Source organism: Erythrolamprus reginae, chromosome 1, assembly GCF_031021105.1.
Source record: "Erythrolamprus reginae isolate rEryReg1 chromosome 1, rEryReg1.hap1, whole genome shotgun sequence".
Lineage (NCBI taxonomy): Eukaryota > Metazoa > Chordata > Lepidosauria > Squamata > Dipsadidae > Erythrolamprus > Erythrolamprus reginae.
This window is the reverse complement of record NC_091950.1, coordinates 201746154-201807101: the sequence shown is the minus strand read 5'-3', so window position 1 is coordinate 201807101 and position 60948 is coordinate 201746154. Positions and strand designations below refer to the sequence as shown.

Genomic DNA, 60948 nt, shown 5'->3' with positions numbered 1-60948 from the left:
TGGTTTAAGGACATCAATGAATGGGAAATATCCATACCAGGATATACATAGTATAGAAAGGATAGAGTAGAGAGAAGGGGAGGTGGAGTAGCCATTTATGTTGAGGAAAGTCTAAAAGCAACACTAATTCAAAATACATGTAAAGAGTTGGAGACTCTCTGGGTTTACATGCAAACTAAAGAGGGATCTGTCATTAGATTTGGGGTGATCTAGGGCAATCTGAGGATTATGACAACAAGATGGTGGATGAAATTACCCAAATGGCAGTAAAGGGAGATATTGTGATTATGGGTGAAGGTGGTGCCGTGGATATTGCCTATCTGGACTTCAGCAAAGCCTTTGATACGGTTCCATATAAAGAGCTGATAGATAGGTTAATGAAGATTGGACTTAATCCCTGGATAGTTCAGTGGATTTGCCGCTGGCTGAAGCGTAGATATTAGAGGGTTGTTGTTAATGGCGAGTATTCTGAGCAGAGCCTGGTTACAAGCGGTAGGCCATAAGGGTCTGTTCTGGTCCTATTCTTTTTAATATCTTTGTGAGTGACACAGGGGAAGGTTTGGTAGGGAAGGTTTGCCTATTTGCCGATGACTCTAAAGTGTGCAATAGGATTGATATTCCTGGAGGCATCTATAATATGGCAAATGATTTAGCTTTACTAGGTAAGTGGCCAAAGCAATGGAAACTGCAGTTTAATGTTTCAAAATATAAAATAATGCACTTGGGCAAAAGGAATCCTCAATCCGAGTATTGTATTGGCAGTTCTGTGCTAGCAAAAACTTCAGAAGAGAAGGATTTAAGGGTAGTGATTTCTGACAGTCTCAAAATGGGTAAACAGTGCAGTCAGGCAATAGGGAATGCTTGGCTGCATAGCTAGAGGTATAACAAGCAGGAAGGGGGAGATTGTGATCCCGCTGTATAGAGTGCTGGTGAGACCACATTTGGAATACTGTGTCCAGTTCTGGATACCTCACCTACAAAAAGATATTGATAAAATTGAACGGGTCCAAAGACCGGCTACAAAAATGGTGGAAGGTCTTAAGCATAAAACTATCAGGAAAGACTTAATAAACTCAATCTATGTAGTCTGGAGGACAGAAGGGAAAGGGGGGACATGATCGAAGCATTTAAATATGTTAAAGGGTTAAATAAGGTTCAGGAGGGAAGTGTTTTTAATAGGAAAGTGAACACAAGAACAAGGGGGCACAATCTGAGGTTAGTTGGGTCAAAGATTAGAAGTACTGTAATGTGAGAAAATATTATTTTACTGAAAGAGTAGTAGATGCTTGGAACAAACTTCCAGCAGACATGGTTGGTAAATCCTTATTAACTGAATTTAAAGATGACTGAGATAAACATATATCCATCCTAAGACAAAATACAGGAAATAATATAAGGGCAGACTAGATGGACCATGAGGTCTTTTTCTGCCGTCAATCTTCTATGTTTCTATGTTTCTAAAATATGTGGATTAACAGTTTAAAGTTTACTTTTACATTTTGAACAATTACTTTTACAAGATGATATATTGATTGTGTTTGATTGTGATAGATTGGCAAGAATGTATAATGGCATTTCCAATAAATGCAGGAAATGTCATCAAACTCCAGGTTTATTTTATCACATGTGGTTGTTTTTCTTTATTCTGCGTTGATATTTTATTTTTGGAAAATATTTTTAAAACGTTCTATGCTCAAGGCTTTAGGTACAGTTTAAAGAGTGGTCTGAATCATACCAAGATATTTAAAGCAATATTAATATAAGTTTTTCACCAATTTATTCCATTATTCTTTCCTTTGCATTGATAGTAAAGGGCAACAACCTGCTATTCTGTTAGAAAAGGAGCAAGCTTAACCATATTTCAAGCATCAGAAGAAGTTAAAAAAATCTCGGACCACCCTGTACTCTAATTATTATTATTATTATTATTATTATTATTATTATTATTATTATTATTATTATTATTATTAATTAGATTTGTATGCCGCCCCTCTCCGTAGACTCGGGGCGGCTCATTACTTTTACTTTTCTCTGTGCTTTGTCCTAATAACTAAAAGACTACACAGGCTTATCTCTACAAGTAGCCACAGCTTTACATGGTTTTATTTTATCAAATTCAGAAAAACCATTACATAAACATTACATTATGTCATAATTATAATATTTTCAAGTTTAGACACAATGGTTCTTTTTTTTCTGATACTTTTGTTAGTAGGATAGTTACAGAAATAGCTACATTCAAAATCTGATTTTGTGTGATCAATCTACCCAGTATTGTTTTAAAAATGGACAAAAGGGAGAGTAACGAGAACAGTGTTTCCATAGGGCAGTGTCGATGAACCTTTTCGGCACTTAGTGCTGAAACAGGAGCATGCGCACACACACTTGCCAGAAACTGGAAGAACAGCCACCCGATGCTCGTGCGTGTGCCAAGATGATGATATTTTGGTTTATGGCATGAATATGCGCACTGACTATCTGGTCTTTGTGCGTGGATACGTGCAAAAACCCAGAAACCTAGAAGAGCAACAGGCAATAGCTTGTGTGCCTAGAATGTGCCTAGGCTCTGTGTGACACTTTCGGCACATGTGCCATAGGTTTGCCATAACGGTCATAGGGAATTGAAAAGTATTGAGACGCCAGACCAAGTGCTAAACAGTGGTTCCCTTTATTCAGCTCTTTCTGCAAGTGACAATCAGCTGGGAACTCACTAGCCGGCAATGAGAAACTCGGCTCTATTTATACTCTTAAGGCTCGCGCCAAAAGAGCTGTCCTGCGTCTGAGCCAATCAGACGCAACCTAGTCTTTCCAATCTGCCTGGAGACAGCATTCACCTCAGGCAACTATTTACATGGCATATTTACATACTTAACACCCCTCCCTCCTTAGTCAATTGCATACTGTCCATCAATTGAGCCATGTGATGAAGTCCTCCAATCGAGTGGGTCTGCGCGAGGCTCGCTCAGACCTGCGCAGATCAGTTGAGTCTGGGACTTCGTTGGTGGAGGTTGGCTCTCTGTCGGATCCGGAACCTGGCTGGGCCCGAGTGGGGGCTCCGGCCTGCTGCGCTGTCCGGATGGAAGCTGAATCGACGTCGGAGGAGGACGATGGTGGCTCGTCGGTGTTGTGGGAGCGTTCCAGCCTCGGTAAGCCCAAATCTACATCCAATAATTCTGGTTGTGCATAAGAGTCTGCTTTGGGGGAAGATGTTACAATGGCGGTTTGCTTAATTTCAGAGTTAATCCGCCCTCTTAAGTAATCAATGTGCCGTTTCCAAATACGGCCATCCTCTGTTTGTATTAAATATGTTTTAGGTCCCTTTTGTTGAATGACTTTCCCTTTTACCCATTGAACTCCCCCATCAAAATTCCTGGCAAATACATTTTGGCCTAGATACATGCTTCTTTCAGGTAATACAGACATTTCACCTTGACCCATGGTATTGGAATAGCGAGGGTGCAACCTGTCTAAAGGAGACCTTAGTTTTCGCCCCATTAAGACTTCTGCAGGGCTTCTATGGGTGGCAGCATTAGGAGTAATATGTTGCATTAACAGGAATTGGTCTAATTTATGTTGTATTTCCCCAGGGCCTGCTCTGCGCAGCGCCTCCTTCGCCACACGTACGTAACGTTCAGCCAACCCATTAGCCCATGGGGAGTAAGGGGAGATTAGCGCATGCCTGACCCCTAGATTACTCAAGAACACCTCAAACTGTCGAGCGGTCAATTGTGGCCCATTATCTGAAACAAGGACATCAGGACACCCATGGGTTGCAAATAAATGATACAGAGCCTTAATAGTGGCACATGTGGTTATATTTTGCAGGGCCACTATCTCTACCCACTTAGAAAAAGCATCTACGACAACCAGGAAACACTGGGACCCAATGGGGCCAGCAAAATCTATGTGTATCCTGGACCAAGGTCCAGTGGGCTCTCCCCATTCCACGGGGGCAGTTCGAGGGGGATTTGGCCGTGACTCTTGACAAGGGTCACACCTGGCTACCCAATGCTCAATATCGAGATCTAGGCCCGGCCACCACAGGTATCCCCTAGCCAAACCCTTCATTCTGACAATGCCTGGGTGTCCCACATGTAACATAGTCAGTACCTTTTTCCTAAGTGTTGCTGGAATGACCACTCGATCCCCCCACAGTACACATCCTTTTAGGTAGGACAATTCTAGTCGCTTTGTCTTAAAATCTGCCAGTCCCCCCTCCTCTGGTCCCCCATGCCAACCCCTGTGTATACAATTTATGACTGTTTGAAGAATTGGATCTGACTTAGTATGCTCAGCCACTTCCCTGGCTGAAATTAGAGGGGTTTCTTCTATTTCTAATAGTAGTACATCTTCAGAAGGAACTGGGTCTTCCCCTCTTTGTGCCAAAGGGCACCTACTTAGTCCATCAGCGTGGCTTATGGACTTCCCTCCCTTATGGATTAAGGTATACTGATAACTGGAGAGGAATAGAGCCCATCTAATTAGTCTAGGGGACATGAACGGAGGGGTAGGTTTATCTGAAGGCAACAGTCCCAAAAGGGGTTTGTGGTCAGTTATTAATTCAAACCTCCTTCCAAATAAGTAATTATGAAATTTCTTAATGCAAGCTATTAAAGCCAGGGCCTCCTTATCCAACTGGCTATAGTTCCGTTCAGAAGAGGTCAGCGTTCTAGAGAAAAACGCTATAGGTGCCTCAGTGTTGTCTGGCATTACGTGGGCCAATACTCCGCCCACCCCATAAGCCGAAGCATCGCATGTAAGCCTTATGGGCAAGACTGAACTGTACTGCACCACCACACTATTAGAAGTCAATAAGTTCTTTATTAGAGAAAATGCTTCGCGTTCAGGTCTGCCCCAGGTCCAGGGAATTCCCTTCTGAAGGAGTCGGTGGAGGGGTTCTGCGACCGTTGCCTTCTGTCTCAAAAAAATAGAATAAAAGTTCAGAAGACCTAAGAAAGCTTGTAGTTCAGTCTTATTGGTTGGTTCAGGTGCTTCGGTAATTGCTTTTAATTTCTCAGTTGTGGGGTGGATACCCTGACTGTCTATTCTATATCCTAGAAATTCAATGCTAGTGGTGCCCCACACACACTTGTCTGCTTTTACTTTGAGCCCTTTAGATTGGAGGCGTTGTAGCACAGCCCTGATTCTCTGGTTTAATTGGGGAATGGATTTAGCCGAAATTAGAATATCATCGAAGTAGGGTATGGTTCCTTCAAGACCCGTTAGCACACGTTCCATTAGACTCTGAAATATACCGGGGGCTATGCTTACCCCGAATTGCAATCTGGTGCATCTGAAAGCACCTCTGTGTGTGACAATTGTCTGAGCCAAAGAGGTAGGCTCATCGACCGGAAGCTGCAGGTATGCCTGAGCAAGGTCGATCTTTGCAAAAACCTTTCCTTCTCCTAGGGAGTGTAGGAGGTGCTGAACCACTGGTATGGGATAAGGGTGATGCTGAAGGGCCTTATTAATAGTAGATTTATAGTCTGCACAGACTCTTAACGAACCGTCCGGTTTTAATGGTGTGACAATTGGAGTCTCCCATGGCCCTTGCTCTACAGGGACTAGGATTCCTTGAGCAATAAGTTGGTCTAGCTGGTGGTCTAATTTAGGCAGCAAAGGTAAAGGAACCCTTCGTGGCTTCAGGCGGATGGGTGGAACCTTTGGGTCTATGGAGAAGGAGATAGGGTCCCCTTTATAAGTTCCCAAAGTGGGGCTGAATACTTCAGGAAACTCATGTACAAAATCTGGGGTATCAGAGGGGGACTGAACCAAACAGATGCCAGAGATCTCAATTCCTAAGGGGGGCATCCAGGTTAACCCAAGGAGGGAATGCCTTGCCCCATCTACAATTACCAAAGGTAGGGAACATTTTACAGATTTGAATTGTACAGGAATATCAACTTTACCCAATACAGGGATGACATGTCCCTGGAAATCCCTTATAATTAAAGCAGTTTGAGTTAACTTAGATTTACAAACATTTGGCATATACATTTTGAATTTGTCCCAAGGCATAATAGAGTGTTTAGACCCGGTGTCCAGTTCTAAATCACAAGGCTTGCCATTTAGAAGTAGAGAAATAATGATTTTGGTGCCTTGCGTTGCATTTGCGCAATTTACGTAAGTTTGACAGTTACCTCTGTTGTAGTCGCGGTTAGCGGCTGAGTTGGTTTTCCGGTTGAAAGATCTTGGAGGCCGGTTTTCTCGGGCTTGTGGAGCCTGGTAGGAGAATCGCTGTTGGCGAGGAGCGGAAAAGGTTTCTTCAGGCAGGGGAGCCCGGCAGGCCTCAGCGATGTGACCGCGCCGATTGCAGCGGCGACAGATGGCATCCCGGAACGGGTAGCGAAGTCGCGGATGATTTCCCCGGCAACCCGGGCATGGGGCTGGTGGGCGAGGGTATCTCGGTTGTCTTGAGGGGTCGGTCGGAAGCAGGAGGCATGTGTCGTCGGCGGCGGCTGGAGGGCTGAGGTCGTCTGCTGGGTCAGCTGCGGAGGAGATTTTGGAGACGGTTTCTTTGTTTTCGTGGCTTTGGAGGTCTTTGGCTGCTGCTTCGGCGACCTCGGCAGTCTGGGCGAGTTTAATGACGTTTTGCAAAGTAGGTTCGTCCTCGGTGAGGAGTTTGTTGCGCACTGTGGCGTTTTTCATGCCGAATATAATCGCGTCTGTTAGTCGGGCTTCTGGGCTGTCAAAACGGCATTTTGACAGTACAGTTCGGAGTCTGGTGGCGAATTGGTTAATAGACTCAGCTTCTCGTTGGGCCATCCTGGAGAACTGATGGCGGTATACCACAGCCGGCTTCGTGGATTTGAAGTGACCAGCAAGCTTGGATTGTAAGTCTGGCCACGGCACGTTCTTGGCTGGAAGCGGATCGGTGAGCGTTTGAACCAGATCGAAAATTTCGGGGCCGCAATAGTTAAGGAAGATGGCTCGCTTTCTGTCATCTTCGGCGGTCCCCATACCGGCGGCTTCCAGGAAGATTTCGAAGTGGGTCATGTAGGCTTCCCAGGATGCCTTTTCGGGGTCGAAGTAGTCGGGTGCTCGGCCGATCTGCGAAGGATTCATCTTGCTCGTAGGTTCTATCCCATCCTCGTCGCCAGTGAAAAGTATTGAGACGCCAGACCAAGTGCTAAACAGTGGTTCCCTTTATTCAGCTCTTTCTGCAAGTGACAATCAGCTGGGAACTCACTAGCCGGCAATGAGAAACTCGGCTCTATTTATACTCTTAAGGCTCGCGCCAAAAGAGCTGTCCTGCGTCTGAGCCAATCAGACGCAACCTAGTCTTTCCAATCTGCCTGGAGACAGCATTCACCTCAGGCAACTATTTACATGGCATATTTACATACTTAACAGGAATATTTTAATTTTTCTATTTTTAAAATTTTATTTATTTTTATCCTGCCTTTATTAAATGTTTATAAACATATCCAACACACCTTCCTTCTGTTTTCCTTCACAACAACAGGGGGGTGGAGGGCAGGGCATGCCCACACCTATAATGCTATGTGCCCCACCATGCATGTGTGTGTGGAACACCCCCCCCCTTCCAGCAAACGATGGCATGCCTGTTTTTCACTCTCCCCAAGCTTTAGAGCCTTTCTAGGAGCTTGGTGAACCTTCCCTATCCCCCTGGAGGTCCTCCAGAGGCTGGAAATCACCCATTTGCTGACTTTCGGTTGGACCGGAAGTCACGTTGTTTTGCTTCAGAGCCTTTCTAGGAACCTGTTCTTCACTCTCCCCAAGCCTGTTTTTCACTCTCCCCAAGCTTTAGAGCCTTTCTGGGAGCTTGGTGAACCTTCCCTATCCCCCTGGAGGTCCTCCAGAGGCTGGAAACCACCCATTTGCTGACTTTCGGTTGGACCGTAAGTCATGTTGTTTTGCTTCAGACTAGGGCTTTGGCTTGCCCTAGTCTGGCATAAATTCATCAATAAATAGAAAACAAAAACTTCTTTTAGGAATCCCTCTTCAAATGGCTTCCTTATATTATCATGATATTCCCCTTTCCAGCAATAGGAACTATATAGCAGAGGTCCCTGAATATGCCTTCATAACTTGACCATTATCTCCACTCAAGAAAAGCTGTTTTGTTTAAGATAAAGGTTTCTAGCTATACAGCATAGGTTTTCCATTAAAGGGCTTGTCAGCCTGATACTTTTTAGATCCCTTGGACTATGATTTCCACAATTGTTTAAGATAAAGGTTTCTAGCTATACAACATAGGTTTTCCATGAAAGGGCTTGTTAGATCCCTTGGACTATGATTCCCACAATCCTTTCCTACTTGTTATACTGTACTGTGGCTGCATCCATGGAGGGACCAGATTGCCTATTCAACCTGCTTTTCATAAGGAGATGTGAACATTTTGCTTTACTTAAAATCTGCTTAATAAAGAAATTACATGTTATGTCCCTTTTTCTGAAAAATAATAAGTCATAGCTAGCATGTTGAAGATCAATTTGGAACATAGTGTCAGCAGATTTCTTTATTATCTAAAGTCAACATATTTCTTTATTATCTAAGCATCATCTTTGAATTAAAAGGAAATGGAGAATATTGCCTATTCAGTAACGTTTAAAAATCTGTCTGCACCCTAATCATTGGTGGGCATGACCCAGAACGGTCGGAAACGCCGTTCCAGTGGCGGAAATGGAGCGCGTAATCTTTCTCCATCGCTGCTAGATGTGCACACACCATGGGCGCGCAACCAGAGCAATTTCAGTAAAAAATTACCAGTAAAAAAGAAACCAGCAATTTTTGCTGCTGGAAGGACGTCCACATGCAAGATTTCAGCTGCTGCACATGCACAACAGCTGGAATCTCACTGCAGCGCCTAGAGGGGCAGCTGGCAAAAGCAGCCTGCCCGAGTTTCAGCCACGCACCTGCTCTCTTGCACTGCAGCAGAGATGCCTGCAGCGTAGGAGAGCACAGAGCAGGCCGCGTGGCTGGAGCTCACCAGATGGACAATTTTCCTTGCAACACACTCCTACAGGCTAATCCACCAGCCCGACAAATCTATGGCACAAGCTGTTGCCCTCAACCATTGCCCACTTTCTGAACTTTTGGACAACCCCACATGGGCGCCCCTGTCATTGATGGCTTGGACTGCTCCTTTCTACTCGGCCAATAATGGACAAGTTGAATACAGGGTTAAATCAACCAAAGAGGCACTGGGTGCCTAAACCCAAGTGACTGGCAAGCAAGAGTAGATAAATTCTTTTTGGTACAACCTATAACACCCGGTGCAGCCTAGCCAAGTTACTAATGGGCCGGCAGCTCCATTCTGATTAGATAGGTTGCACCCTAATTACTCCAACTAGGGAAAACAACCCTGTACAAAGCAAACCAGGTCATTTGAGATAAATGACCAAGTATTCCCCAGAAACTTTGCTGAGGGGTCCCTATGGCCACCTGGGGAAATAGTAGAAATCACCGGTCCTAGATCCTATGTGGTAGCTTTAGCCAATGGGAGAAAATGGCGGTGTTACATAGATCAAATGCGCAGCCACAAAGCCAAAATGCAGATTACCAAAGTCCCCTTAACAATAATTTTCCTACAGCTGACTCAAACCCAAGGACGACAGAACACCTACTTGATGATCCTAGGCTCCAGCAATGTCACAACCCTGAACTGGTTCCAGTAAAATTCACAACTTCAACTGAAAGCTTCCAGGAGGTTCCACAGGCAGAGCCAGAGACAACAGACCCAACCTCTCTGGGCAAAGCCAACTCCCCTACTGAACTGCACAGGTCCACTAGGGTTCCTAAACACCCCACCTACCTATGGAACTATATATGCTAATGGTTGAATCAGACCAAAAGGGGAGGGTGTTAAGTATTGAGATTGCATAGTTTACTCCAAGGTCCGCAATTCTAGCGGGAAAATGGAGACTGTTGATTGGTTGAGATATCTGACAGCTCCCTATAAAAGGGGAAGCTCTCAGCCTGGCTCTTTGCTGGATCTTATTCACTACTACAATAAAGAGCTGTAGTTTAAACCTGTCTCAAACTTTTCAGTCCCAGGATATAATAGCACAGGTGTCCCTTTTGTGTATTTTGGATCAGGGCTAGTATCAATAGAGAATGTTCTTCCAAAGGGCAGGGGTTATAACTGAAAAGGCCAATTAAAATGACACCTCTTTAAGAATGGAGCCTGGAACATTCTGATCCTGCCAAATCTTACAAGATAGGCAGAGAAAGGCAATCTCATGGGTATCTAGATCCTGAGTCTGAGTCATACTGGTTGATACTAGCACCATAAATTGTTTCTAGATGACAACTGTTAATCAGTGCAGATTATGAAACTGAGGTGATACTTGAATAAAATGGGATATGCTTATAGCTATTCACTCTCCTGCATCTTCTGTCAGCTTTAGTTGAAGGGCTTCCTGATTCAGATGGCAAAATTGGTACATCAAATGAATCTGTACAAAGCCTATCCTAGCTATAAGTGCAACTTGCTTGCTGATTAAGAGCTAAGACTTTGTTGAGAATCCAGATGGTTCCCCAAATTATACAAGGGTCCCAACTTGGAGTGTAACATCACTGAGAACGAACTTTAGGAGAATCCCCAGAAATGGAAAGTCCTTTAATGTGATTCTCTACATAACAAATGATCTGATGGCTAAAAACTTTCAAAAGATACTAAGGGGGTGGCCGACAGGCAACTTGACTTCTGAGTTCAAACTATTTAGGGACCGCCAGTTCAAGCTGTCAGTGCAGCGAGCTTGTTTGTTTTGGGGGCACTGGGTGGTCATTCGTCCCTTGTTGCACCAATCTGTAATGAAGACCTTACATAGGGGTAATCCAGGCACTGTGTACATGAAAGCAATTGCCTGATGTTATGTGTGCTGGCCAGGGCTAGATGGGGCCATTGAGGAGTCGGTGGCTGGTTGTACCCTTGTCAGGTCAATCGAGCAGCCCCACTGAAAGCCCTGGCCCAAGAATGGGAACCCCCTGAGACCCCATGGTCACACATCCACATTGATTTCATGGGCCCTGTAAGGGGACAAATGTTCTTGGTAGTGGTTGATGTATATTCCAAATGGTTAGAAGTGCAGTTAATATCTTCTACCATCTCTGAGTCTGTCACCAGAAGCCTGACAGGCCTATTTGCCATGGGTTACCTGATTTATTGATTTTGTACAATGGCCCGCAGCTAGCCTCCACAGCATTTGAAGTTTTTATAGCTAGCCTAGGTATTAGGCACAGCCTTGTCTCATCATGGCACCTGGCCAGTAATGGCATGATCGAATGCATGGTGCACACAATAAAGGATACTGTGGCTAAATTGGACCTCAGAAATTGGCAGGCAAAGGTGGATGAGTTTTCTCAGGGAGGGAATTAGAAGAATTAAATCAGATAGAGATAAACAAGGAAGATGTTCTTGCATGCCTTTCTAAACTAAATGTCAACAATTCGCCAGATCCATACGGCATCCACCCTAGAGTTCTCAAGGAACTCAAGTGTGAAATTGCTGAACTTCTAGCTAAAATATATAATCTTTCTCTAAGAGCAGGCACTGTACCTGAGGATTGGAGGGAGGCAAATGTAACCCATATCTTCAAGAAAGGATCCAGAGGTGATCCAGGAAATTATAGATCAGTCAGTTTAACCTCAGTTCCAGGCAAAGTGATGGAAACTATTATTAAAGATAAAATTCCTGGGCACATAGAAAAACAGGCATTGCTGAAAGAAAATCAACATGATTTCTGCAAAGGCAAATCATGTCTTACTAACTTGTTAGAATTCTTTGAGGGTGTAAATAAACACATAGATAAAGGGTGCTACCTCGTGTAAATAAACACATAGATAAAGGGTGCCGCCTCTATGTTGCTTGAGGCAGGCAGTATTCCCTTCAGTACCATTTGTTGGGGGTCAAGGGAAAGGGAGGGGTTTGCCTTCTCTTTATGCTCAGTATCCCCATGTACAATTGGTGGGCCACTGTGTGACACAAAATGCTGGACTCGATGGGCTTTGGCCCGATTCAGCATGGCTCTTCTTATATTCCTATGTTCTTATATTAACCCAACACATAGACCATGTTCTGCAATTAATTAGAGTCCCACTAAACTACTTATTGGCAGATGCCTGTGAATTATTCTGGATAGATTGCATTCCCAGTTCACTCCAGAGAAGCCCCTAGATTCATCCAGTTTTTCTCACTCTTACAATATAGGAAGCAAGGTTTATGTTAGAAACTATATAGACCATCCCCTGTTGCTGCCAAGCTTGGTAGTGGTTATAACCAGACTCTGCTCATACAGGATGATTGCTCATGGTGCCACCACATCGACCAGCCAAGGGCCAGATGGTCAACTGCAAACTATTCTCATGGAGCGAGAGCTTGCCAACAGCCTTGAGTCCTACTTCACAGGAGCCGGGCCTCAGCCAGCAGCCACCACTGAGTAATGGAGAAAATGCCAAACCATCCCAGCAAGGCTCACCTGCGTCTCCTGTGTTGACACCTGGAAGGATCTTCCCTATGAGCAGAGCAGACGTTTCGGAGTTGGGCCCTGCCTTGACCAATCCTCTCCAGCCTCCACTCTCAAGCACTGTCAAGCCTAGACGATCTGGGCAGGCCCGACGCCGTCTGCGTATTTGCAGGACTATGCATGCGCCAATTTGGTAGAAAGGAGTGAGGTGTTCCGATGTTCCTCAAAAGGAACTAGGACCAGGAAGAAGTGGAGAGATGTGATTGGCTGTTACATTTGACAGCTAACTATAAAAGAGCTGTCAACCGCGTTACTGCAGAGAGTTATGTTAGCAATATTCTACTAGCTGGTAATAAACGTTATGTGGTAGCTTCTAATGTTGTCTCGCCTCAGTTATTGTTCCCAGCCTGGCTCATCCTTCAGAGCAACCTCATTTTGAATATATGTTCTTCTTAAATGTAATTAAAAGAGTAAAAATATTCTTAATAATTGCTGTGATGTATGAAGCTTTAAATCCCTTGGAATCAAATGAATGTCATTTTTTTCCAACTAATACTGTACTGTAATATTTGAGGTAAATCTTTGTGATTAAATATTTAAAATGTAAGATTCTTTTTATTCATAAGTTGACTTTTTTAAATATGGGAACAGAGCCATTATAAAATAAACAGCTGATTCAAATTTAAGAATGGTAATATTATCTTTCCATACTGCTCACTGTGGTCTTTGGAAATGTTTTTTTTCAACATGTGAGCAGATACTCTCTATGGAATAATAAGCAAACCAGTTCATCATTGGCAGAAACAAGTTGCAGCCAACCAACTTGCTGCAACATCTACAGCGTTAACATCTGACAGCTAGATTCATTATTGGTTTAACAGCCAATCATTAGTTTTGCCGACACATGTCTAATGAAGGTTGGAATATAAAAAGCCCTCTTGGAACATACAAGATTCACCAGAGTGTTGAGGTGTCTCAGATTGCATTTGCCTTCACAGAGATTCACAGAGTACTGAAAGGTTTTTTTTAAAAAAATAGCCAAAGGAAAGAAAAGGAGGAGAAAAAGGAGAAAGAGAAAAGAAGGAAAAAGAATTGTTTTGAAAGTGTGATTACACACAAATTAAAAATGTATCTGTGTGTTTATCTTTTCATGTTAATCATACCCGTGGAACTTAATGAAAATAATCAGGCAAATGAGAATACAGAAAAAGGTGAACTATGCAACGCATGTACCTGGAGACAGAATACAAAATCTTCGAGGATAGAAGCTATAAAAATTCAGATCCTCAGTAAACTGCGTCTAGAGCAAGCACCTAACATTAGCCGGGATATTATAAGGCAACTTTTACCTAAAGCTCCTCCACTACGAGAACTGATTGATCAGTATGATATCCAGAGAGATGACAACAGTGATGACTCTTTAGAAGATGATGATTATCACGCTACAACAGAAACTATTATTACAATGCCTACAGACTGTAAGTAATTTTTGTTAATACTGTATTTCCTTTATTAAAAAACACTCTTGTCTTTGTCCTGAGAAGCCACAATTCAGACTTTTCAAACAATTGCTTTTTAAAGCATGCACTACAGAGATACTATTTTTGAAAATAGATACTTTGTAATAAAAATATTCTGATTGCTGTAGATAAGAAAAGATACATATGAAAACATATATAGATATGAAAAAACTACATAGAAAAGACATAAACAAATACACAGAAAAGACATATATTGAAATATTCTGAAGAGCCTGGTTTTAAAAACTTTTTTTTGAAAAGTGGGAAACAAAATACATTCACATAATTGACTCTAATTGACAAATATAATTGCTCCAACCTGGCATATATCATCTATTAATACATATAAGTTAGATATATAAGTTAGAAATTTTAAAATATTTATGTAAAATCATTTTTCAATCCCATAGGTTTTTATTTTTATTTTTGGTGCTTTTGGTTTAGTTTTTGACTCCTGCCTGGACTAGTCCCTGGATTAGTTTTTTTGCAAGATTTTTTTGGGGGGAAATTATTTGCCCTTGCCTGATTCTTAGGGCTGGGAGAGAATAACTGTCCCAAAGTTATCGAACTGGCTTTTTACCTAGATGAGGAATTTAAGAATAATAACTCATGGGCTCCCAGTTTTCTATTGTGGTGTTTTAGCCACTACACCAAACTGACTTACACTACAAGGAACAACTTTGTTTTTACACCATTAAAAGTTATGTTTATCTTTACAAATTTGTTCTTTTAGTATATGTTTTTTAAATTATTCTAATTAATTTTTATTTACATAATACCAACCAGTCAGGAATAACATACCAAATACTATGACATCATACATCCAGAGAACCAATTCAATTTCAAAGTGATTATGATTCACTACCAAGATAAAAATCCATACGGTTTTCGCCCTGGATGCTTATTCCAGTTGTAATTATATTCAAAACATTGGAATCCACTTTCAGATAAATTATCCTAATGAAGCCTTTCACTTTGAATCATTGAAATGTTTGGAAAATCAATTAAGTGGTATACAAACAGTTCACAACAACCAGAGCTCAATTATTATATACTTCTTTTTCTAACCCATGGGCTTGTCAACAGACATCAGTGAACACAAAACATATAGTTTTAACATCCACATAATGTAACTCACTCCTTAATTGTTAACAGTGCTATATTTAATGTTTATGAATAAACATTAGTTATGTTAAGAAGAAATGAAGTTATTTATTGAATGAACATTTCTTCGTTATCGCCTTAGTGCTAAGCATCTGCCACAGCTCCTATCAAGTATCTTTGCTGAATTTATATTATAGTATCTTATGTTCTTCATTAGCTAAAGTTGGACATGGCAGCTGTCTTCAGAATAACACTTAAGGCAATGATGAAATATTATAAAATGAAAACTTAGGCCCAGATGACACAGATTTGCTACCAGTAGACAGCAGTGATACACTATACTAAGATTTCACTTGATATAATACTAAGAATAGCATCTATTTTATCTAAATGCAATAATGTAAATATATTTAAAAATTATCGTAAGTATTAAGAAGACATTAAATTGCTTTTGTTACAAAACATCTGCAAATCAATTCAAAAATTATTCATCTTTGTTGACTAGAGAACTTTCTGGGGGGGGAAACTTTTTTCTATTTATTTGAATTTTCATTTATGATGAAAATAAACTTCATTCATTTCATTTCATTTTCATTATGTTAAAGGTGTACATTTGGTGGAGTTTTATCTTCAAGAACATAATTCAGTGGGTCTTACTTCCAGGATTATAAAATTCATTTAAACACTATTGTTACACCACAACAAGTCATCCAGGCACAAATCTCTGTTGTGCAATTTGATGTGCTTTATTATAATCTCCAGATCAGTGCCAAATCTCATCTCAATCAGGAGCCAGAGTTATGCATAAAATGAGAGAAAGAATAAGTGCAACTTCAACACTCTTGTTAATATTGAGAATAGTAACTTGGTCACAAGCACATATACAGGCCTTCCAGGTATGGTTTTGTCAACCCTGATGTGATGTGAGTCTACTAATACAATCCACACCACACCAAGGCACATATATAAAAACTTCTTGCAGGCATGTATATGTACTCTTAGATAAGTTCCCCCCCCCCCAATTCATTATATGCTAACATTAGTTTCTTGATAACTGTAATGTAATTTCAGGATTCATAAACCAAATTAGATATGGCTAAATAATTCAAAATAGAATAAATTACTTTACCTAAAATAATAACTTACAAGTGTTATTACTGCACAAGCAAAATTATCTTATAGCTTGAATAATTGAATTCTCTTATAGCTTCTCTGCAATCTTGTTTATATTAAATACTTAAGATTAATAAATATTCAGTTAAGATCTCAGGTACTCAATCTTTATCAGTCTGAAAATATAATACAGTGCGTTCAATATCTCTGGCTATTTTGACTGAAGATTTTTCAAAGAGTGACTTGTGCAGTTTAAGTAATAAACTCCCAAAGAATCGTAGGGAGTATTTGGAATCTGTTTTCTTCTTAAGTAAATTTTCACAAGATTACTGCACACTGCAAACATGAAATGCCAGGCTGAAAGATAAATTTAAAAAATCTATGCAGATGCTAATATCACAAACATATGAATTTACTCTGCAGTTTTTGGATTAAATATCCCCATTAGTTTTCTTAAGATTTAATGAATTTGTCCCACATGGCTTTTTAAAAAAATCTTAGACAATAAAGTTAGAATAATTTAATTTTAGTATTTCAAAGTTCTGTATTTTTCTACTACAGGTAGTCCTTCAGTTATGATCACAATTGGGGTCAACATTTATGTTGCTAAAAGAAACATTTGTTAAGTGAGTTTTGCTTCATTTTGAGAACTTTCTTACCACAGTTGTTAAGTAAATAATTGCAGTTGTTTATAACACAGTTGTTAAGTGAATATGGCTTCCCCATTGAACCAATTGCCAAGCATCTGAATTTTGATCATGTGACCATGGTGGTGCTGCAATGATCATTAGTGTTAAAAATGCTCAGCAGTTACTTTTTTCAAGTGCCATTGTAAATTTGCACAGTCACTAAATGAATTATTGTTAGTTGAGGACTACCTGTATGTGTTTCCATGGGGCCATTTCTAAAATAATTATTGGAAGTTTATCCCTACAGTGAACTAGTTTAGAAACTTCAGTAATTTAATTTTTATTCTTACTAAATAAAGAGATTATTGCATGCATGCCAAAATCCAATACAATTCCTGTGGCAAGGATGGAGTACACCAGATATTGAGAATCAATAATTCTTTAAAAGTTTAATCCAACATGGTCCATGATGAGACATGTAGAAGTTGGAGATACAAAGAGTTGAATTTGTGCAGTGGTGGGTTCTAACTTATCTTTCTGCCAGTTCGCTTTCTCCTGTGCTGCGTGACTGTGCCTTGTGAGAGCGCGCATGTGCAGTGCCAAATTATTTTTTAAATTCCCCCAAAAAACAAAAACAAGATGGCGATGGATGCGCAGTTACTGGAAACATGGCTTCTGCACATGTGCAGCAGGAAAAAAAAACAGAATTAATTTTTTTAAAAAAATCAGGAAAAAAATGGCGGCGTCTACAGTCCGGCACTGACAGAACTGGTTCTGTGACATCATAGAACCTGCTTGCTACTGCTTGCTACTGATTTGAGCAAACCGGTCCAAACTAGGAGGACCCTTCTCTGAATTTGTGTACTCGAAGGCACAGATTCCCTCTTTCTGTAGTGGTAAACAATTTTCATTTTTTCACTGTTCCTTTTTATTCAGTATGAAAAAAAATCATTTTTTTTGCAACCATGGCAACAGGCTTGTGCCTATCTCGTAAACAATTTGATTCAATGGTTTTACATAGAAATTATACACTGATTGACCATAAAACTTAACTTCATATCAAGAGCATGTGGGAAGGAGATAGCAAAATGATAATGTAGGAAGAAATGGTTTGGGCTAATATGCACCAAGCTATAACATGGGGTATTGGGGAATGGAAATGATCTTTGAAATGGCATACTTTATCGATCATTCCCACAATTCAGAATAAGTCTCCTTGTTACTGTACTGCCAATCTACAATCATAAAAATCATTCTGAAGTTATATATATATGTATTTTCTGTTGGCTCACCCTGGTATATTGAAGGAACATCACAGCTTCCTTTTGCCTCTCGGCCCAACCCGGAGCCATTTTCAAGGCAGTTAATTTGTTCATAGCTGACAAACTGTATTCTGTATGTGTCACATGTTTTTGCTGAATTTAAAATTAAGGGAGACTAGGATAGATCTATTTCGGCCTTATTCTGGCCTCATCAGCTAGCCATACCCTCTCACTGGAATTTGAACTTGCAGCCTTTGCCTTGTAAGGCTGAGAATTAACCTCTAGGCTACAGGATCTGATCCTTTCAGCTTTATACCAGGGAAGTGTTATATGTTTTTTCTGTCGGATCACCCTGGTATATTGAAGGAGCATCACAGCTTCCTTTTTGCCTCTCAGCAAGACACACACACACACACACACACGTATATATGTATGTATGTATGTATGTATGTATGTATGTATGTATGTATGTACTGTATCATGTTTCCCTGAAAATAAGACCCTGTCTTATATTTTTTTGAACCCTGAAGTAAGCACTTGGCCTTATTATTTGGGCCTCTTGCAGTCTTACCTGATTTCCAGCTCTGTCTCCCTAACCTTAATTAGAGAAAATGATATTTTCAGGGGAGGGCTTATTTTTACGGGGTTTATTTTCAGAGGAGGGCTTATTTTTAGGAAAACTATATATAAAATATTGATTATACTTTTTAAAATATTTTTCATTTGCAAGCAAGTTTTTTTCTTATTCATTTACTTATAGCTGATTTTCCTATACCTATGGAAGGAAAACCCAAATGTTGCTTCTTTAAATTTAACTCTAAAATACAGTATAACAGAGTAGTTAAAGCCCAGTTGTGGATTTACTTAAGACAAGTCCAAAGGCCTACAACAATATTTGTGCAGATCCTGAGACTCATCAGACCTATGAAGGATGGTACAACTTCGATTGCAATTCGATCCTTGAAACTTGACATGAACCCAGGCAATGGTATTTGGCAGAGCATTGATGTGAAGACTGTTTTGCAAAATTGGCTTAAACAACCTGAATCCAACTTGGGCATTGAAATCAAAGCTTTGAATGAAAAGGGAAGAGATATTGCAGTGACCTACCCAGGACCAGGAGAAGAAGGCTTGGTAAGTTCTTCTTTAAAGTCCTCAGCATTTTTTGTCACTTAGTGTAATGAGCAAAAAACCTTCAAAGCTTTTTAGAAGTGGTGATTATAAGCATATTTACTTGGCATTAAAGTTTCTGGAATTTACTGTAGTAGGAAAACACTGGCAAATTAATCAAGTAAAATTAAATATGGCCCTTATTAATTTTCTGTCAGTGAAGCTAATAATATTTAATATGTAGAGCAAAATGTATATCCTTACCCATGGTTCCAACAGTGGACAATAAGACACCTAGGAAAACCCTACAAAACAAATAGCCTTCTTCTATTGTTTTTCTCTGAAATCTATCATGCATGTTGCTTCTGATAACAGAGGCAGAGAGCCATTCCAATAATAGTAATTGGTAGCTTTGAGAAAAACATCTCCCCTTCAATTGTTAAAGCAGCTACATCTTTTGCAAGATTTGCAGAGCTGCTTCAAAGTCTGAATGCTGAATGCTATGCACAGCCTTTATTAGCCAAATGTATCTATGTGCTGTTAATTTCATTTCTATGTTGTGGCATATGAATACCTCATTTGTATTCATGTTTATTGTAAAACAATAAAATGTTCACAGACATCCACTATAAACAATAATGTCAAATATCAATAGTAAATAATGGAAGAAGGGGCTTAGAAGCAGTGCCTTTGTCATGGTCAGACCATTTTCTACTACGGCTTAACTTCCTGGCTCCAATCCTTCCCTGCAGGGAGGCGGAACCAATGAAGATGTTCCGCCCCAGACGCCTAATGGATCCAGAGGGTTTCCAGACGGCGCTTGGGGTTATTCCAGAGGCACTCATCCACAGTTCGGCAGAGTCTCTTGCGGAGGCCTGGAATACGGCTGCTGCGGAGGCTCTTGACCGGATTGCGCCTTTGCGACCTCTCCGTGGCGCTAGACCCCGTAGAGCTCCATGGTTCAACGAGGAGCTCCGGGAGTTGAAACGCCAAAAGAGACGTCTAGAGAAGCGATGGAGGAAGAGTAGGTCTGAATCTGATCGAACACTTGTAAGAGCTTTTATTAAGACTTACAAAGTGGCGCTCAAGGCGGCAAGATGCGCGTACCATGCCGCCTTGATTGCATCAGCGGAATCCCGCCCGGCCGCTCTGTTTAGGGTGACCCGCTCCCTTCTTAATCAGGGGGGAGTTGGGGAGCCCTTGCAGAGTAGTGCCGAGGAGTTTAACACGTTTTTCGCTGATAAAGTCGCTCAGATCCGGGCCGACCTCGACTCCAATTGTAAAACAGAGTCGACTGACAACGAGTCAGTCGAGGTGACTGGGGCACGTACTTGTCCACCTGTCTGGGAAGAGTTTGATCTGGTGACACCTGATGAAGTGGACAAGGCCATTGGAGCTGTGAGTTCTGCCACCTGTTTACTGGATCCGTGTCCCTCCTGGTTGGTTTCGGCCAGCAGGGAGGTGACACGGAGCTGGGCCCAGGAGATTACCAACGCTTCCTTGGGGAGGGGAGTTTTTCCATCACTCTATAAAGAAGCGCTTGTGCGCCCCCTCCTCAAGAAGCCTTCCCTGGACCCAGCAGTACTTAACAACTATCGTCCAGTCTCCAACCTTCCCTTCATGGGGAAGGTTGTCGAGAAGGTGGTGGCACTCCAGCTCCAGCGGTCCTTGGAAGAAGCCGATTATCTAGGTCCCCAGCAGTCGGGCTTCAGGCCCGGTTACAGCACGGAAACCGCTTTGGTCGCGTTGATGGATGATCTCTGGCGGGCCCGGGACAGGGGTTTATCCTCTGTCCTGGTGCTCCTCGACCTCTCAGCGGCTTTCGATACCATCGACCATGGTATCCTTCTGCACCGGTTGGAGGGGTTGGGGGTGGGAGGCACTGTGCTTCAGTGGTTCTCCTCCTACCTCTCTGGCCGGTCGCAGTCGGTGTTAGTGGGGGGTCAGAGGTCGACTCCGAGGTCTCTCCCTTGTGGGGTGCCTCAGGGGTCGGTCCTCTCCCCCCTGCTATTTAACATCTACATGAAACCGCTGGGTGAGATCATCCAAGGACATGGGGTGAGGTATCATCAATATGCCGATGATACCCAGCTTTACATCTCCACCCCATGCCCAGTCAACGAAGCGGCGGAAGTGATGTGCCGGTGCCTGGAGGCTGTTGGGGCCTGGATGGGTGTCAACAGACTCAAACTCAACCCGGATAAGACGGAGTGGCTGTGGGTTTTGCCTCCCAAGGACAATCCCATCTGTCCGTCCATTACCCTGGGGGGGGAATCATTGACCCCCTCAGAGAGGGTCCGCAACTTGGGCGTCCTCCTCGATCCACAGCTGACATTAGAGAAGCATCTTTCGGCTGTGGCGAGGGGGGCGTTTGCCCAGGTTCGCCTGGTGCACCAGTTGCGGCCCTATCTGGACCGGGACTCATTGCTCACAGTCACTCATGCCCTCATCACCTCGAGGTCGACTACTGTAATGCTCTCTACATGGGGCTACCTTTGAAAAGTGTTCGGAAACTTCAGATCGTGCAGAATGCAGCTGCGAGAGCAGTCATGGGCTTACCTAGGTATGCCCATGTTTCACCATCACTCCGCAGTCTGCATTGGTTGCCGATCAGTTTCCGGTCACAATTCAAAGTGTTGGTTATGACCTTTAAAGCCCTTCATGGCACTGGACCAGAATATCTCCGAGACCGCCTTCTGCCGCACGAATCCCAGCGACCGATTAGGTCCCACAGAGTGGGCCTCCTCCGGGTCCCGTCAACTAAACAATGCCGGTTGGCGGGCCCCAGGGGGAGAGCCTTCTCTGTGGCGGCCCCGACTCTCTGGAACCAACTCCCCCCGGAGATCAGAACTGCCCCTACTCTTCCTGCCTTCCGTAAACTCCTTAAAACCCACCTTTGCCGTCGGGCATGGGGAAACTAAACATCTCCCCCTGGGCACGTTGAAGTTATATATGGTATGCCTGTATGTGTGTATGTTAGTATTGGGGATTTTCTTAAACTTATAATATTTTAATTAATTGGATTGTATTGGATTGTTTTTCACTTGTTGTGAGCCGCCCCGAGTCTTCGGAGAGGGGCGGCATACAAATCCAAATAATAAATAAATAAATAAATAAATAAAGAAAGAAAAGCACTATAAACTCTATCTATTAGGATATCTATCTATTGTGAGTTACCAATTTAATGAAAGGACTGTACATTATAGTCTAATGCAAAGGTCGTCAAACTACGGCCCATGGGCCGCATGCAGGCCAACAAAGCCATTAATCTGGTCCACACAGGATCACGAGGCTGCCCTGCCCACATCGCCCTGCACACCTGCCGGCCCCCACCCTTCAGCCAAACACAGTGCTTACCTTTGTGAGCCCCATGGACTGGAACTGGAAGGTAAGGCCAACATTTTAGGCCTCCAAAGTGCTTCTGGAAGTGGGGGACATGAAAAAGGGCCAGTTTTAGCCTGTTTTTGACAAAAAGGGGACCATTTTAGGCCTAAAGAGACATCCTGAAGCAGGGTGAGGTATAAAATGGGAGGCCAAAAAAAGAGGCCATTTTAGTCCATTTTGGGCCCAAAAAATGGGCTTTTAGCCTGTTTTTGGCCTGTAGAATGCTTTTTGAGATGGGAAAGGTGAAAAATGGGTCCAGTTTACACCTCTCCTGGCTCCAGAAGATAGACTGAGAGAAAAAGAGAGAGAGGAAGAGAGAGAGACAGAAAGAGAGAGTGTGTGTGAGAGACAGAGAGAGAGGCAAGAGACACAAACAGAGAAATGTTGATTGTAAGCTCCTAGGCAGTGGTGGGTTGCTACTGGTTTGGCCTGGCCCAGGTGAACTGGTGGCGGTGGTGAGAGGTTCCACCCACCCACCTGATCATCATCACGGATGATCTGCGCATGTACAGAAGCTTATGACAGAAGCAGCACGTGCATGCACACCCACACATTTTAAAACCAGTAGCAAGGATAAATAAAATCCCTTTCTACTCCTTGGGGCTGAGAGGAATTGCTGCAAAACTGAGTTTCCTGAAGTGGACTACTAGACTCCTAAACAACAGAAAAAACAATCTAGTATAAGGAAAAGTCAACCACAACAGCAACGTGCAAACAAAAGCAAATAAAATACTCCCAGGAGCAAAACAAAGTTTAATTTATGTGCATTGTTAAATGGACTGCTAAACTGACCACGCCCACCTAGTTACATGACCTAGCTACACCCACCCAGTCCCAGTCCCATGACTACATAGCCATGCCCGCCCAGCCAGTCCAGTCCCCAACAGTCTTAGGGACCGTGAATTCCCCTGTTTAAAAAGTTTGAGGATCCCTGGTGTAATGTTTTATAAAATGTATTTTACCATTCTAATTTACTAAACCATACTAACTCATTGGATTACTATGGTTCTGCCACTATGAGTGGAATTGACGGAAAGAAATATTGGCTATCCTTTCTACCCTGTTTCCCCGAAAATAAGTCACCCCTGAAAGTAAGACATAGGAGAGGTTTTGTAGATATAAGGCATCCCCCAAAAGTAAGGCGTAGGAGATATTTCCTTTTACAGCATTCCCGAACAGAACATATATAACATATATTTGAAGAAGGTACAGTGATACCTCGTCTTACGAACACTCGTCATACGAACTTTTCAAGATATAAACCCAGGGTTTAAGATATTTTTGCCTCTTCTTCACCTTACGAACTGGCTGCCGCCACTGGGAAACCCCACCTCTGGGGTTGCCAGCCGAAGTGCCCATTTTCACGCTGGTGGGATTTCCCTGCTGCGATTCCCCTGCAGTATCGCAAAATCCAGAGGTGGGGTTTCCCATGGAAGGGAGTCTCAGGGGAATCCCACCAGTGCAAAAATGGGTGTTTTGGCTGGCAACTGTAATCCGGAGGTGGGGTTTCCCAGCGAGGGAAACCTCAGCGAAATCGAAGCATTTGCGATGCTGCGATTTTGCTGAGGCTTCCCTCGCTGGGAAACCCCACCTCCGGACTTCCGTTGCCAGCCGAAGCACCTGTTTTCACGCTGGTGGGATTCCCCTGCTGGGATTCCCATGCAGCACAGCAAAATCTGGAGGTGGGGCTTCCCATGGAGGGGAGCCTCAGGGGAATCCCACCAGAGTGAAAATGGGCGTTTTGGCTGGCAAAAGGGGTGAATTTTGGCCTTGCACTCATTAATCGCTTTTCCATTGATTCCTATGGGAAACATTGTTTCGTCTTACGAACTTTTCACCTTACGAACCTCATCCTGAAACCAATTAAGTTTGTAAGACAAGGTATCACTGTATAATTGTTGTACATGGAAATAATGGTACGGTAGTAGTAAGAAATTCTTGATAGGATTCACAGTTTGTCTGGTTATGCTGGTTTGTGATGACAACTACTGTACAATATACAGTAGAATAAATTTTCATCTTTTTTGTTCAGCAATAAATGTGAATACTTCTTCATTGAAAAAAAATAAAACATCCCCTGAAAATAAAACGTAGCACATCTTTGGGAGCAAAAATTAATATAAGACGCTGTCTTATTTTGGGGGAAACAGGGTACTATTGTATAGCATTGAATAGAATGCACATCATTTCATTCAGTTGTAGAAAAGTAACGTTCAAATATCTGACATCTCTTGTGATATAACATTGATAAGGAAAGAATATCACTTATTTAAGGAAAGGAGAAGTTCAGTGGAATGCTCATTTGCTCATCAGTTTCTTTTGTAACCATTCTTATTCATTCTGCAATAGTTATAATATCAATGACTAAATAACTACCAAAAATTGTAAACCCATTACGTACATTATATTTTAATAAGTATAATTACGTTTTCCATTTCCAACAGAAGCTTTTTAATTTTTCTATTTCAGTTAACTATTATGCATTTTTATTAAATTAAATACAGTAAACATGATTATATAGAGCTATTTTAAAATAACTATAGCCAGCCGTTGGAAAATGCTATGGTTTTAATGTGCTTAGGATTTTTATAAATATTTAAATGTGGGGTAATTGAGCTTCTAAGCAGTTTTAGAAAACATGAAACAACGGAGAGGGGCGGCATACAAATTTAATAAATGAATGAATGAATGAATGAATGAATAAATAAATAAAGTTTAATAGTAAATACAGTATAATACACATAGACACAAAATCCCACATTTACATTGATGAAAGTATATATAACTGATAACTGGTTTATAACTAGATATTCTGTACCATTCTGTTTATAGCCAGAAAGATAGATAAGAGAGAGAGAGAGAGAGAGAGAGAGAGAGAGAGAGAGAGATACAAAGAATACAAAGAAAAGAAAGTACAAATCTAATTCAGAACTGCTATTTGTTCTGAACTGCTAACTGTTATTTGAAAAATAAATCTATGAAGCAAAGTATATAAGTATACTGTACATTATCACTTTGTGATAAATTTGGGAAATTTTATGGATATTTAGAACACACAAAAATACAGATTTTAAAATTAGGTAATCAATACAATGTATTTCCCCCCTTTGCTACCATTTTTATTATCTTATATATGACTGACAAGAAGAAAATAGTTGTAGCTAAAAGCTCCTCTGCTAAAGCTTGACAATTGCTAGGGGAATATTTAAAATTATGTTCATACATCAATAGACATGATGTTCTTTGTGGGATGGACTATTTTTCCATACAGTTCCCCATTTACACTTTATTCTGTTTCTGAGTAATGAGAGGTCTTTTGGAACAGATTGGAAAACATGGGGAAAATCTTGTTTTTCTATTAAAATAATGGTTATTCTTTTCATTCCTTGAACAGCATGAAAATACATTTGGTTTTCTAAAATTGAATACCATGTACTAGGGGGTGCTGCTGCTCAAGAAACTCAAGGCTACCAGTATTGTGCAGTCCCTAGATACCATTCAGTGGATAAAAGATGTTTATGACAGTTCAAATTTTAAAATTATCTACAAAAATAAAGTTTATAGAAACATTGCTAGAATCAGTTGCAAGGTTTTATTATTTTGTGGTCAAAATTGAACATACAAAGATGGCAGTAGTTCAATGCCAGAGAATATGTAGAAAAAATGTATCCTATATTAAATGTCGAGTAATTTATCTTTTTCCAACATATTATTTATTTTCTTTTATTTATAGAATCCCTTTTTAGAGGTCAAGATTACAGATACGCCAAAAAGATCACGTAGAGATTTTGGGCTTGACTGTGATGAGCATTCAACGGAATCTCGATGTTGTCGTTACCCATTGACAGTGGATTTTGAAGCCTTTGGATGGGACTGGATTATCGCACCCAAAAGATATAAAGCAAACTACTGCTCTGGAGAATGTGAATTTGTATTTTTACAAAAATATCCACATACTCATCTGGTACATCAAGCAAACCCAAGAGGTTCAGCAGGCCCTTGCTGCACACCTACTAAGATGTCCCCAATAAATATGCTGTATTTCAATGGAAAAGAACAAATAATATATGGGAAAATACCAGCTATGGTAGTAGATCGTTGTGGCTGCTCATGAATTCATTGTTTGCTGCTTCATAAAATATAGAATTTTCCAATATATGTATATATTTCCCTTCAGCAATTTTGGAAACTGTGAATTTTTAAACAATAGGCCTACCTCTTATAGGTTATATTTTAGGCTATTGTAAAGATTGCCTAACAGGCAAAATACAATATATGAACTGAAAGACATTTTTTATGCAAGTTGTGTTTTTTAATCAGTGAATATGATAAGCTACAATCAACCCCTCAAGATTTTATGATTTACTTGCTATGAAAAGAGCTATCTTTTCATTTGTGCAAACATCATAATCATATATTAACTGTAACAAATAGAAATAGATAAAGGAATTCCTCTTTGTATTCCAAAGATTTAAAAGGAGTTTACTACCATGCTTTCCCCAAAATAAGACCTTGACTTATATTTTTTTGAACCCTGAAATAAGCGCTTCGCCTTATTGCCATGCATTCAAAAGCGTAATTGGGCTTATTATGAGGGAATGTCTTATTTTGGGAGAAACAGGATAATATAGTACATAGTCTTAACAATTTATTTACTGTTGTATTTACACTAGAGGATGTTCTGGCAAAATACATAATGATTACCATTGAATTATCCTCAAACACTTGAATTGATTTTATAGTATAAAAACAGATAAGATGAAATTCCACAGAGCAGATAAATCCACAAATTATAACTTCACTGTCTTTTCATTCCTTTTATAACTACTATTTTAATTATTTGCTGGCATTATTTTATGGTGCTATCACAGTAGATTCAATATGCAACTCTAACTATTTGCTGCAAGAATTCAAAATAAGATTACCACAATGTAACTACCCTGAACATTGTAGTAGAAACAGGGGTGGGTTACACTTATCCTCCCTACCAATTGGTATCACATCGGAAGTATGCATTTTGCATTACATCGGGGAAATGACCCCGTGTATGCGCATACGCCTTTGCACATGGCCAGAGGGTTCTTTGCTTGCCGCTTTTGAGGAGCAGTACCCTGAAGACCAGTTCCGGGGTGTGGACAGCTAGCCATTGCTTCCGGTTTGGTGAGCAGGAGCAAATTTCCGCCACCAGTTCGGGCGAACCAGTCTGAACAGCAGCAAACCACCACTGAGTAGAACTATACACACTAATAGTATTTCAGCCATTAATGTTCATGACACATATAGCACAATAAATAGGATTCTCAATTATAGTTTATTAATTATTCACAAAGCATGGAAATTTTAATTAAAGTTTGTGTGTGCTTATGTGTAGTCCTTATTGTAGCAAATATCTACTGACAAGATTACAAAATCAAAATTGGTATTTAATTATAAAATTATTATAACCATACTGCAACCTTGTTTGCCTAATGACATACAATTGATAAATTAATGAACACAATACTGTAAAATAAAATGTTGATATATTACAAATTTTGTTTATTATATACACACACAAAATACTACATTGTAAATAAATGTTTATGTTTTATTTACTCTTGCATATATGGTGCGTCACATGGGTTTGTCTTTTTCTACCAACATAAAGTTGTACTTCGATTACTGGTATGTTAAATTATTTTATTATTTTGCAATAAGTACATTCTTAAACATGTATATTCTTAGACTCCTGAAAGCACAGATATATGTTAAATCTTCCATAATACCTATGGCTTCACTCAAATATTCTTTTTAAAAAAATATATACCCTACTTCATTCAAAGTTAACAAGAAAGTTGAATGGAAGAATTAATGGAACTCAGTAATTGTTGATATGTATGTGTTGATATGGAACATCACCAAAATAATTCATAAAACAAGTAAATATATATATATTTATTTGCTTGCATTTGTGTGATATACAATAAAGATAGAAGATACTTTATGTGGCCTGTTTAAGAATGCCCTTGCAGATGCAGAAATAATGCTTTATATTTTGCACTAAGCCATTATGTGAGAAAATAAAGCTAAATTTCAGTAGGGACTTCCATAAAAATTTGACCTGAATGAAGCTGTTTTTTTTTTTTTTTACAAAATAAAGAACTATTGTTATGGGTGAAGCTGAACTCTCGCATAAAATCTTGAAAAAGCATTTTCAGAACACAACTATTCCTTTTCACTTGATACGTTTTAGATCCAATTGTACAAATAATGACCTCTGTATTGATAAAATTTAAAGCAAAATCAACTTTTTCATATTCTGTAATACTGCTCACAATGTAAAACTGATGGCATTTTTTCAAGTGCTAAAATCGTATATATGTTATTAGATTTATTTTATATGTATGTAATAAACATATGTAATGCACATATTATTGTATATTTTGATCAACAATTTATCTACTGTATTTCTTGTCAGGAATATTATTTTAAATATGAAAATCATTGAAATGCAATCAGTAACCATTGTAATTTCTGTTACAAGTTTTAAAAATTTTATAGTATCAAAATGCCAGTTGTTATATTGGTTTTCATTAATATTTGATTTGCATGAGACTGCAGCAAACTAGATATTAGTCACTAATACTTTTCCTCTTCCCACTCTATACTATTGTAATATTGTAAAGTATTTTTTTAAATTTCAATGATATTTAAACTTTTTTTCTGGTTAAATATAATGACCAATCAAATTATGCTTGTTGGCTCATGAAGATAATGAAGGCAAAGCCGCCCACAGTCCTTTGGGAGTTGGGTGGCATATAAATAAGTTCAATGTATAGATAGATAGATAGATAGATAGATAGATAGATAGATAGATAGATAGATAGATAGATAAATCAGGATGCTAAATGTACCTTCTGGAAACTATATTTGACTTAATTGAATATTACTGTGTTACTGTATTCAAATTTACATTGCATAGCTATTTGGGCATCAGAGGCAAGAGTAGGAAAAGACTGATTAAGAAACTCTTCTGTTGTGTGGAATATATTTTATAACAACTAGCAGATTCTGAATATCTAGATCAGTGTTTCCCAACCTTTTTTGAGCCGCGGCACATTATTCACATTTACAAAATCCTGGGGAACATTGAGCGGGGGATGGGGTGGGGGCTAAAAAAAGTTTGGTAAAAAAAATCTCTCCCTCCCTTTCGCTCTATTTCTCTTTCTCTCCCTCTTTCTCTCCCTTCCTTCCTCTTTCTTTCCCTCTCTCTCACCATCCCTCTTTATTTCTCCCTTCCTTCCTCTCTTTTTTGCTCTCTTTCTCTCTCCCTCCTTCCCTCCCTCTATGTCTTTCCCTCACCTTCCTTCCTCCCTCTTTCTCTTTCTCTCTTGCTTTCTCTCTCTCTATCTCTCTTGCTGTCTTTCTCTCTCTTTGTCTCCCCCCTCTCTCCCTCTCTCTTTCTCTCTCTCTTTCTTGCTATCTCTCTCTTTCTCTCTCCCTCCTTCCCTCCCTCTATGTCTTTCCCTCACCTTCCTTCCTCCCTCTTTCTCTTTTTCTCTTGCTTTCTCTCTCTCTATATCTCTTGCTGTCTTTCTCTCTCTTTGTCTCCCCCCTCTCTCCCTCTCTCTTTCTCTCTCTCTTTCTTGCTATCTCTCTCTTTCTCTCTCTCTCTTTTGCTTTCTCTCTCTTTCTTTATCACCCCCTTCTCTCCCTCTCTTGCTATCTCTTTCTCTGTCTTTCTCTCTCTCTTTCTCGTACACCACGCCGCAGCAGCGGCATTGGGCAGTAGCCGTGGGGCAGTGGCAGGGTGGTCAGCTGTGAGGTGGAGCTCCGGAACGGAGGCACCGACGGTGGCGTCTGGACGTGTTGCTAGATGCCATACATGCTGGCGTTGCGCTGGGCATGGGCGTGGGGCTGGAGCCTCCGTCCTGGCCCAGCAAGCAGGCAACTGCCAGCCACGCAATGCCAGCATGTACGGCGTACAGCAACATGTCTAGCCGCTGCCGTCGGTGCCTCTGTCCTGGAGTTCTGGCTCGCAGCCGACCACCCTGCCGCCGCCCAGTGGCTACTGCCCAGTGCCACTGCTGCCGCCACCCTCCCACTGCCACTGCCCTCCAGCCGGGCCCCAAAGCTCACCTGCTGCCGCCGCCAGGGAAACTCCAGCCGGGCGGGGCGCTGCAGCTGCCGGAAAACTTGGAAGGCGCAAAGAAGGAAGCTCAGCTTCCGGTCTCACAACTTTTTGCTCTTCACACTCTCAGCAAAAAGTTGTAAGACCAGAAACTGAGCTTCCGTCTTCACGGCACACCTGACCATGTCTTGCGGCATACTAGTGTGCCGTGGCACACTGGTTGGGAAACACTGATCTAGATTATTTAATGAATATATGTGTCAATATTTTAACCTATTGACACATAGATTCATTAAATAATCTAGATCCTGGGTTCAATGGTAATTTGGTACTACAATAAACTATAGTTATGTGAAATAAATCTGTTCTATAGTTTACTGCAGTATCAAATGGAAATAAATAGATTCTTACTTTTAACATTTGTAAATACCAAATTAAATATATTTATTCTAACACTAAGCTTATTTACTATTATACAAACTGAATTATGCAAATTGCATTCTTTATGTGAGAGAAATTTTACTAGTTAATAACTCATGCATGCTCATGCCATGCAGCATTTAATAAAATTTTACATTGAGGCCAGATTTTGTTAATAGATCTCCATGCAGCTTAGGAGCCTTAGCATTTCCATGGATTCAGGCCAATGTGAACTTGAGTAAGAGGGGAATTCTCCCAATGAGAGTTTGCCATCACTCACCAACTATTTCACATATTTATTTTACACTGAGTTCAGGACATAATATGCAAATATTTGTCTGATTGATGAGCCTGAAACCTCGTGATGAAGTAATAGAATTTCTAGAATAGTCCATTAGAGCAGTGTTTCCCAACCCTGGCCACTTGAAGATATTTGGACTTCAACTCCCAGAATTCCCCAGCCAGTGTTTGCTGGCTGGGGAATTCTGGGAGTTGAAGTCCAAATATCTTCAAGTGGCCAAGGTTGGGAAAAACTGCATTAGAGTACTTGATCTTCTAAGAAAGAAGAGCTCACAGACTATCCTAGGAATCATCACCTCAGTTTTGCTATTTAACATTTCATTTGACATACAGTTCTGCAGTCTTGATTTTAATCAGTTTACAGAACCTATTATAAAATGGGAAAAGAATTACCTTATTTCCATCTTGCAATTAATAGTTGATAATCACTTTTTATATTTTTATTGTACATAAAATGTGATATTATTTATTTATTTTATTAAATTAATCAAATTTATAAAGCTTCCCATCTTACTGGGAGTGGCTCTGGGTGGCATGCAATAATCACATAAAACAGGTATATAAAAACAATCAGTAAAAATTAAAAAACATTAAAAAGAATACAACAAAGCAGAAAGTGACTATATCAAATGCAATGATGGAACCATCTTAGAATGTCTCTACTCCCTGGAACACCCATAACTGGTGTCATGATAAGATTTTCAAGGACTTTTAGAACAAAGATGGATTGATCTGATTTTTTTGGGTGGTGATGAAGGTTGTTCCATAAGGTGGGTCCCACAACAGAAAAGGCCCAAATTTAAATCCCTAGCAGATGGTACCCACAATATTCTTTCTCTGCTAGAACTAATGGAACAAGCTGTTATACTTTGGGACAGGTGATCCTTCAGATAGCTCAGTGTCGCACCATGGAGGACTTTAAAGGTTAGAACTAGCACCTTGAATTGGAACAAACAGGAAACTGGCAATCAATGCAACTCGTAGAGCAGAGGTGTGACATGTTTAGAAGTACATGTGCCTGCTTGCACCACTGCATGTACTAGCTAAAGCTTTTGGATACTATTGAAAAGGAAGCCTCATGTAGAGTGCACCACAGTAGTCCAGCCAGGAGATGACCAGGGCATGAATGACTGTGAGCAGAGTCTCCTAAGCCAAAAACAGGTGCAATTGACACATAAAACAAAGTTGTACGAAGATCCTCCTAGCTATGACTTCCACCTGTCCTTTGAGCAAGAGTTGTGAGTCTAGAAGAACCCCAGATTTCACACTGGGTCTGTTTGGGGAATCCAACTCTATCCAGCATCAAAGATGGCACAGTCAGTAGTGGGCTGCTGCCTGGATGGTCCGGTGTACAGTCCCAGTTGGAAAAACAGAGATGCTCACGCATCCCTGCATTCCCAACATGTGCACACGCGTTCCTGTGTGAGATTCAGATTCTCCACATGTGCAGGAAGTGAAATATTGCACAAGGATCTTGCATGCGAGATTTCACTGATTTTCAGCATTATTTTGCTTTTGCACATGCGTGGAAACAAAGAAATTGGCAAAAATTGGCAAAATCTCACACAGGCGAGCATCCTCATGTGAGATTTTGCTTCTGGTGCATGTGCAGAAGCCAAATCTCATGCTGGCATGTGCACGCATGCCGGATGCACACATGGCCACGCCCATCGCTGGGAGCAGGGAGCGCTGGCGACAGGCAGTCCTTCACTGGGCACAGTCCTATAATCAGTAGGCTCCAAAACCCGAAGTTACTTAGCCTTCAGCCAAGATTCAGCTGAAGCCCATTTTTCCCCATTCAGACCCTCACAGTCATGGCACTGCTTAATTTGCCAAGAGAAGAGATATAGAATTGGGTATCATCAATGGAAGATGGACCATGCAGCACACTTGTAGGAACAACCTCCATCTCTCTCTGGAAACCCCCTGAGTCCGTTAGTTGCCAGTCAATGCAGCAAATATGGCCAGAGCAGCCATGGACAAACACAGTTCATCCTTGATTCCATACTGGCTGAAAAGCTGATAAAAGCCTCCCCCCCCCCCCCGGCCGCCTAAAAAAAGAGAGGAAAACCCATAGGTCTAGTTGAAATGCAAATCCCAAGGTACAATCCAGTACAGGTAAGTGCCCACAAGACATATTAATATTGATCTAGACAGGACACCAAAGGAACAATTGAGTAGCCCCTCTTCTCTATCATCATACCAGATGGTACATGACTCTCTCCCTTCTAAATCTATCCTACCTAATAATCAAAACCATAAATAATAAGCTATTTTTTTTGTTTTACACAAAAAGTCCATAAGGGGTTTCCATTCAACAATCAACAAATATACAACGTCTTTTCTCTGCACAAAGAAGTCAATTTAGCCATCTCAACAAGTTCCATCATCTTCACCAACCGTTCCTCCATTATCAGTAGTGCTGAATCTTTCAAACTGTGCATACAATAATCTTGATGCAGTTATTGTATACAAACACCAACTTCTATTACTTTTTTCCCCAACTCTTTGTCCATTGATCTGAAAAGAGAAATATTTAGTCTCAGTTGTGTATTACTCTTTAAAATCCTCTGAATCAGTATACGTATTTGAATCCAATTGTTTAGTTTTTTTACACACCCACCAAGCATGATCAAATGTCCCTTCTTGTTAACATAAATTTGAAGTGCCTTTTGTACATTCTAGACAATTTATCTGGTGATATATACTAATGGTTCATCATTTTATAATAATTCTTTTTAAGACAAGAATATAGCATAAATTTCACTTTTTCAACCAGATTGATTGATTGATTGATTGATTGGACGTATATGGCACCTCTCTCCCTTCCCCATTATTCCATCTAAAATATATTTTAGCCCACTTCATTCTTTCATTTGTTCTTCTCTGTCAAATTTAATAAAATTCAAATTTCAAGCAATTGCATTTTAGCAAATACATGTTCATCATTTTAGCAATTATTTATCATTCAGCACACAATTCTGTTTCTATCTCAGCCTCATAGTGTCAAAGCCGTTGTCTATTTTAAGTCTTTCTAATAATTATAGTTAAGAAAACAATTGACAATAATGTTTCTCTACCATTAAGATAAAATTATATTTGTCTTAATTTTACATTCTCCTTGACAAAAAACTCATGATAAATTAGTCACTTATGTTGGCTTGTTTATTAAATGCATGGTGTGGAAGAACCACAAAGGTGTTTTTTGGCACAACTTGGGTTTACAGTATATTGGAATATCTAACATAATGCTTTTTAAAATACACATTAACCTTGACTTTTTCATACCAGTAATACTTATGCCACCCAAATGTTCATATTCTTCTAATTTCCAACAGTGGCACTACTCTTCCCTCAAAAACAAGCAGTGAAAAATAATCCATATTATTGTAATTGACCCTGTGACTTGTACTCTGATTTATATAGATGAAAGCAATGCATCACACGCACAGTCACACAAACATTTGTTTTCATTACATTGCTATTTAGCAGGACTTAATAGAACTATTCCAAACAATCTCAGTTGGCAGTAAAAGGCTATTACATAAATATCTGGGACTAAGATAGCTAAAATGTTTGTTCAGTCATAATGCTATTTCCATATGTTATCACTTCATGGCCTAATGTGCAGTGTCTATGGCTTGTAATGCATAGCTTATATTTAATAAAGCTATAAATTACAAATCATTGTCAAAATGTAATATCCCATTGCTTTAGACATATGCTATAATGCACTGGAATGTTATCTCATATTTTAATAACTGCTTCTATTCTGCTGTAAAGTGCACAAAGCAGAGTACACTTTTTATTTAATTTAAAGCACTTGTATTAATGCCAAAACAACTTCCCATAATCTACATCCAACCCCTGATATATTTGGTGTCATCCTTTGCAAAGAAAGCTTGAAACAAAGCCAGTATCCTCTACATTCTCAGAGTTTGCTATCACAAAGTGTTAGTTTGTTATATATAAAGTGTTAGGTTGTGCTGTGATTCCTTGATATTACTGCACATAGTTAGTAATTGAATAATTATTGCATATAGAAGCTACATAATATTACTTTAAACTGGATCCAAAATGTTTCTGCATAAACAAATCTCTACAAGATAGAGAATCCATACAATTCTGATGATCTAACTTTGTGAAGTGATGCAAGCATTTAAAAAGTCCATTGGAAGGCAAGGAAAAATTAATCTTAAAACTAAAACTTAATTTGGTTAATTTTATTAAATCAAGAAATGAATGAATTTGCCCCTGCTTGGATTTATCCCTGTGTCATTTTATCTGATACTAATAAAGTATTTTTGGAAAATGTCAATTATACAGAAAAATCTTCTGATAACTAATAAGAACTGTACATTTCTCAGCCAGTTAGCCCATCTGCCCTTTGCATGTATACTAAAACAAATTAAGATACAGAATTATTACAATGTAGCATATGCAACTGTCCTCATTCAGAGATAGTCTGGGCTAGGGTTATAGAAATAGAAAGTTGGGTTATATAACAAAAATGCTTTGCAATTTTGGATTATTTAAATAGCGGAATTGATTTAATGCAAGTCTGGAAACCAAGTTTCCTTATTTATTTTTCATTACATGGATGAGTGGTTTCATTTCCAGGGCTTTCATAGCTCTCGCAATTCAAGATTGCTGTATACCATCAAAGACCTGGAAACAAATATTTCAAATCATTTGGGGGGGGGGGGGGTATCAGGAATACCTTATTTTGAATATAGGAAATAATATCTGATCAAAGCTGCTCACCTTGTCTGAGGAAGTGATCGTTGATTTTATTTATTTTATTACAAAGGCAAAATCTTGTAAGACAACAAGCCCAAATAAAATATCTATTAAACTTCTCAAATGAAACTTAGAATGTTAGGATCTATTTACTATAATAGTTCAGATTTAAATGCCTCAGGCTGGACTAGAACTGTATAACAAGAGAGATATGGAAGGCACTGTCAATTATATGCCAGGTAGCTTGCTATCAGTACTTGGGAAACGATATTCCGAATAGTTAAATAGATAGCCATGAGTATGCAATATTGCAGGCTGATTTTGACCACTGCCAAGAGTTCGATTCTGACTGGCTCAAGGTTGACTCGTCCTTCCATCCTTCCAAGGTTGGTAAAATGAGGAACCAGATTGTTGGGGCAATACGCTGACATAGTAAACTATTCAGAGAGAGCTGTAAAACAATATGGAACATATATAAGTCTAAGTGCTATTGCTATTAAATGAAAAATTAACCTCCTACCTTAAAGAACACTGTTTAACAAATGTTTAGGTTATTTTTAGAAAAGATAAATCAACAATAGTCTACTTGTCTGGAAAATATTGTTTTCCTTTTAAAATAAATTTTTATTTTTATTCAAAAAAGGTTAACAGACCCCATACTTTGAGTTAAACTATAACATTTAGTTCTTGGCAGGAGTCCTACATATTTAATGTTGGCATTATATCACGTTAGAATAATGCAGGTTAGATTCAACAGAAAAACCTACTTACAGGCAACATAGTAATGACTAAGGGTGTGAGACATTGTATTATTTCCCAACATGATTTAAGATCTATATCAATGATCTGGGGACTAAATTTATAGCCACTGTCCATTATTAGACAAATGGAAAATTGTCCGGGGCACATGATTAATAGATGATGCTGTTCTTCTAACTACTAGATTAGATTAAAAATTCCAATTTAAGGTATTTGTCCATCTAGGTTATTGGTGTATATATTGACAGATGATTACTCAAGATAATAGCACTTTATAAAACCTTATTTTAAAGATCACGATACAGAGTACTGTAGTAGACTTTCTCTTCCTTTTCTCTCTTTTCCTCCCCCTCCTCTGGAATCTACTCTCCAGCCCATTTTTAGGCGGCCTTATCACTTGCTGGCCCCAGAAATCCTTAAGACTCCATTAGAAAGCCTGACTGCTAATCCATCTTGGATCACATTACCCGCCTGTCCCTAGCCAGGCATTTGTTTATGTAAAAAAAAAAGGTTGTATACGAACAAGCCAAAATAAATTTATGAAATTGACATGTTGGCTACTAGAAATGTACTGATCAATCCATCTCTATTTAGCATTGAAAATGGAGTAGCAGCTCACAGACATGGTTCCACCCAAGACAAGAGAACCTGCTGACTTTACCAAAACAGACCAAGAAGGCTTTTAATCTCCTTCATGTGCACACAATAAAGGGGGCAATGAAAGGGAGAAAAAGGGTATGCTCTATTCTTAATTTGAGTAACAAACAATAGCTATATATGAAACAACCCAAAATTCCCAGATCCAAACATTAACCATTTGTCCTTGATTATAAAATATCCAATTTTATCCATTCCTTCCTTTTGTAGTGTTGCTTATTTCTACTACAGCTAACTACAATTTCTGCCTGTTTTCATTGGTTCCCTCTTATTCTTAATTAAAAGTTTATACTTTGACAGATTCTTTTCTTGGCAACTTATATTCTAAGCAATGTGTTTATTTTGTAATGTAATGTCACTTGCATTCCTTTTCTCTTGTTACCAGTAGTGTCATAATAAATAATCGGTAGATAGAATCAGCAGTGGGCTACGAGCCGGAACACTAAATTGTGCTCATCGCTGCAGCTCATAAGTTCTTGTGGGACCGGTGCGATTTTGTTGATGCACCTGAGGAGGTAGCAAAATTGCGCACGGAGCTGCAGGTGCGCCCGTGTTGTGGTGAGGGTTTTTTGCTTCTGAGCATGCTGAAACACGGGCGCACTTGTGGCTCCGTGTGCGATTTTGCTACCTCCACAGGTGCAGCAGCAAAATTGCGCTGGCCCTGCAAGAACTTACGAGCTGTGGCAGCAAGTACAATTTAGCGTTCCAGCTCGTAGCCCACCGCTGGATGGAATGCAGAAGACATTGATGCATTATCTAGGTCAGAGTTTCCCAACCTTGGCAACTTGAAGAGATCTGGACTTCAACTCCCAGAATTCCCCAGCCAGCGAATGCTGGCTGGGGAATACTGGGAGTTGAAGTCCTGATCTCTTCAAGTTGCCAAGGTTGGGAAACACTGATCTAGGTTATGATAGTGGAAAAATTAGAGGGTTAGGGAATCTATTTTTATGGAATACTAAATTAAGAAACAAAACTAAAGTTCATTATCATTTCTTTCACCCTTTTCCACCACCCCTACTCTGGAAGATCATTATAAAAATAACTTCAACTGCAGAGGGATCTTTTATGCAACTAGATGCATGAAAGATATCAGGAGGAGGAGACTCTATGCATAGCAACATTTTTACAAACCTTTTTTTATCAATAGTTTAGATAAAAGATATGCATGCAATGATAAAGAGCTGTAAATTCCTCATTTTTCCATTGATAAAATAAGGAATATAAAATGAAATAAATGAGAGATTCTCGAGAAAAAATGTTTGCATTAAAAGTAAGATGAAGTGCTAATAGGGTATATTTATTTTCAACTGGAAATAGTTACATATTTCAGAGACATGTTTTCATCCCAAAGCACGTAACTCCTATTAACACTAATTGGAATTACACATGCATACTGAAAGAAGATATATCTCTTTCCTTTTTAAGTCACTTACAAAATGCATTAGAGTATTGCCAGCTGCCTAAAGGATCATACTGCAATTGTGGTTCTAATGTTAGCAAAGCTATATCAAGTACTGTATACAAAAATAAGGCCATCTATGCGAACATTTAAAATAGAAAAAAATTCCTTTAGATAGTACAGAAAGATGATGCACATGCTAAATATGACTAATTACTAATATTACTAATTACTAGATCTTACAAAATAGCTTCAAACTTATTTTGCTATCACACGGACAAAATATTTCTCAATTTTATTTTATTTATTTTTATTTATTTATTTATTGTGTCCAATACAAATTGAAAGTTAAGGAGAATAAAAACGTGTAGTAGTAAATATCAGGGAAGGGATAGAAGAAGAGATATGAGAATAGAATACATCAATGAAGAGTAGAGGAAGGATATATGGATGGGAGAAAAGATATATAAAATATAGGAGAGACAATTGGACAGGGGACGGAAGGCACACTAGTGCACTTATGCTCGCCCCTTACTGACCTCTGGAATCTGGAGAAGTCAACCATGGAAAGTCTAAGGGAAAAATGTTGGGGGTTGATACCACGGAGTCTGGTAATGAGTTCCATGCTTTGACAACTCGATTGCTAAAGTCATATTTTTTACAGTCAAGTTTGGAGCGGTTGATATTAAGTTTAACCTGTTGCGTGCTCTTGTGTTATTGCGGTTGAAGCTGAAGTAGTTGTTGACAGGCAGGATGTTGCAGCATATGATCTTGTGGGCAATACTTAGATCATGTTTAAGGCATCGTAGTTCTAAGCTTTCTAGACCCAGGATTGTAAGTCTAGTTTCGTAGGGTATTCTGTTTCGAGTAGTGGAGTGAAGGGCTCTTCTGTTGAAGTATCATTGGACCTTTTCTAGGGTGTTGATGTCCGAAATTCGGTGTGGGCTCCAGACAGGTGAGCTGTATTTGAGGATGGGACTGGCGAAAGTTTTGTAAGCTCTGGTGAGTAGTGTGAGATTGCCGGAGCAGAAGCTACATAGGATCAGGTTGACATTTTTCTCCACAAACTTTTAAAAAACATTGCAATGTTAATCTAGACATACATATATTGTAAAGCAGTTTATAAAACCATACAGTTAATCTGTCTTGCATCTGCTAGTTTCAGAAATAAGCTCACTTTTTCTTTTATGGTTTGCAAAGCTTGCACAAGGAAACAAGGCATTCAAATATGCAAGTGGTGAGATTCAAATTTTTTTACTGTTGGTGTTCTGTGGGTGTGGCTTGGTGGGCATGGTGTGGCTTAGTGAGAGTGGCAGGGGAAGGATACTGTGAAATTTCCATTCTCTCCCCACACCAAGAAAAGGATACTGCAAAATCCCCATTTTCTCCCGATCAGCTGGGACTCAGGAGGCAGAAAACATATGGGTATGGTGCCAGTCAGAGGTGGTTTCAAGACAGTGTGACTGCTTGAAACAGTAGGTTTATATGTATATATGATAGACAGGGAGACACGTAAAGTACGAAATCTATAAATGCCTAAAGCCTAATTTACGAGCTAAGCTTGTGCATGTGATCTTTTAGGCATCTATAACTCTTTGCAGGAAACAGAAGGAGCTTCTCATCTTCCTAAAGTTTGTGCTGATGCAGTCAGTAGGCAGCCTTGGATTAAAACATCTCAGTATGTATTCAATAAATTAGTAATTACCCCCAGTATTATCAACCATAGAAAAAGCTTTTTATCTATCTAAATATAGATTTGTAATATTAAATTTAAAAAAGGAGAAAGAAAGGCTTTATGCAAAATGCACATATGTTTGGTCTTGAGAGCAATATTATATTATATCATGTAAAAATGATATAAAATAAAATGAAAAACAACTATCTTCGGGGTACAAGGTCTCAATTTTTTGACTTTAAAAGACAACAAATTTCAGTTTCTGTCAATCTTCTTTAATACATGTCAAGTTTCATAATTTTAGCTAAGGTGTCGGGAATCTATGTATGGAGATATTACTTTAAAACATGGATTGCAACTTTAAGACTTGTGGACTCCAGCTCCCAGAATTCTCCAGCCAGCATAGCTGACTGAAAAATTCTGGGAGTTGACGTCCACAAATCTTTTTATTGAAATTTTTCACAATATACTAAAGACAGCTTTACAATATTGGAATTTCTTTCTCAATTCTATATTTCCCATATTTAAGGCTATTGTTTTTAACTTAAACATTTTATATCTATCTGTTGAAGTCCATAAGTCTTAAAGTTGCCAAGTTTGAAGACCTCTGTTTTAAAACATCCACAGTCTTATACTGATCCTACATATGTCATAGAGACATATCTTTGAAGAGGAAGATAAAATACAGAAAATAACATTGTTTTAATATTGTTTAGAAATTCTTAATATAATGATTTTTTGAGAAACATTATACAGTGGTACCTCGTGATACGAACCCCTCATGATATGAACCCCTCGTGATACGAACCCGGGGTTTGGAAATTTTTTGCCTCTTCTTACAAACTTTTTTCGGCTTACGAACCCACCGCAGATTGCAAAATGGTGCTTCACTGGCCGCCGCCGCCCGGATGTCACCTTTTAAAACAGCCAGGGGGTTCATCAGCGTTCTCCCAAACCTGAACCCGAACTTTTCGGGTTCGGGAGGCTGCCGAGAAGCGCCGCCGCCTGGCTGTCACCTTCTGAAACAGCCGGGGGGCTTCTAGGCATTCTCCTGAACACTGAACCCAGAAGTTCGGGTTCTGGTTCCGGAGGCTGCCGAGAAGCACCCGGCTGTTTCAGAAGGTTACAGCCGGGTGCCGCCGCCTAGCGGAGTGCCGTTTTTGCAATCGGCGGTGGCATTTTCTGCTGATCTGGAGGCTGGAAAGGAGCTGGAAATCCCAATAGGGAATTCCATGGGCGGAGTTTTGATGTCACGAAGACGTCCTTCCTGGAGGCCGAAACGTGGGCAGGGTTAATTTCCCCCCCTGCATATATTAAGTTCTGCCTTGATACGTACAGTATCATATGAATTACAAATATTCAGCTATGCCATAAGCCAAGAAATTTAAATAAATAGTGCAGGAATCCAATCCAAAATCCAATGCAGAATCCAAAGAAAAAGTTATTGGGATAGATAATTTCATACATTTTGCACATGAGTGTATGTAAAAGAGGGTTGCTTGCCAGCTGAATATAATACTAATAATATCATTTTTGTTTAGCACCATGAAGTCAAACTTCAGAGACTGTATTAATGTTTTCCCATATCAATATATCCCTATTAATGAATGTTTGTTGAATGATTGTTGTATTTTGGTTTTTTTCTTAACTGTCTTATATTGCCATTGTTTTATTATGTTTTATTTATTTATTTATTTTATTACTTAGATTTGTATGCCGCCCCTCTCCGAAGACTCGGGGCGGCATACAAATCTAAGTAATAAGTTGTATTATTTATATTGTGTTTTGTACTATTATTTTTATTACTGTATGCATTCCAGAGTCCGCAAAGAGTTGGGTGGCTTAAAAGTCAATTAAATTAAATTAAATTAAATTAAATTTACAACTCTTGTAAGGAAACTCCAGTATCATTCCCAATGTAGTCCATCTGAATCATTCATTGTCTTCTTTATTTCCCTTTTTCTAATCCATCCTCTGCTTGCAATCTCTTCTTCTCCAATGAAAGTAAACATACACATTAATTTTCTTGCTAATTATTCCAGCACCAGAACGACCACTTACCTGGCTTTCTTGTATTTCAGGAATCTTCTCTGTTGTTTGGGTTCACCTGGCTGTTCGAAACTGTATTCTTCTTTTAGCATTCATTTAACTCATACAATAAAGCAAAGGGAAACTAAAATAAAATTAAAAAATGATTTTCCACTTGGTGATTGTATCACCTAGCAACCAAATCGTTCATCTCAATTGTGGTCACTAAGCAAGGATACCTTTACTTCCGCTTCTTATGTTGAAATTTCTAAATTGCCATTTTATGACCTCATCTTTAGATGTTCTCAAAACAGTCTTACCATTTTTAATTCCTTGTACCTCTACTTGCATTTTTGTATGATTATTCTTGAGTTGTCTTACTTCAGCTGTCAATTATTGGTGATTCTTGATTTTTCTAAAACAATCTCTTTTTTTTAATATATTTCTTCATTTGTTGACAATCTTGATTGAGGACTTTTTCCTTTCCTTTCTTTCTTTTTAAATTAACCCTGCTATTTTGTCAGTGTATGCCCTTCTTCCTCTCCAAGTCTTTTCTTCTGTCTTTCCATGGTTATCATGACTGTTTGTTCTGAAAGCTATCTTGGTTTTCACACTGAAAAACCTCAGGGTTTCTTCCATCTAAGAAAAATGTATTGAATCTGTTCCTTCCATTGATTGTTATATCCTGGCTGTACATATTCCAAATTAAATCTTCCTGGTATAACAACTTTCTAATTTTACACTTGCAATTCACAGTCTGTTTTACAACCTGCACCAGAAAGCTTCCTAGCTGACTCGATTGCTGTTTTCCATCTTTTGCTTCATTTCATAGTATAGACCAGTGATGATGAACCTTTTTTTGCTTGGGTGCCAAAAGGACACGCACATGATAGTGCGCCCGTGCCCACACCCATAATGCAATCCCCTCCCCCAGTGCATGCAGGTACAAACTCCCCACATATGCAGACCTCATTGAAACCTCTGGACTTTTGGTAGGCCTGTTGGGCCGTTTTGTGTTCTCCTCAGACTTCAGGAAAGCCTCTGGAGCCTGTGGATATTGAAAAAATGGGCCCAAAGGGCCTATCGGAAGTTTGGAAATGAACTTCCGGTGGGACTATTGGGCCCATTTTTTACCATCCACAGGCTCTGGAAGCTTCCCTGAAGCCTGGGGAGGGTGAAAATGGCCCCTCTCTCCTTCCAGCTGGCCAACATGCACATGTGTGCTAGAGTTGACATGGGGCAATGCTTCACGTGCCCTCAAATATGGCTCATGCATGGTCCAGTTACAATGTCTTTATAGATTTTGTTGTAATACTTTTTACTTATAAAGAGTCTTAAATAATTCTGGCTTTCCTGACACTATGTTATTTTCTAAATAAAGTTTACATTTATGCATATTCTATAGAAGCTTCAACCTTAAGAAAACTTACTTTAAAAAGTTATACTCTTAAATTTATACTTTCTCATCAGTCATGATTTCCATCTGCTATCCAACAAGTAAGATGTTCAATTTTTATCCATCTTAGAAGAGTATCGGTAATTTATTCTTTCAGTTAACCTGTGTTCAAAATGATTCTTATAATGATGCAATAAGATATGGGGGAAGTTTTTAGGTAGATAAGAAAGGAAAAAGACACTATCAAATCCATAACCCTTCTTACTTTTTTTTTTTAGAAACAAGAAAAAATGGCGAAGAACAAAAATTGAAAAGCTCAGCAAAAAGTAAACAAACACAGCAACAAAATTCAATCTGAAAATTCATCTTGAATTTCTATGACAGTTAAAAGGAACAGAAAAACTAACAGAACTGCCTTAAGATTGTGGACAATGCAATAGTAATGGACAAGCTTACCTGTAAAAAGCATTTTTTGTTTTGTGAAGGATGATTCATATATATGATACACAGAAACTGTGAAAAAAATATGTGATGAACACACCGTATTATCTATATACATAAAATCCAGTTAATTGCTAAAAAGGAAGGGCATGCTATCTATAAAGGCATCCAAACTTCTAATGTAAGAATACAGAGATGTCAGCAAAGTCCATCTGTCCAAACAATACTATACATTAATCTTAAATTATAAGGATACATATAATTTATTTAGTTTTGAGGAGATTTTATGCATGTGGCTATCACCTATAAATTATGGTATTTGTAAGGTTCTGAGAATGGTATGAGAAATACATTGGGAAAAAGAAAACCATTATTATTTTCCATGAAACACTTTCAGGAAAACATAAGAATTCTGTTCTATTGATTGTTGAATAATGATATATTCCTCTAATGTGACTTTACTAAAACATATTCGTTTATGTGCCTTTAGTAGAGTGATGTGCATTTGGTATCACTGCTATCCCAGCTGTACAAAAGCTGAGGCTATCACATAACAGTGGCAAGTCTCCATGGAAGACGACATGTACAGCACCTGTTTATACGTGTTTAGCTATTATTCATATTTACCTTCACCCTACTTTTGCTGCAGAACATATTCATGTCAGGATCACTTCCTGACATGAATATGTCTATATCCGTAAAAATTATTCTTGAATGTCTTCTGTGGATAACTGAATTCATAACTCAAATGTATTCACTTTTATCATTATCAGCCCTCACCTTCTGGAGGTATATGATTCAGGCCTGATTTGATTTGAGATATAAAGCAGGAGTATCCTTCCACCTGACTTTATCCTTGAAGATTAAATGGCACAATTAATTCAATTTGAATTGCTTCAGGATTATATATTCTTTAAAAGTATAGCTGTACGCTATTATTGGGAAAGTATCAGAATGCCTGCAGCTGCCTCAGCACCTTATCTTAAAAGATTTCCCTGCACATCTTTTAAGGGGAAATGGCAAGATGATAAATACACAGCACACCAGCCTCCAAGTAATGCATGACAGTTTATGCAGGATGAACCAATGGAGAAAATATCCTAGTTCAACTTAAAAGTTAAAAACTCTCAAAAATTTTCAAATGCTCTCATATTTCCTTTAACTTTTTGGAGATGCCTGATATGCAAAATACCTATAATATGCATTTGTGGGAGTGTTTATGTATGTGGGGGTTGACTGTGATGTCTTTATCACATCTTCTGCAGAGTGGAGACTGTTGGCATCTATTAGGCAGCTTACTCCTCTTGGAAATGGCCCCTGATTCAGTGACTTTGATGAACTGCTGGGCTGAGATGTTTGACCTCTTTTGAGTTGGATATATCAGAATGATGGCTTGTGGGCAAGATATCCTTCAAGTTAGATAACAGAAACAGGTTAGCCCAGTGAGATGCCAGACCATAGGGAAAGAGGTTGGCACAGCTCAATATTCTTGGAGAATCCTCACATTTACAGTATAGAAGTTACATCATTATAGAATGTCTACCAATATTCCCAGAAGGAACAGATAAAACAATAGAATGTTCACATTCTAATCTATCAATATAATGCTTCACAAACCATCTATTTATCTATCTATCTATTTATCTATCTATCTATCTATCTATCTATCTTTCTTTCTTTCTTTCTCTTTCTTTCCTTCCTCCTCCTCTTCTCCTCCTCTGCTCTTCCTGCTCGTATTTCCATATACAAGGTCCATTTACACAACCACCTGATGTGATTGAATACAATGCAGGTGATCTCTCTATTGATTTATGAAACTGCTGAATGATGGAGTGATTTAATTGTAGTCTATTTGAGTCAAAGCAGCCCTTCAAAGCTTTGCCAAGGTATATTGGCATTTGTGTTGCTATCCTCTTTATTAGTAACATTTCTTAATTTTCATTATGAGTCATACCAAGTACAGTTTGTTAATGTAGATATGTGGTCTTTTAGTTTCTACATTCCCAATGGACTAAGCCAAATATCCTTGACAAGTTTCCTTCTAATAATAACAATGGAGGGACTTTAAACTTACACTTTAAAAGAAATGGCTAATTACTGATTGGTGAATGAATAAACACTAATTCAGTAGCTGACTAGGACCAGATGCAAATGTTAGACCTGGAATCAGGCTGAGAGCTAAAGACCGGATTGAATAAAATATGGGGATGAATTTGGGAATGATTAAAATAATACAATCCATAGCTGTAAAATCAAATTGGGTAATAGTTGTTATGGGAAGATTTGCGTAACCAGAAAATATTTCCAAAGAATTAGGATAGCTGCATGCAACAGGATTTATAAGTATGTTTGCTCAAGTTTTACCAGAATACTTACTATGGAAGAATTGATGTAGTTCTGTTTATGAAAGAAATAGATAGTATAAATATTGTAGCTGATGCACGTCAACACAGTTTCCAGTTACAATTTAATCTTCCTTGTTCAGCATAGATGAAATCCCAGCTGAATACACAATTGAGCCAGAATTCTTACAAATGCTTGTATTGTATTATTCAGAGAATTTGAAGTACCGGTATTTAATTAGATAATTTAGTTCTGAACAGAAAAACAGGAAATCTCACGTTGAAAATTGTTCAATATGAATGAATTAGAAATGCTACATAAATTCTAAATCTCAGTTTTAGTTGAGTAAAAAAAACAGTCTTAACATTTTATAGTGAAGAAAAAGAATTAAGGTAGAACTCAAGCAATTATTCACAATGACAAAAATAACATGTGGTCTGACAGTTGATATTTATAATATTGTAGCATAAAACAAGAAAATATGCCTTATTCCTATAAATTATTCTCTTTAAATTGATAATAGTGCAGAATTCTCAGCTTTCATATTTTTCCTATTATATTTATGATGTTTTATCCAGAATCCATATATGTAAAATGGCTAAGACTGGAATGTATAACCCTTTGAAACTTCTGCAAGTACTGTAATAACAATATTTTATCTGATGCCATAAATTGACTCTAGAATTCAGGGAAGATAAACATTCCCACAGTCCTACATTGTTTTAGGAAGTCACAAATAATGACAACACAAAGTAACCTATTCCTGTATTTGAGTTTGGGCTTTTCTAACAGAAGTTCCTACAAACTTTATTTCTCATCATAGCTAATAACTATTATACCTCCTACTATTGCCTCATTTGAGGAGAAGGAACACAGAACTTTTGGCGGTATTCAATTACCATTGATTGAATGATTGGTATAGATTGATGTATAAGATGGTATGGTTGAGTAAACTGTTTTTAAGTTTTTATTAGATTGGGTTGTTTTAGATTAATTCTAATTTCTGTGTTAAATGTGTAATATATATCTCAAAAAAATGACAGCCTAGAAATCAAATAAATAAATAAATACCAACGGTGTCAGGCAACAACCAACATTTTGTTCAGAACCCAATTTAAACACTGCATGCCAGTTCCTGATAAGTTCCTAAAATGTTACCATTTCAATAACAATATTCATTGTTTTAATCAAATGTACCTGCTTCATGTAATGCTTCTTTGTGGCAATTTCCACATCTCAAGCCCTTATAATGATTGATAATGTTTCATCTTATTCCTCTGGAAGCTGACAGATCCAAAAACATCAAAATTCTGAATAAAAGAATTTGGAAATTATCTTTGTAGAGAAAAGAAAAAAAATACACGTTAAGTTCCGTTAGTATCATTAGATCCATAAAATATCATTAGAACAGTAAAAACAAGAAATATTATTTTTATTATACCCTACATGTATTTATTTGGACACAAATATCCTTGTGTCAATAGGGGATTATTTCCTTAAAAATGATAGTTTAAAAAGAGAAATTATATTGTAGAAAAGAATGGCAGATCTATTATTTTAACTATTTTGGACAAGGCTACATGTTTCATTAATAAAACCTCTATAAGAATTTAATGTACCAATTTTACAAGTAAAATAAGAAGAATGGTCATGTTATTCTTTATACAAAAGATAATTGATACCAGTAGGAAAAAAATAAATTTCACTGTACTATTTGTTTTGAAAAGCCAAAACCTTGATATGAACTGAATTATTCCTATAAAAGCCTACAAAAATCCTTTTAATAATTACCTAATAAAATACTGAATTATTTAAAAAATTAAGATTTTTTTAAAAAACCTACATTACAAAATTTCCTGATCCACAGAATGGCTCCTGCTTATATCTCTGGAATGTTAATTCCACAATGCTATAGAGTCCCTATAGTAGTGGGTTGCTCCTGGTTTGGCCCAGTTCTAAGAACCGATAGTGCCAGCGGTGGGAGGCTCCATCCACCCGCCCAGGATGCTTCTGTTGATAGTAAAGGGTTTTAGAACCTACTGCTGTATAACTACCAGTTTGAGATAATTGTGGCCCTCATAGTGATATGATTAAAACACATGGAGGAGAATCATTTATTTAAGAGGAATAAAAGGATTCTAGCCCAAAGCTTATTATTTTTATCATTAAAATTAAGATTTAAAAAGAATATAGGCAGAATACTGGCAGTAATTAACCTGGGCTGAAAGGAATCATTAAGTCAATTTAAAAAAAAACCCTGAAGAAAATATAGGCCTCCTAACTTTCCACTAAACATCAAGATGGCTGTGAATAATTTATGAGGAATAGGCATTTTTGCCTCTAATGAAATTACAAAGCATTCCAAAATACTTGCCGGAGAAGATTCCATACTGCTTATGTTCAGTTGTTACAGCCAGTATTTATTTATTAAATATATTAGCCACCCATGTCATGCTTCAGGCAGCTCTGAGTGGCTTACATCAATATAAATAGCATATGTTGCATTGCATTGGCATCCTTCAGTCTTGAAAGGATGCTAATAATAAGCATATAATAACAGTAATCCACGGAGAGGGGCGGAAAGAAAGTCCAATCAATCAATCAATCAATCAATCAATCAATCAATATAAAATTGATTATCCTAAATTGGTAATACCCGGATTGTGGGGGCAATAGGCTGGCTCTGTTAAAAAAAGTGCTATTGCTAACATGTTGTAAGCCGCCCTGAGTCTAAGGAGAAGGTTGGCATAAAAATCAAATAAATAAGTAAGTAAGTAAGTAAGTAAGTAAGTAAGTAAGTAAGTAAGTAAGTAAGTAAATAAATAAATACTGTAAAGGATAGAATGGTAGGAAAAAGAAAGGGCTGCAGATGAAATTAAGGAATAATGACCAAACAAACATTTAAATACTTTAGTGTGTGTATATGTGTGTGTGTGTGTGCGTGCACGCGTGCATGTGTATGAGGGGTGGGTTCCACTTACTTTCGCTACCTGCATGCATCCCTTTGGTCAATTTAACTTCTGTGCATTCTCAGGAGGTGGTTTCAGCAAAGCCAAACACACAGCTGAGCAGCTGCTTAGCTGTGCTTTGGATGGAGAAATAAAGGCCGGTATTAACCCGGGGGTGGGCAGAAGGGCATTTTTTCACAGCAGAGGATGAGGAGAGAAACAACAACCAAAAATATCACCAAAAATTCTTCCCAAAAGATGGCAGCGTGCATGGACCGGCATAGACAGAACTGGTTCAGTGACGCCAAAATTAAGTCACCAGCGAGTCACTAACGATTCGGAACGATTGGTCCGAACCAGGAGAAACCAACATCTGGTACATATGTTTGTATGCATGCATGCATGCATGCATGCATGCATGCATCCATCTACTTGGGACAAAAAATTATTTATGATTGAAAAACTGTACAGTGATACCTCGTCTTACAAACCCTTCGTCATACATACATACCAGAGATACAAACCTGGGGTTTAGATTTTTTTGCCTCTTCTTCCAAACTATTTTCACCTTACAAACGCAAGCCGCTGCCACTGGGAAACCCCTCCTCCGGACTTTCATTGCCAGCGAAGCACCCGTTTTTGCGCTGCTGGGATTCCCCTGCTGGGATTCCCCTGCAGCATCACAAAAACACGGAAGTCCAGAGGTGGGGTTTCCCATGGAGGGGAGCCTCAGGGGAATCCCAGCAGTGCAAAAACAGGCGCTTTGGCTGGCAAAAGGGGTGAGTTTTAGGCTTGCATGCATTAATCGCTTTTCCATTGATTCCTATGGGAAACATTGTTTCGTTTTACAAACTTTTACAAACTTACAAACCTCGTCCCAGAACCAATTAAGTTCATAAGACAAGGTATCACTGTATTTGTATTTTCAGCCAAATCTCTTTCCATTCTATTACAGATAGTCTTCATTCAGTAACCACTCCCTCAACCACTGTACAAAGTTACTATGGAGTTAACAAGGGGACTTATGAGAGTTCATCAGAGATAGTTCATCAGAGACTGAAGCATCCCCAGTCACATGATCATGATGCAAGCACTTGGCAACTCGTTCCCAATTTTGATGATTGCAACATTGCAGAATCACATGGTCACCATTCGCAACCTTCACTGCTGCCTTCCAACAATAAAAGTCAACACGGAAGCAAAAGAGGTTGTGAATGATGATCATGTGACAATACAAGATTCACTTAACAGTAGCAATTTCACCGCAACAACTGCCATTTTAAGTCAACATGGTCCTTTGATATCATGCTTTATAACTGCACTGCTTAGCAGTGGAATTGCCTTTCCTTATTACCATCATTAGCAACAACTTTAGGATTTATATATACTACCTGAAGCAACACCTGGTTATGGACATATGGCTAGAGAAAAATGTAAAAATTGTAGAGGCCAAGTGCTGCCAAAGTAAACATATCCCTATTCTTGTCCAGATGCTCTTACAATTTTCCATTTATGGTGCATGACTTCTTATTCCAATTAGCATGTGGGGTTTTATTCCAATTAGCATGTGGGGTCATGTGGATGCATGAAATAGTTTCCATTCTGTTGGTATATATGCTTGTGCTCAAACTTATCATCACCATCTTGAGCTTTGACATGAAAATATAAGGATTTTACAGTCGAATGGTTTCAAAATTCTTTTAAATTACAGATTATGCACAATGATCACTTAATCAGTTACTGAAATGCAACTACTTACGGAATGAAATACAACAACTGCTTCACAGTATATAGTGCAGCCCTATATAGAAAAGGAAGTAAGAAAATACCATAACTAATTGAAATTGCAAGAAGAATTTAGGTAGGAAGAATGCAATCATCCCTTTTGGAATTTAGCCAGATTAACATTTTATACTTCTGTGATGGGTCCCATAGGAATTTTAACAGCCGTGGACCTTGGTTTTACATCCCAATCTATAGAAGCTCTAACATATAATGTTTGGCTTTGACTTATGAAAGAATGACATGGAAGAATTCACAGGTTCGTATACAATTTAGATTACTCCTTACATAGAGACTTCTATCCAACAATAGCAATAGCGCTCAGACTTGTATACAGAATCAGCATATTGCCCCCAACAATCTGCGGCCTAATTTTACCGACTGTTACCAGGATAGTCGTGTTCTTTTCTGCATTAGCTCAATGCAAACAGTGTAAAGGTCTACAAGGATCTAAGCAACTATGAATATTAAAAAATTACAAAACAAAAATTATAGATTTATTTGTTGTCTCGTGCCTGTATGTTGAAAGACTGTTCAATAGCAAGTATATAGTACAATACTGGATATTTTCTGTGGTAAAAGTAATAGATAAATAGAAGCTACTCCCTAAAAGAGGTTTCATGTCTTTTCATTAGGAAAGGAAATCATAACACTGTACTGTATTACATACACAAACAGAATGTACAAAAAGTCAGGTCCCGTGGACAATTTATCATATAAATCACATGAAATATTGGAATTGGTTGCTATTTTTTTAAACACTCCCTTATTTGCTTGACGCATGAGACTCATTATACTATCTTAAATGTCACTGAGATTTCTATGAATATTTTAATCAGCAAACATGCTGACATTCATTAATGACACTTGCTTAAGTATTTGCATGCCATATTATTATAAAAAGCCAGAAAATAGATTTTTTAAAAATTTGCAAGTATACAACTAATATGAAAGTTTAACATATAAAAATGTGTAATTATTGATAACTTTTCCTATATGAATTTAGAATACGTATAGTTTTTCCCCTCCATCAAATTATTTATAATTACCAAATATAGTTCAATAAAATAGAGAATGATTTAAAAGGGCTAAATAGGAACCAAACAGAACTGATAAAGGAAGAGGTGAAACAAGTAAAATAAAGAGGATATGAAAATATTTTGTTAAATTCTTCTGTGACGAGGTTCGTAAGAAGAAAGGTTTGTAAGATGAAACAATGTTTCCTATAGGAATCAATGTAACAGAGAATAATGCGTGGAAGCCCATTAGAAAAATCCAAAACATTAAGGCTTTTTTTTTTTTAAAGCGGCAGGCAGACGAAGCTGAGGCGGAGTGGGGGAGGGACAGCGAGAGGTGGCAAGAGATGGCAGTCCCAACGAAGCAAGGCGAAAAGAGCCTCTTGAGCTCCGTCTTTGCCTCCCGTTTTTGCCCACCCCACTGTGCTCATTTCCCCCCCCACATTTCTCCTCTCTTGAGCTCCATGAGTCTTTGCCTCCCGTTTTTGTCCCCCCCACTCTGCTCCTCTCCCCCACAACTTTCTCCTCTCTTGAGCTCCATGAGTCCATGCCTCCCGTTTTTATCCACCCCACTGTGCTCATTTCCCCCATGCAGTTTGGAAGGGGGGAGTTTGTCGCTGGGATTCAAAGCAGCGCTGGCAAAAATGAAGGGAATCCCAGCGAGGGGAGCCTCAGGGAAATCCCAGCAATGCAAGAACGGGCGCTTTGGCTGGCAATGGAAGTCCGGAGGCAGGGATTCCCAGGGAAATCCCAGCGCTTCGGGGCATCCCAGTGGCGGTGGCTCAGGTTCGTAAGGTGAAAAATAGTTCGGAAGAAGAGGCAAAAAAAATCTTAAACACCGGGTTCATATCATGAAAAGTTCATATTAAGAAGGGTTCGTAAGATGAGGTATCACTGTATAACAAAAATTATTTGTTCTAAAAATGGTTTCCGGCCTGTTTGGACTGGTTCTATAGAATCATTAGTGGGATTTCTACCCACTTGCAAAACAGGCAGCGATGGCTGGCTGGACACGCCCCCGAACTGGTCCTCTGGCTTGAAATCCGTCACCGGAGCCATATTTATGTGAAAATAAGCTCTGCAGTGAAGCAAAAACTGGAATATCTTCTGTAACTTATAAAAACTTCTTGGTTTAGCTATTAAGAGACTGAATGAAGGTATTTTAAAAAATGTTTATTAAATATTTAAATATTAAAACTAAGAAGCATAGTAAAAATAATAATAAAATTGGTCCGGTCACATGATGATTCAATTAATGATCACATTACTTGGCAACTAAAATTCTATTCCATATTCTTATCATAGGTCAAGGACTACCTTGAACATACAATGTAATACAAATATTTTTGGAAAAAAAAAACAAGTTGAGCATGATTTTAAATTAAATTTAAAAAAAAAACACTGAAAGCAATGCTGAACTTTTAAAATATATATTTATCATCTTCAAATTGTAGAATTTTCTAGAGAGGGCAAGATTCCAGAGGAAAGAATCAATGGGTAGGAAGCGATATGGATGAGAAAAATTTAAATAAGGATAAAGAGAGTGCCTACATTAAACCTGTTACGGTTCCTTCTTTGCTTGGAGTACAGAAATGTGCTGTTTTGAAAGATGCTACCTCATCAGTAAATTACTCAATTAAACATTTCAAGGTAGTGCTATTTGAAGAAGCATATTACTCAGAAAGAGCTCTATTGTTTTGATTTAAGTTTCATTTTTTCTCAGTAATTCCCTGACTGGTATGGTTCTTTTTGATAATTCTCCATCTTCTTAGGAAATTAGAATCCAGGTGGCTTATGCCAGTATGGTTTCCCAAATAATTTGCCTTCTAGCCTTGGGCTTTCTAAAGCAAGAATTGTTACCTGACAGTGGATGTTTGGTATAGCTCTTCAGGTAGAACAGGGCATGTCAGGCCACAGTAACTGGCAGTTTATAACCAGGAGACTTTCCATGCCATCAAACTATTTATTCATCATTATTTGCCAGGATACTGGAAAGCTTTCTCTTTAGTCTGCTTTAATTACTTGCCTACGCATTATTGGAAGGAAGAGAGAATGCTGTGATATTCATTTTGCAAAATTAACTTGATTCTTTCCTTTGGAGGAAATTGAGCCCCTTGCCCATGAACTCCTTTATAGTGGTTTATAGTTCATCCTTAAGCTTTTATCAGCCACCGGAAGTTCCCTTTGAGGACAATGCAATTTGTTCCTTGCTGTCTGACCAGAACACTAATGTCTCTGGGAGAATTGCAGAATTTATCTCAGTTGCCATTGCTTTATGCAGGAAAGTGTCATAATTTTCACATTAATGTATAATTTCATTTTGTTCATTGTTTCTCACATTTCATCCCATTATTTGTCTCCCATAATATTTTTATTTCTAACCAACAAATATATGATTATGCTTATAATGTAGTGGATAAAGAGTATGTCCTTGAAGGAAAAAGAAACATTGGTCCTCAAGGCAATAATCAGATAAATGAAATTTGAGTTCAGACCAAGACAATAATTTTTGAAAATAAATAGCCTCAGTGGTTTTCCCACCACCACACTACCTAATTCCTATGAAGATAAAAGAGAGAGGAAAAGTAACACAATCAGAAAGTAACAATAGCTGTTTTAATACAAGTAGGTTCAAATTGCACATTATTTATTTCTTATGCTGTTCTACCAGATAGGGGTGACATATAAACATTTATATACACAAAATTTCATATCTTTATATTTTACATAATAATTTAGTTTAGAATTTCAATAATTTATTGTAATAGCATAGTAAGTATGCATAGAAAGATATTACAAATAGAACTTGTTAAAAACAAAATTGCTAAATTATATTAATACTGAAATTCTGCCTCTAAATTTACCAGTGAGCCAGTTTGATATAGCAGTTAAAACAAACAGGCTATAAACTGGGAGATTGTGAGCTCTAATCCCACTTTCATTCACTACATTAATTTCTAGACAATTAACTAAGAGCAACAGATTATAAAAATATGTTACATTGTTTTATGTCCATTGAAGATCTATCAAAAAAGATTAATAGCATTTGGGGCTTTTAAATTTTTAATCAACATTGAAAACAAAGCAGCCTAAAAGTTGCTACAAAAACTCATAAAATAATTAATTTCAACTCTTCAAAATCTTTTTAGGTGGAGGGGCAAGGGTAACCACAATCTCCCTGCCTATGCTATACTAGAGGTTGTTCTTGGTTATTTGGGATAATTGGGATTGGGAACTCCATTGCTAAGTGATGAGGTTGTAAAGCATGGTCACATGATTGCACCAACTTAAAGCGCTAATTCTGGCAATTCCAGTTATGGTCATTAGGCTATTTGCGAGGTCGCAATTTTGAGGACCAGTTGCAAGTTCATTTTTCAGCACCATTTTTGCTTTGAATAGTTGCTAAATGGATGGATGTAAGTGAGGACTACCTGCAAACCATTCTTAAATGGGAAAACATTAAAAGGAAATAAAACAGAAATAAGTATTATTTACCCTGATTTTCTTTGCAAAGATATCATTTCAAAATAATTAGTAATTATTATCTGAGTCATCCATAAGACTGAGAAATCCAAAAGATGGCCATGATTTTATTTTATTCTATGGTAGAATACACACATGTCAAATTGTAGTATTAATATTTTCTTTAGGTATCGGTACTATGTCAGAAATTGCATTAGAAATCATACAATGTGATTTTTCTGTAATCTTCTGATGATATATTACGCACATTTAAAACTTTCAAACAAATTATCACTGAAAGTTGATAATTTGATTTTGATATACTATATCAAAATGATAAAATATTGAGAGACAAGTATGACCTTTGCAAAATACTACATTCCTTCTTTTAAATAAGCAACACTGTCTTCAAAATATATCTATTTATTTGTAAGTGACAATTTTGATTTTTTAAAAACGTTTTAGTAAGTTGCTCTACTATTACTTTATTTAGTGGTAACACTATGCACAAATGCTGATCCTAAATATATCCATTGAACTCTAAGTGACTTCTGTTTATAAATAGAACATATGAAGCTATTAAATCTTCCTTACAACAATCTATCCTATGCCAAAATATTTGCTGTGATTTTTTTAAATATACAGCTGAAAGACTAGATACTCAGAAAGCAACTTAATAAAAAGTGGCATTTATTTTATAATTTTCATTTTTATTCATAATGCTAAGACAAAGTGAATACTATTCATTGGTACCTAGCTGAGCAGCACAGCAAATGATTGGATGAATTCAAATTAATATATATTAAATTGGTTTCTGGCAAGCAGTTCCAAATTAGGAATACGTCCTATTCTAAACAGTATTATATTTCTCTTAAAGGACTTGTTATTTGAAAGACTTTCTTCCTCCTGACTGTAACAGCCAGTTAAAACTTTTTTTATTTTGTACTTCCTATGTTCTTTCTCAGATAAAGTGGACATTGTTACTAACACTCAAAATCTGGCCAATCCAAATTAGATTACTGGAATACTACAATCATCATTAGAAATCTGCTTCCTTATCATACATTATTTTGAATTATACATACATTCCATTTTATCATTTATATAGGCCCATAATTAAACTCTTTTTTTTATCCTTTAAGTAAAATGTAAAAGATTTAGTTTTCATCCAGACTTTAATCTGTAAAAATACTAAATTATTATAATTATGCTGGTTATTTCCTGTTGTACTATATGAGCCAAAAGTAACATATAAATGTGTGTTTATATGAAATACCTGGATAATTTCTGGAGTTTCTGAATATGTTTTACCTGTAAAATGATTTGGGAATTAATTCCTAAGACACAAGGTACGAATGGGAAAACCATGCCAATAATGCTTTTCCTGCATGTATGAAGGAGAGAAGGAATAACCAGCAAGTCTTCCTTGAAACCCAAAAGAATCTCTGGAATATGCACCTGTAGATTGGAGAGATGTTTTTGCCTCTCTATTCTCCCACAGCAAATCTAGATCCAACTCAATGTGTCCTAAGTTTAAGTATCTTAGAAATTGATGGAGGAGGTCAAAGCTAGAAGCTGACCTTTGAATTATTTGTTAGGTAGATTTTTTGTTCACTGAATCTCTCCATTCCTCATGGATAAATAGACCTTCATGAAGTTTTCTACAATCACTGGTGCTTTTCCTGATATAAATATTTTATCATATATATAAAACAGGCACAAATTAAAACAAAGGGTTAAGTGCTGAGCCTACTACTTGTCTGATAAAGGTAAAGTATTACATTATTTACACAATTAATAGTTTCCCTGATGAAAAACAATGTAAGATGTACAATATTTGTAATTGTTCACTCCCCAGGTTAATTTCTTTAAGTATGTTGTACATAAACAGCTTGGTTTGGTTAACAGGGGTATTAGAATATCTTATGTATCTATAAAATATCTCACTCCTGTTTAACTTAGATGTTTAAATGAATGCTAAGAGAAAAATAAGTTTTGTACATTGGCTATATATACAGTACTTCATTTGAAAAATGTAATTGCATTTGTTTAACTTAAATGGATCCTTCAGAAACGCAGTGAATATATTATTGAATTCTTGTATGCGTGAATTAACAAACTCATCTTGGCTTAAGAACAATATTTTAATGATGCAGCTGTTCTGTTTGTTCGTTCCAGTATTTCCGGAAATAATCTCCTACGTAAATTACAATATCCAACTACTGTGCTTCTATTCTGTTCTAAGTGATGACTTAATAATGGTTCATAGTTGCATGACATTTCATTAACAACACTAGTTAAAGTATTATGTATCTGCCAATAACACAATTAAAATGAATAGGCTCACTTTCATAGATAAAAATTGTTTACTGATTTATGCATACTTCATAATACGAGATTAATATTGGCTTAATTTGATCCATAGTATTTCCCTAAAGGCTTATTTATGTCAAAAATGTGTTGTATTCAACAACAAAATAGGAGGCATTATATTGTATATTATAAAATAAAATATGATCACAATATGATCAGAATGTCAGTTATATAATTCAGCACATAAAGCAATTAATTTGGAGCCAGAGATTGCATAATAGGAACAGAAAGACACATCCGCTGGCTCACAGCAGCTCTGCCAATTTTTTTAATCTCCACGTTTTGCTGCAGTTTTCCCCATGCTGTATAATTCCATATAAGAATAAAAGAGTTATTAATGACAAGATTAGGAATTCTCACTTGTGAGTATAAAATCCTTGGTTCCCATCCATTGGCTTAAAAATTACAAGATACAAGCCTTATGAACGCTAAATCTGCATTTAGATTAACGTGTAGAAAGATTCATGGTTATTAGCTTCATCCTCATCACTAGACTTTCAGTGTCCTGTTTGCTCATTTTTCCAAAAATATGTGTTTGTACACATTAACTTTCACTTCTGAGGAATAAAATGGGAGTGGGGGGGAATCCCATGTGATATATAGATGCATTCGTCCTGCAATGGTTTGATTCAGGCTGCTGATAGTAAGTAGTTAGTACACACATAAGCTCCATGTAAATGGAACTGTGCAATATTAAAACAAGGGACTGTGTCACCACATATTCACATTGAATATATGTAAGGTATGTAGGTAGTTGTCTGAATTTGATTTGGTCCAAGAAGCACTATTTTAATCTTGTTCTTTGTTTATACAACCTGTGAAAAAACTTCCCCTTGACTGAATCAATAACAATGTGGCAAGGGAAACTGAATGATCTTTCACTAATGGTGTTCATTCTCATTGCTTACAATAAGCGAATGTTGACAGAAATGCTATTCTAATTGCAGGCAATCATTTTAAGCCCATCTGAGTAAAAAACAAAATGTTCTTCTTTTCCATCTCTAATTTATTTAGGGACCGCAAATCATGTTTTAAACGTATTATTCCTCTTTTCTCTTTATACTTGTTGTGGTTGCCTCTGGCCCAGCTCCTGCCCCAAGGAATGTGGAGGTGGATGTGGGGGAAACATTCACATGCCACAGGTCTGTTTTGCTCCCGATAGAATCTCCCGACGAAGTCTCCTCTGACGAAGGAAGCGTGAGTAGCAGGGAAGGGGGAAGTTTGGCAGACAGCCCAGGAGGAGATCAATCATCCTTATCATCACTGGATTCTGAACAAGAACTTATGACAGATCCATGCATGCATAGAGTGATGCATAGGAGAGAACAACTGAAGGATTATTACAGGAGATAAGTGAGGCCACATGTGGTTGGGTGGGGCTGCTGTCATTAGTGCTACAGATAAAAAGAACAGCGTGCTGGTTTAGCGCTGTGGAAGTTTATCTGATTCATAGTTTCGTTAAGATCGTGGGTTTGCTGTTTCCCTGTTCAAGATTGTGTGTGGACTTTCTGGACTTTGGAATTGGACTCAATTTCCCAGTTACTGAGTGAGAAATTGGATTGCATTTAACCTGTCCCTTGTGTGTACCAGAAAATCCCTTTGACATTTAAAAAGGGAGTTTTTTCTGCTTTTCTGTTGATAAAGACGTTTGGTTTTCCTTCTATCGTGTGGTGTGTGGTCTTTTTGGACTAATTACCCTGTAATTACGGGCGGTTGGGACACGCCGGCAGAACAATACTCTGAAACTTCTTTATACCATGAAGACATAATTGACATAATTGAAATTATCCCAAAGGTATTTTTTCAAGAGGCAACTCTTCAAAGAAAAACAAGAAAGTCCAGTTGCCTCTTAAAAAATAATCTTTGGAACAATCATGTCCTGGATGACTGAGAATCTCCCTATTCCTAACTGAATTTGCTTTTCTTAGTGACAGAGATACATATATGCCATGCCATATATGCAGAATCTACAATGAGTTCCTTTTAACATCAAGATATTATGCTTTCCCAAAACCACACTGCTGAAAAAATAAAGGGAACACTTAAACAACACAATATAACTCCAAGTAAATCAAACTTCTGTGAAATCAAACTGTCCACTCAGGAAGCAACACTGATTGACAATCAATTTCACATGCTGTTGTGCACATTCAACTTTGTACAGAACAAAGAATTCAATGAGAATATTTTATTCATTCAGATCTAGGATGTGTTATTTGAGTGTTCCCTTTATTTTTTTGAGCAGTATACAACAACACTAGCATTGAAGTATCTGCTATATGGAATGCCTATTATTGTGTTATATTCTGAAAGCAAGTAACTGCCATATCAAAACTCAGAACGGAACTTTGTTATTTTTAGAAACTATTGCATGATTGATGTCAGTATTTCTTTGATCACACTATACAAACATAGGTCCAGTTATCCACAGCTTAGAACAAAAAAAAAATAAAATTCAATAGCCACTAAGGTCAAGCTTTTTTCATCTTGACATTTATACTTAATCCAGATAGATCTAGGAAAAACCACTGCTTGTAATTTCTAAT

General features: G+C 38.3%; 1 protein-coding gene across 2 annotated transcripts; it reads left to right on the top strand.

The window, feature by feature from the left end:
• The first annotated feature begins 3077 nt into the window (after positions 1 to 3077).
• On the top strand, positions 3078 to 26667 carry MSTN (myostatin). 2 transcript variants are annotated; one of them, XM_070737517.1, is made up of 4 exons: positions 3078 to 3146; positions 13621 to 13909; positions 18820 to 19193; positions 26287 to 26667. In XM_070737517.1, the coding sequence occupies exons 1-4, from the start codon at positions 3108 to 3110 to the stop codon at positions 26665 to 26667; spliced, it is 1083 nt and encodes a 360-aa protein (XP_070593618.1). In that variant the 5' UTR covers positions 3078 to 3107. The 2 variants fall into 2 exon arrangements, with proteins under 2 accessions (XP_070593618.1, XP_070593608.1); XM_070737507.1 differs by lacking the exon at positions 3078 to 3146 and having other exon boundaries at positions 13558 to 13909.
• The last annotated feature ends 34281 nt before the right edge of the window (positions 26668 to 60948 follow it).

Coding starts and splice junctions, on each gene's coding strand:
- MSTN (XM_070737507.1), top strand. CDS start 13,558: ATGTATCTGTGTGTTTATCTTTTCATGTTAATCATACCCGTGGAACTT. Junction 13,910..18,819: donor TATTACAATGCCTACAGACT/GTAAGTAATTTT, acceptor ATTTACTTATAG/CTGATTTTCCTATACCTATG. Junction 19,194..26,286: donor GACCAGGAGAAGAAGGCTTG/GTAAGTTCTTCT, acceptor TTTTATTTATAG/AATCCCTTTTTAGAGGTCAA.